General features: G+C 38.8%; 2 protein-coding genes across 2 annotated transcripts; one reads left to right on the top strand and one right to left on the bottom strand.

Annotated features, from left to right (window-relative positions):
• Positions 1 to 13,576: 13,576 nt before the first annotated feature.
• On the top strand, positions 13,577 to 33,910 carry LOC139729934 (cholinesterase-like). The gene is made up of 10 exons (XM_071640856.1): positions 13,577 to 13,744; positions 16,007 to 16,183; positions 16,861 to 17,020; positions 21,758 to 21,835; positions 25,082 to 25,200; positions 27,191 to 27,361; positions 29,206 to 29,648; positions 30,778 to 30,972; positions 32,666 to 32,770; positions 33,802 to 33,910. Exons 1-10 carry the CDS (start codon positions 13,577 to 13,579, stop codon positions 33,908 to 33,910), a joined length of 1,725 nt encoding a protein of 574 aa, XP_071496957.1.
• Positions 33,911 to 33,919: 9 nt separating this feature from the next.
• On the bottom strand, positions 33,920 to 47,009 carry LOC139729933 (acetylcholinesterase-like). Its single transcript, XM_071640855.1, has 10 exons — positions 46,845 to 47,009; positions 44,157 to 44,333; positions 41,463 to 41,628; positions 39,900 to 39,977; positions 38,877 to 38,995; positions 38,209 to 38,376; positions 37,183 to 37,604; positions 35,824 to 36,015; positions 34,953 to 35,131; positions 33,920 to 34,041 (listed from the first exon to the last, which is right to left on the bottom strand). Exons 1-10 carry the CDS (start codon positions 47,007 to 47,009, stop codon positions 33,920 to 33,922), a joined length of 1,788 nt encoding a protein of 595 aa, XP_071496956.1.
• Positions 47,010 to 53,880: the final 6,871 nt, after the last annotated feature.

Below are 53,880 nucleotides of genomic sequence, written 5' to 3'. Positions count from 1 at the left end.
TATTTCACAATCTGCAAGAAGATGGTAGAGGTGTGTGTTTGTATATTTCTTGTTATTTGAAACCTGAGGTGTTTTCGGATTTGTCTTCACATAATTATAGGGATGCTGTATTTGCAGAAATAAGCTTTAGTGATAAGAAGAATCTTCTTATTGGGCTTTTTCACCGCAGTCCAAATAGCAGTGAAACAGAGAATGAAGGTTTGTTTTCAACAATGAGTAATATTGGATCACATAACTTTCACGAGATTTTGATTTTAGGGGACTTCAATTTCCCTGAAATTGATTGGAGTACGGAGTCATGCAATGTAAGAGCAGACCATAGTGCCTTTAAGTTCCTAGAAAGCACTAGAGACAGTTTCCTTGTTCAACATCAATCTGAACCGACCAGGTACCGGTCTGGGCAACGTGCAAATATTCTGGACCTAATATTTACTAGTATGGAAGAGTCAATATCTGGCATCACAACCTCAGCGCCCATTGGAAAAAGTGATCATTATACCCTTATCTTTGAGATGAAGTTATGTGGAAATGATGGAACTGAAAGGGAAGTAAAATACCTGTACAACAAGGCAGATTATGACGCAATGCGGGATACCCTTGGTGCCGTTGACTAGGAGGCGGAACTCGACCAGTTCAGGATCTGTGGATGATTCCTGGCTGTTTTTTAAAGAAAAGGTAAATTCTGTACTAGATAGATACACACCAAAGAAGGATCTTAAGAAAGGCGAGCAGAAGAAATCATGGATGGATGCTAGCACTCTCAATCTAGTAAGGGAAAAACATAGACAATTTAGAAAGCTGCAAGATATGTTGAGTGTGCAGAGTAACTCACAGTACAATAGTCATGATATCAATATGCAAAGACTGTGCTACACTCGTGCACGGAATCAAGCCAGATGGGCGTGTAGAAAAGCAGTTCGTAACTTTGAAAGTCGTATAGCATCTGGATCAAAACAGTGCCCTAAAGCTTTTTGGTCGTATGTGAAATCGAAGACTACTGTTCGTGAGTCTGTTGCCAATCTTAAGAAAAGTGATGGGAGCATCACCTTTTCAAGCAAAGAGAAAGCAGAGGTATTGCAAGGTGTATTCACATCAGTATTTACACAAGAGGATCTGGAGGATATGCCGGATCCACCGGTAGTTGAGTTTGACCATCCACTCTCAGATTTTGCCATATCGACTAAGGATGTGTTTGAACTGCTCCACAATCTCCAACTGAGTAAATCCCCGGGACCTGATAATCTTCACCCTCGCATACTCAAAGAATTAACATATGTCATCTCTGAACCTCTTGCCATCCTTTTTAAAGGACAAGTTCACCTTCATAAACATAAGGATTGAGAAAATGCAACAATATTAGTAGAACACATCAGTGAAAGTTTGAGGAAAATTGGACAATCAATGCAAAAGTTATGAATTTTTTAAATTTTTGTGTTGGAACCGCTGGATGAGGAGACTACTACAGCTTGTGAGTCATGCGTACAACAGTATAAAGAAAATGTAAAAGAAAATTCAACATATTTTCACTTTTTTCGCATAATAAAAGAGCACTTGACTTGCCTCTTTCTAAAGGCAGGAGGAATAATATTACGCATAACATTTGTCGGTAACGAGTCAGGGGAATGTGTACTTTTTTCAAAAGATGGAATTTTGTGAAATTCTCTTTATATTTTCCTTATATTGTTGTACGCATGTGACATCTAAGTTATTCATACACTGCAGTAGTCTTCTCATCCAGCGGGTACTGCACAAAAACTTCAAAAATTCATAACTTTTGAACGGATTGTCTGATTTTCCTCAAACTTTCAATGATGTGTTCTACTAATATTGCTACATTCTCTCAATCCTTATGTTTATGAAGGTGAACTTGTCCTTTAAGGAGAGTCTTGAAACAGGCAATTTACCAAAGGATTGGAAGAGTGCTAACGTGACTCCGATTTTCAAGAGGGGTAGTAAGGCGGATGGAAAAAATTATAGGCCAGTAAGCTTAACCAGTGTGGTGTGTAAGTTGTTTGAAAGCCTGCTAAGAAAGCAACTTGTTAATCATCTCCAAAGGAATGATCTTCTTTTTGATCATCAGCATGGTTTCACTGCTGGGCGGTCATGCATGACAAACTTGTTGGAAGTGTTGGATGAATGGACACAGGTACTAGAAGAGGGTGGTACTGTTGATGTTGTGTATATGGATCTAATGAAAGCTTTTGATACCGTTCCCCACCAGCGCTTGCTCTGTAAATTGGAGGCATATGGCATTCAGGGCAAAGTCCTTGCTTGGATTAGATCTTTTTTACTTGGCAGACGCCAAAGGGTCATGGTCAGTGGTCAGAAATCAGGTGGGTCAGCTGTCTCAAGTGGAGTACCACAAGGGAGTGTACTGGGCCCGATTCTGTTTGTAGTGTACCGGGTACATGAATGACCTCCCAACATGTGTTCGGTCTAGCTCAAAACTCTTTGCAGATGACACAAAGTTGTATGTGTGCTCAGATAAGCCAGGAGCTACTGAGCAGCTGCAAGAGGACTTAGAGGCACTTGAGTCATGGGCAGATAGATGGCAGCTTCGTTTCCACCCTGACAAATGTGTTGTAATGAAAATTGGTCTGTCATGTTCAGACTCCCAATATGTCATGAAGAAAGGGTCTGACACAATTGTCTTGGCTCAAACAAAAGCTGAGGATTTGGGTGATTTAGTGGACTCACAATTGACATTCAAGGACCATATTTCCCAAGCTGTTGCAAAGTCAAATAAGCTGTTAGGAATTATTAGGAGATCCTCTGTATATTTGAATGAGGATACTGTTAGGCTCTTGTTTAAAGGCATCGTGAGACCCATCTTGGAATATGGTCAAGCTGTGTGGTCACCTTTCAAGCTAGGTGAACAAAGAAGACTTGAAAGTGTTCAGAGAAGGGCGACTAAAATGATTCCGGGGATTAGGCATTTGTCCTACTCTAAACGTCTACGTCACCTTTCACCGCCATCTCTCAGTTACAGGTGAAAAAGAGGGGACATGATTGATGTGTACAAGTATCTACATGGACACTATCACACAAAGTTTGACATATGTTCTCTCATAATAGTAATGGACGAACATGTGGTCATTCCATGAAACTGGGAAAACGGTTTGCAAGGTTAGATGTCAGAAAGTATTTCTTTGCTAACAGAGTTGCTGGTATGTGGAACTCTCTCCCAGAAGAAGTGGTCTCTGCTTGTTCCATAAATGCCTTTTTGTAAGAATAGGCTAGACAAGCACTGGAAAGATGTTGTGTTTGATTATGACTGATTATAGTCATTACATGTATGTGTATTGATACATAATACCTATGCTCTTGGTCTCCAGTAGCTGTCAACTCCTGCCATAGGCCATTTTTGGTAATAACACAAATACGCAATAGAAGTTGAGCTGTTAATTGTATTAGAAGGGTAACAGCGCTGGACAATTGCTTGATTGGAAAGAGAGCATCAAGAGATCTGATCGATGAACAGGCTCTGTCCTACACCATCGTTCCGGAAAAGTAAAAGTAAAAGTAAAGTAAAGTAAAGTAAAGTAAAGGACAGTTCATCCATATGGCTCTCTGGTCCCTAGCCCGAGCGACAAGGCTGTGTGTGTGTATAGTTATCTGGTCCCCATCTCCAGGACAGTACAACATACTGTAAAACATGATATATTCGCGGCATGAAATTTTCGCGAATTGGAGCTGACAGCCCTTTTCGTGGCATGAAATTTTCGCGAATTGCCTCTGGTGTTCAATGCATGTAGCGTAGACAAAAACTTTCGAGTGCATTTTAATTTCGCGAATTTTAGCGCTCGCGAAATTCGCGAATTTTGGCGCTCGCGAAATTCGCGAAATTAAAATGCATGCGAAAATTTCTCGTTTTACAGTAAACAGTCCTTCTTTCCTCGCACAGTACAGCAGTGGAACAGCCTCAGCAAGACTAGCAAGAGTTTATCCTGGCACCGTCTGTGGAGGTCTTCCGTCATCGCCTGACGGAAGATGTGGAGTAAATCGAGCAACGGGTTTTTACTTGCTCCATGTATATTAATAAATGCACCTTGCATCCAGGCACTGCACACTCGGGTGCCTTTGGCCTTGTGATACGCACACACACATGTAAATCTGCAAGAATCTTCAGGATTGAAGGAGGCAGAATAAACAGAAGAAGAAGAAGAAGACGAGACAGAGATTTTAAAAAAATAATAATAATAATATTAAATCTTTAGAGTAAAGACACTACACGAAATTAAGGGCATGGGACCGTCATAGGCGTCAAGGCTGGCACCCGTGGAAAAGAGAAAAGATACAGCTACCTGGTACATAACCGCACCAGCGACACCAACCCGTACGCAACCCGTACTGGTTACAGCGCCCCGGCCCCGCGCTGGGGTTACCTGGTACGGGTACTCAGTGGTAGTAAGCACTGGTACAGTGGTAGAGATGTCCTTATCTGACGGGCCTAATATCAGTATTGGTGAGCAATAGTTGGCTACTACCTATGAACAAAAATAACGCTAACATTCGGCAGAGAAAACACTTCTAGCTTACAGGTGAAATACTTACGATCGCCTGCGCCTGTACAGACCAACTTAATAGACACCTGAGTTAAAACTTTTCGATCGCCCACACTTACTGCACGTCATGCACCAAAGTTTGTATCTTTGACTGCACTGCGAATATGCACGAAGTTCGACCAGTGTGAGAGAGAACAGCAGATATAGATTATGACCATAATAAGCGAGTTTTAAAGGGATGATGGCCTATACAATTTTGGTTGAGATGGGGATTCAGGGCCCCGTCTTGTAAAGCCTTCAAATCAATCACAAGTCCGCAAATCAATCGCAACTTGCATTGAAGCTCACATGAAACTTGTGATTGATTTCTATCACAAGTCTTTATAAGACAGGCCCCAGGTTTTTACTTTTTGTGAAATAATTAGAAACCACTTATTACACGAAATATCAAATGGGCATAGAATTCTAAGTTAAATTACAAGTTTGAAAATTAGGTTTGAAATGCCTGCCTGTGCAAAAACAGAGCAAAACAAACTATATAACCAATAAAAGGCCTAGCATAGGCCTACCTTTCTTTAGGATTATTTTGTTTGGGATATCTCTGCCATTTCAAAACCAATTTTTATCATATACACGGTGTAAACTTGTAATTCCTCGGAGAATTGTACGTTCTTTGATATTTCATGTAGGTCCCTATACAGTTTCAAATTATTTCGCAAAAAGTTAAAACCTGAATCCCCATCTCATTGACCAAAACTGTATCATCACTTTAAAGCTAAGAGGTAGGTGTGATGACTCTCTCCAATGGGGTGTTTCATAAAGCTGTTCTTAAAGTTACGAATGACTTACGAGCGACTGGTGATCACTTCTTGTGCTGAATTATTGAAATTCTGATAAGTATAGCACATCACAATTTAGATACCAGTCGCTCGTAAGTTGTTACAGCTTTATGAAACACCCTGTGATTATGGTCATATTAATTACTGCTCTCTCACACTTCCTTACATTGCTCTTTGCTGTGATTACACTACAGCGTCTTGTGGCTGCATGTACAACTTGTACTGTAGCCTATACACAAAGATTGATAGGCGGTGTATAGGACTAGGTATGATAATAATAATGCATACGAAAGTGGATGTTAGCACATACCGGTACACAAAGAATTCATTCTTTTGACTTTTAACGAAACTATACTCCATCCTCCTTAATTATCATAAGCCTATTGTTGTACAATGTATATCTATCTCTCCAAACGAAATGTAGTGGGTACTAGCTGCGATATCAATGGTGGGTTATTCTTCACTAGTGTCTGTTTCTGTTCTTATATCTTTTTTGCATCATTACACCGTAAAGTATGTCAAGCTCGATACTAGTCAATCTAATAATAGCCATATAAGCTAGATTTGCCCAATCGGTTGGGGGAGCTATAGAACATTAAATTTTGCGTATGCTATGCAGATTGATCCTGCAAAAAAAACAACAACAAACAAAAACAAAAACAAAACAATCAAAGTAAAGTAATCAATTTAATGGAACCAATTCCCATTTCCCAACTCTATAGGCCGACCCCGAGCCGTACAGATGAGCAATGTTGTTTGTCACTATCAAGCCGCGTTAGAATGCGAGTTTGATCCAAATTGGCTAATTATTATAATCGCTCTATATAAAGGTACATTCAAATTACCGATATGGGACTACCGTTCAGTGGTGATAAAATCTACTTATACGACAAGGTTCTTTGTCAAGTTGTTAGGCTTAAGTGTTATTGGACGCAACTAATTATATGATATTTGATGGCCTTGAGGTTAATACAAGGAAATATTAGACGAGCTATATATGCACAAATATTGGACGAGTCAAAGACGAGTCCAATATTTCCTTGTATTGACCGAAAAGAGGACACCCAATATTATCATTATTATACTACAGCGGATTTTAGCAAAGAATATTTTCACTTAACCCTTTCTGTCTCTGAGTGCTGTATGGTCTCCTACTGTACTTGATCCTGACATGGGGTATGGTACACTCTTCAGTGCAAGTTAATCCACTTCATTCCCAGATTAAACAGTGATCTATGTATTTTGATGTACATTCCAAAGGAAACTTAGATCAACGTTGAACTAGGCCAAAACAAATCTTCTGTTCTTGAAACAAGTCTAGTAACACAATATAAACACATACTTTTAGAAAAAACGATATATCATTATAGTTTATTCGTGATTGACTAATCACAGACGTTTTACTTCATATTTCGGGTCATCTCGTATATCTCAACCAATCACGGTGCAGTTTATAAAAACTTTGGGGAATCCCCCTCTTGTCGTCCAATATTTTAAATATTGGTCGCCTCGGCAAAAAAATATTGGTCGAGTTCAGCAAACTGTCTAAGTGGGTCGGAGGTTATGAGGTGCGTCGACAAAATAACACTTGTATTTGGGGTCTAAAAATCCTCTGTATGGATAACAATTTATCTTATAACGTACGTATCATGTTACACAAACACATCATGACGCGATATGTATGGTTATTCATTTTATTGGATTAAAGCAATAATCACTCAATACGTTGAAACCCTATATATATATATATATATATATATATATATATATATATTATATGTGTGTGTGTGTGTGTGTGTGTGTGCGCGTGTGTGTGTATTTCTATTTACGATATCTAAAATTGCCACATTATTCCGGGGTACTTTTATTTCTGACACCGAATTTCTGCTGCCCTTAACAGACCATCATGCATTTCTATTTTGGGTGCTTGCACGATGTAGCACTGAACTTCAGTCCCCAGTCCTTGTTGATTCTATCACAAGCTGATCTTTCCTGTCCCCTTTAGTTTCCGCCTTTCCTTGATGAAAGCTTGTTTCTGTTTGTTATTATGACGCGAACTTGACCATAGAAACTCCGCGAGGGGGGGGGGGGGGGGGGTGATACCTTAGCACCTGACAAAGGTACATGCATGACAGGACGTCCGTGCTGCTGAGCAGGTGTTCTGACAGCTGAAGACTTTACTGCTCACCGGAGAGAGATCAACCTTGACCTGATCGTCGTTTTCGTCATCCTCTACGTTTCCAGGGATTCGGATGTTAATCATAGCGCCTTGAATATTGTTTGAGGTCCTTGAAACTGGTTTCCATCCTTCTATTTTCCACTAATGAACATCACTGCATGCTGTTTGTTGACTGCACTCTACTATCAGTATATAGGCCTATTATCATAGCTTGGCAGATTTTTGTTGTCTATATTCAACTAGATGTCATAGGCAGTTCAGTGAGCTCATCGGGTTTTAATGGCGCCTTTTCAAAAGGCTGCTCCTCTATGCAGTTGTGTTGTAGGCGTAATTTTGTGTGTGTGTGTTTGTGTGTGTGTGTGTGTGTGTGCACGCGCAAGTGTTTCAATAAACTTATAAAAACAGAATTTTCACAAAACAGTTCGTGGACATCGATCAGACACCTGCATCAGAATTCTGATTCATTGGCATGGTAGCTGTACCGATCCAAACTTTGGCTAGTCATATGTGGCCAAGAAAATTGAGGCTAGCACTGTGATCATTCGGTACATAATAATCTATGTACAGTAAACGAAGACTACATACACGCGGGTATACAACAAAAGTTGTACTTACAAGTTCAGCAGTCAGGAGATTTCAGGTGGAAGTTGTATTCGTATATTCATATGCATAAGAGTGGTCCACACTACTGAATGCGGAAAAAAAGAAGAAGACAGAAGTTGGGAAGTCAGGGAATGAGATTTGATTTCCAAGAAATATTTGATTCAACCTTGTTTGGTTTAAATAAACAGCTATATTGCACTGTTTCCTATAGCTGTTGCATGCTAAAGGGTATAGAAATTTAGTCATAATAAATGTGCAGTGGTGTATAATATGGTAAAACACCGCGTAATCATGTAGAACAAAATGTAGTTAGGCATCGTAGGTGTGAGAGCTATACAATAAAGACAGATTGTCCACGTGGAGATGGATATTTTCCTTGAATTCAAACATGCAAACAACATTCGTGGATAATTATTATGCGAGAGTATCACAAAAAAGTGACACTTGTATACTAGATTGCAACGAGCACTCTTTATGGAAATAATTTCATCACTTTGCATTTTTCTCGTTGTCCTGTGCATAAAAAATGAAGCAAATTACCAATGGCTCAATAATGTAGCTGGTATGTAACCTTCTTTCTCATGCCTTGATTATGGGTATATATCCGGCCCTTTAACTCTGGAACAATATTGCAGTATGAGGATACAATTTCGAATCCCTATCACTGTTGTTGCATTTCTCAGACAAATAGTTACTACTATAGTGAATATCATGCATAGTATTACCAATATGTATGTATGTTATTACCAATATGAATAATTTGCATCTGTCTAGTGTTATTCTTCATGTATTGTGTATTAAAGATCTATTCGTTTCAGAAGTATAGACATTATATTACAAAAGTTTGATATGAGTTAGGATATCTCCTGAACCATCATCAAAATGAGCCAAATTTGCCAAATAAATTGAGTGGGGAGATGGTGGGGAAATTATGATTTTACATCCCTGCTTGATCCAGCCACAAACTGACAAAACAAAACTCTGTATGCCTCAATTTATCCCAATCCTATGGTCCCACATGTACGGTAAGGCTGTGTGTCACTCAACGACATTTTAATGCGAGTAAATATTTTAATACCTGCATTATAGTTTTGGATCCAAATTGGCTAACCATAACCCTCTCTTAGCTCAAGTAGATACCGCTGTACCCTTGGTGATAAAATCTACTTTCGGCAGCATTCTGTTCGTCATCGTGACCTAGATACACTGCAAAAAGTCCGGTGTTAAATAGTGAACACCGAGCTGGTGTTGAATTTTCGGTGCTCATTTATGGTGTTAAATTAACACCTCCGGGTGTCATTTCCAAATATAAAACTGTTTTTTGAAGAGTTTCTTAGTAACTGCACTTCTTGTTGATTTTTAATTTAAACAAGACGATCAAGAATTTTACATTAAAATACTAGATTTTTGAAAAAATGTGAAAATAAATTTACACCACAGTAACACCAGCTGGTGTGGTCTCTTATTGAAGCTGGACGGGTGTTAAACCATTGATATCAACACCAACAAATATCAAATCAACACCATGTGGTGTCATTTTTGAATTAACACCAGTACAGTGTCAAAATAACACCAGGTACAGTGTCAAATTAACACCACGAAGTGTCAGGTGAACACTTTCCAACACCATCACAGTGCATTTTCGACACCTGTGGGTGTGGTCCTCTATTGAAGTTTGATCGGTGTTAGATTTAACACCCATGGTGTTAAATCTAACACCGATGTTTTTACAGTGTATTAACTTAAGATTATCTTAGGAAGTTGGATGTAATCTTTCTTCTTTTTCTTCCTTAACAAACATCATCAGATCATTTTTACTATAAGTACAGTAACCTGCTCGTTAAAGGGCTTCAATGGGAACGTCTTTGTTGAAGATTTTTCCTCGTTGCCTTTTAAACTAATTAATGTCTTCCAAGATCGTACATCACAATCATTTGATTATTTTTTTTTTATTATCATAATAGTTTACTTGTCCATCTTATAAACTAAAATTTGTCATTGTGGGTCTAACTATATAATTCAATATCGGGTATACAAAGCAAGCGCAATCAATTAAAAAAAAAAAACTGTTTTTGCTCATGAGGAGTTGAGTTGAGTTGAGATTATCTATTTAACCACGACAAAAAGCTTGCTATCAGCTATATGCTGTTTTTCAGCAAGGCCGTGAGACGATAACAGAACATAGAAATCATACAATGAAGAGAATGCTAATTAAAAAATACATGAAATAATCATTACAAACGAACGCAAAAAAAACTGAAAAAAGTCACAAAGTATACAATATTAAGTACAGAAAAAAGTAATCAAACATGTGGCAAGTCAATGGGAGACGGTAATTACGTAGACCGTATACATGTATGTATTGTATACTAAGAGTAAAGATTATCAGGTAGAATAATTATCAAAGTGCAAATTTTTTTTTTATTGTTTCTGTTGGTAATGTATTGAATAATCTTAATGCCGAATATAACGTGATAATTCTAAGGATAGTTGATTTTGGCTTAGAGAGGGCCCTGTCACACCTTTCCGGGCAAGCCTTGCGTGCGACTTGCGAAGTTGCCCGAGGAATGTTTTATTACGTAAATCGTAGTGGCTTACTCTCTTATCGAGACGTTCACATAAACTTTCTGGTAGAAAATTATTAAGCAGTTTGAAAGGAGAAAATCAGTAGGATAGAAACCAGGTTCAAGACCGGGGTTCCAGACCCTCCAACAATAATCAAGGAGTTATTATGATAAGCATCCTAGTCCTTGGGGTCCCAGAAGACGGCGAAAACATGTCGTTCTTGAAGAATGATTATTTTACATCAGGAACAGACGACAAAGGTAATTGGCTCGCTGTCGGTTTATGTGTTGTTCCTATAGGGTTAATGTATCAACCGTTGTCCTATAGATGATGTTTAGTCAGTTGCAAACACGTTGACCTTGATCTTTGGGGTTCGATGTCTGAGGTTAGCTGTTAATCTATACGATCATCTGCTGAAGAGCTTATGCAGAGAGCGCAACCGTATCATATTATGTTAGCCGCAAGGCCAACACTTTTTTTGTGTAATTGTTGTTGTTGGTGTTGTTTTTGTTGTTGTTGTTGTTGTTGTCGTTTTGTTGTTGTTGTTGTTGTTGTTGTTGTTGTTTCCATGTTCATCAAAGACGTAATTAATTTATAGCAAACGTACTGTTTTATTCGTCGAATTTTTAGGAAGACGTGATTTTAAGATGAAACGCAACTTAATGCTTAGGTTTGATTCAGTTGATAGAGCACAGATGGAATATGTGAACTCAAAATAATTCAGAAAAGTAAAAGTTTGTGACTACAATAAATAAATGTTTGATTGAATTACTGCTGATTTAGCCTTGGTTATGATCATGTATGCATTGATAACAATCTGGGCATCTTGTCCTCTCTCATGTTTCATCATTTTTATATAGTCATTAACACATTGTACTAAACGCTAAGATTATGGAGCCTACATCTTACAAGCTTTTGCCTTTTAGTATAGGTTCCTTATTGTACGCGTTATTTAATTTTACTAGGTTATACATTTATCTCAAATTGACTGTCTTGTGTTAAACTTACTTCTCATAACCAAACGGAATGTACAATTTGTACGAAAATGTGGAATATGGAATAATGATCGAATAAAAAAAAAGTTTCTTTAAAATCGGAGGTGTATAATTATATTTACATATATGTGTATGTATATATATATATATATATGCATATCCTACGTGTATATATATATATATATATATATATATATTATACATTATATATATACATACACATTCATACAATACATATAATTATGGGAAAGCTATGAAATTTTAACCTGTCATTCATTGTGTTTTCGCACAAAAAAAAAAATGTGATAGCGCTTATGATCACAATGAATGTAACTTTGAAAAGACTCGATGTACAATAGTCGCCTCGCAACTTGGCGTGTTCTGCATGCAGACCTCTCTTCTTTCTTTCTTCTCTCCTCTTCCTTTCCTGTCCTTTGTTCTTCGTAGACTTGTATTGTTATCGTCTTCTCTCTTCTAGGTACTGTCTCGCGTCTTATACGTTTGTGGGTAATTGAATGTGTGTACAAGTGTGTTGTCCTTGTCATATTTTCCCAGTACACGCGGTTCAATGAACAGTGTCCGGGCATTAGCATTGATACTTTATTATATTTTTTTACCGACCTGCGTATCTTGAAATAACTATATGTATATTTCTACAGATGATTTAAATAATCTATATTAGATACGATAGTTATAAAGAATTTTGAATAATTCATTGTTTACTTATTAATTATCTAGCGATCCACGTCCCACAAGCTTTGCTTTTTAGTGGATCACTATTTTCCATAATCGAATTTATTTTCCGCATGCCTACAAAGTATATATGCATTGTTTTCTCCTAATTATTGTTGTTGTTATATAATTTATCTTGTACAATACATGGATCTTCTGCAAATGTTTGAACAATATCATTTCATGACATGTATACTTTGTACTATGTTTTGATTTTCGTTTATTGGAAATAAACTATGATTGAATTGAATTTAATTGAAAACTTTCCCATTTTAGCACACATCAGATTATACCTTATTCTGTATTTTGCCAATGATTTTAGAGCGACTTAAACCCCTCTCCGCAGCAAAGCCACCATTGTCAAATTAATGCATTCTTACTTACAGAAAACTTGATGTGAAGGATAATAAAATTATGATGTCTTTTTCTCGAATTCACTCAACTGTAATAGCGAGAATCAATCTACGTACGAATCAACTGCTGATATCGAGCCGTGTAAAATAATTCGAACTCAATATTGCAAGCTGTTTGTACAAGCTAAGCGCTCTTATACATATTCTGGTTGATCTGCGATAGGAAGAATTCATGTTTTCAGTTTCAATATGCGAACACACACACACACACACACACACACACACACACAATAACAATCAGGAAATCGAGCAAAGTGAGAATAGGTTAAGAACTGTTTTTGGCGTTCAGCTGTATTCGACATTAAAATTTCCAGAGGAGCACCAAACTCTTCCTCAATGCTTCGAGATGTGTCCCCCCCCTCTATTTTTTTTTTCAGGGGGAGGGGGAGGGGCGGAGATGGATGCAATGACGGCCTGTCCACTTCTGAAATACAAGCCACCCAGGTTCGTCACGTTCATTGTCGACGTACGGAGCAGTAGGCCTATAGATTGGCACATCGACAAATATTAAGCAAGGTGATGGCAGTAACTATAAGATAGGAACAGGCTGCCAAGGAATATAGCTGGAATACCGAAAATATAAATTGATTTTCAGTATCTGAAGCTTCTACTCACCTCGTTCTTTTTTAATGCCTCTACGTTGTGAGGGTCGCTCTTCCCGACAAATTGGAAAGTTCATTTTCATTTCATTTTGTTAACGTGTTCTGTCAAAGAAAACACAAAGTAAATCTGAGAGATGGGAACGATGTGTTTCTCAAGGGCACAGTGGCTCATGATTTGCTGTTCCGCAACTCTGCTCATTACTGCGGAGACAGTTCGAGTTCGAGTTCACGACGGAGTCATCATTGGGAAAACTGTACAATTCTCCGAGAAGCGACATATCAATGTCGATAAACTGGTCGACGTGTTCCTGGTAAGTTCCAGTATACACTTTCCAACAATCTATTTGATTGCATGATAAATCTCATATTGCTTATCATGAGTGATTTGTTTCCATTGGGCTTTTTATTTCCGTCCAACAAAAAAAAAGGTAATACAAATACAAAGTGTACATTTCATATATCATTGTTAATAATTTGTAAGCACTACAGATCATAAAGTTTAACACAAGATATAATAATGAACAAATGAATAGAAATAATGTGTACTTCGCAATGGTGACAAAAGTGAATATAGCATTGACAGCTGTGATAATCGTCCGAACCTTTTACGTTGTCTAACTGCGTGTATCTTCCGGATGGAAAAAAAAAAAAATCAACACTCAAAATGCAACAATAAAGCTAGGGGTAATGATTTGTGCTATATACATGTAGTATTGCTACTTTTAATGTATATTATTCCTCATTAGTGACTACTAATATCGTTTCTTCTATCATTCTACTATCGTTACCATTGTTATATCAGCATCGTAATCAGACTTTATTTTGGTAAATATCATTGCAGTGACTATTCTTCCTTGGTCACCATCAGCACCATGAATTTTACAGGTGTTATCATAATCTCATAATTTGTCTGTAATCATGTCATCTAATCATCCCTGTTATCAGCACACGTATCCTCATCTGGTAATCAGTATCTGCTGATGAGGAAACTTTGTAATTCTGTTCCCATTGTCAAGATCATCCAAACTTTTTTGGTCTTTTTTGGCAGGATGTGTTTCTTTGAATTGGTGTTCTGAACCCGAGGGCCGCCCATGACCAAAATAGAACAAACTTGTTTACAACAACAACAAACAAACAAACAAGTAAACAAACAACAATATTATATACGCTATAATGTATCTTCTTATTTGTTCTGAACTATTGCATTACCATTTGTTGCTACGAAAGCATTTGCTTTGACTATCATTTACGCCGCCTGAAAAAAAAAATCATCGTATTTTACTTACGTTTATCTCCTTGTTCTTCGTGAACACAAAGTGGAAATGAATTCAAATCAATCAATTTTTTTTTTTCACGTGTAGAGGTGTGGAGGCCGGGGCTTCGCGGCTTCCCCGACCAGGCTATGTCAGATTATCCTACTAATGACACCTACTCCCTAGCTCCTCTTCCCTTTTTTCAAAGGAAGGGGGTGGCAAAGGAATACAGTCATTTAGTTCAATACGTGCAGGTATGTTTTGATTGATTGATTGATTTTATTGTTCCACATCTCAAACACAAGTAACATGATACAATCGATTGAACCTAAGACAGGACATAGCGTCGTAATTACAAAGAATAAAAAAGAAGACAATTTTACAAACATGAAATGTGGGGGACCTACTAAAAAGCAGAGCTTGTAAGGTATAGGTCCCTATGAAAATGTTGGGCTTATTAAACAAACAACCTGGTAACGAAAACTATGAAAGGAAGGAAAGGGGCGTAAAGGAAAAGGAAGCCGAAAGAGCAAGAGAAACAAATAAAATACATCAGAACATAACGAAATAACCACATTGCTTGCAAGATTCCTCGTCACCCGAGCAACATGGTATGTGTGAGAATTATCTTTGCAATCGGACTATATACTGGGCAGGGGTCAGAAGCGTCGTAAGAAAATAATTTTGATCTTTTCTCACGTCCACGTAAAAATGATGCAGTTGCTATACTGACACAATATACTAACAGGTTGCATTATGCTTTTTTTTGGGGGGGGGGGACACAACACGCATGACGCAGCGTGTTTATAATTGTTCGACTCATTTTACATATGTGTATATATGGAGCCAAGTTAAGGTTGACACTGCTTGCCAATATGGTCACCTACTATTGTCAAAATTATGTCATTATATTCATCTCTATTGTCCAGAGACAGCGACCGATCAGAACACGCGAAGTGATTTCTTTCACAGAATTACATGTATTATTTTTTTTTTAATTCTGTATGGACTCGAAGGATTCAGTCCTGAATGTGACGCTGACGCTGAAAAAAACAACAACAACAAATGCATATACAAGCATACAAAATAAGCAATGTTTTAATATGCCAAACAAGAAAAAGAAACCAATAATTAAACATATAGAGCTGCAAAGGAAACATTGCACGATGCTGGGATAACCGATATCGAGGATTATGCATGAAGACTGTTAAAGCTAAGTGAACCAGTAGTGTTTCCCTAAACACATCATATACATGTAGTATAATTACACTCACAGTTTGTTTGTTTGTTTGTTTGTTTGTTGTTGTTTTTTATACAAAGGGGGTGCCCTATGCTGACCCACCGGAGCGGTTCAGCCCACCAAAACCCAAGACGCCCTGGTCCGGTTACATAAACGCCACGGAATTCAAACCCGCATGCATGCAGCCAGTGTACCACAACTTCCCCGTGGTGGATGAAGATTGTCTCTACCTCAATCTGTTTGTGCCCCACCCTAAAGTAAGACATCTGTGTTTTTTATCAACGTACCCTAGGTCCCAAGGTCTAGTCTGTGTAAGAAGGACTGCATGGACAATCATAATATGTGCAGAGTGGATTGTGTTGAAGCAATCTCTGAAGGAAAAAAAACGCTAATTAAAATTTCTTTTGTTAATAGTGTTTATGGGCAAAGATATGTCTTGATTCAAATAAATGGCATGTCGAGTGAGTTAAGGAAGTTTGATTAGTTTGCAATCAATTTCAACTTATGGTCATATAAATGGAAGCCTACAATATTTCTATATTAATATTTACTAGTGACAACGTTGTCTTCAATGTCAATATGATAACATTCTTCAGTGATTATGTCGTCTTTCATTCGGTAGGGACAGAACTGTTGCTAAATACCGCTAAATAACTGTTGACTAATGCAGAGGGATTTATCTCGCAGTTTCATAATATCATAGCTACACAACGTCACCACGTATATTTCTAATCTGCATCGCACAGCTTTCTAAAAGAATAAACACAAACACACACACAAACAACATCTTTCTAGTGTTTTTGTTTTTACAACCTCAGTCATTTTGTGTTAAATTTGATAAATTATTCATTGTATTCATTCTTGATTGCCTCTGTAATTATCACTGGTAGTATCACTGTTCTTATCAATGATATAATTACTATGATCCATACAGCCAAACCATGCTGCGGTGCTCGTATTCATTCACGGTGGAACATTTGTCACGGGTTCAGCCATGACATACATGTACTACGGGGTTCCTCTGGCTGCTGTTGGTGATGTCATAGTGGTAACGATTAACTACCGGGTGGGCATTTTCTCAAGATTCACGACAAGTAAGACTTATGTTACATCGATTCTAATTTGTTCAACAATAGATCGTCGCGTCCATAAGAGAAATGTTTTTTTTTTTCCACATAATCGCTGACGAAACAAACCCTACATCGAGCTCATGGCATGTTGTTTAGTTCCATTATAAACTCCATTTCCATGTTACATTATCTCTTCTTCCATTGGACCCATGAACCCCGTCGTAAATTGCGAATGAAGGCATAAACTGCGCGGTATATTGTAAAAATGTTGTAAAACGCGCACAATTTCTTTTTCGTATAGTCATCAGAATATCGAATAAATCATGAAGTCATAAATGCACCACTTGCATTAAGACAACATCAAAATATGAAATTGTTTCAAAAATAGAGTGATGTTAGTTATTCCGAAAATTAATTAAGGTTTGTTATTCCCAAGAATCCGTTAATCTAAAAATGAAATAAAAAATCTGTTATTCAGAAGGTCCTTTGCAGTGCGTACTACATAGCGAATTTTCGGAATTACGAATCTTATTTCATTTCCGGATTAAAGAGCCATTAAGAAATTTTCATGCACGTCCCTGTTGATTGGAAAATGTCTCCATTTCCGCTAATGAGTGATAAACAGCCAACTGAAATTAATTTTGATAGGAAAATGTCTCCATTCCGGCTAATGAGTGATAGACTTCGATCAATTGAAAAAAAGTTTTGATTGGAAAATGTCTTCACTCCCACTAATGTGTGATAAGCAATCAACTGAAATTGATTTTAACGGGAAAATGTCTTTAATCCCTCTTATGGGTGATTAACAACTAATTGAAATTAATTCTATTTGGGCATCACTGTAAGTCATAGGAATCTATAAGTAACCAATATTTAATCTAATAAGTGATTGCGCATGATTTGTATATTTGGATTCTTTCTTGCACACTTTTCTGTTTTTGGGGGGATATTTTTGTATCTGAGATTTATGTAGGGGGAGGGCCGAAATGTGGGGCGGATGGATGAGAGAGAGATGGAGAAGGCAGGATTGATGTGAAGACGGTGTGTGTGGGTATGTGTGTCTATGAAGGAGACATGGTTATACGGCACGTGGGTTCGGGTGGGAGGTCGTGCAGTCAATAAAGACAAGCACTCGACAGGAGTCCTGTGAACAGCAAGCAGAGAGGTCTTTTATTGACTTATAATATAGTCACAACACAATTACAGCTCCTAAAATGCACTTTAGGAGAACCCCTGAAACACTATGTGCACATCATCAAATCCGCACATGTTTAACACCAAAACAACTCATTCATAATAACACACAAATACCAAGTGAGTTATTGTCTCTAAAGCTATATAAATCCACAATGGGGTATCAATAATAATCTTATATCTAATGAAAGCATCTGCCATCAACAGCTGAGTGTGACCTAGAAACTCATAGTGTTATTTCACTAGACACAACTGTTCAAAAACATATGCATACAGTACCATAAACGAGGCACAGTATTAAAATACGTCCCAACATTACTACTGAGTCTTTCATAATCTCTCACGTTAAGGATCGAACTGCATGCAATGTATTGTGAGAATTATCACATGACATAAGAAGTATATGATACGTCAGACATATGATTATGGTACCATATCCAAATGTACCCTGGCTTAATCCAATAATTATTATATTTATGCACATCTAAAACAATTGGAATCCTTAAAAGAAAGAATGTCTCATCTGGGACACCTCTATCAAACTCCTTCTTTACCATAGCCTCTACATAACTCAAATGTTACCATTGACACTAAGTATAGGGTGTCTGGAGCATTTTTGTAACTTTTGAAATTCTGTGAGAAACGAATTGTGAATTATTTCATATGAAAGAGACTTACATCATTAAGACATATTTCAAATTTCATGGCGAAATGATATTTCTATCTTGAGAAATTTAACTTTGAAATCACAGCAATATCACCCCCTTTTTTTACGAGCACGCATGAAAATGTGACCCAAATCATGTTTGCAAACAACGCCGAAAAGCTGCATTCGCGTGTGGATCTCCAGCGATCAGATAATGAGCGTACAGCGGTTAGAAAATACGCGTAACAAGCGCAGAAGCCACTCCCCCTATGTCTTGTCATACCCTGTGTGCGCTGCGTGCGTACGTACGTGCTCGGTATTCAGTTTACATTCGATTCACATGTACCGTATTGAGCGCCCTACAACACGTACGAACCCCGCGTATGTATGCAGGCGCAGCTAGCTAGCAGCAGGCTAGGCAGCTAGCGCAGCCCCGCCGGTAAAGTTCGGGGAGCCGAGCGGAGAGCATCGCGATTGTAGGCCAGGGGAGCCGGCATGGCGAGCATGGTTCGAAGAAATATGCAGTCGATTGTCGAGAGCAGGTGCACGCAGCTCGCGTGAAATGCACAAGCTACAACCTCTACAGCCACAGGCTTGGAATTGATGCCACATTACCACTATTCGTACATGCAAAAATGGCCAAATAAGAGTCTTCCGAAATCTTTTCCACGCCCTTTTTGTCGATCGGGTGTTCGTAATACACCGCTGCCGCTACCACCACAGTAACGTTAGCTGAGGCCTACTAGTACTTCGTTCGCACTTGGCTAAGCGGACATGATTGTATTCACAACCGATTTCTCGGCTTAGTGCCAGTGACTCGAGCATTGCGAGTGCACTTTCGAAATATAAATGAACAACGATAAGATCATAACCAATCCACAAGTAAACTAATAGTAGTAGACAGAAATTTAGTAGAGTCTGGTTGTTTTGCAAGACGTACGTGATTTGTGAGCGTGACTGTATTCGATATGTACAGTACAGATTGCATGCTATGTGATGCGTTGCGTGTTGTAGGAGCTATCGCAAGCGACAGCCCAGTTTCCTGCCTCGTGATATGCACATCATACACAACACATACACACACAAACGTAGTGACACACACACAGTGGTAGCTCTCTAGCTCTGCTGGCAGCATCTGGCGCGCGCCGCATGCACACGCGATCCATCCCCACACAACCGTAGAGGCCATGTGGTTTTAGACGGCGATGCGTAATCAAATTTACATATGCATTAGCCCCTTCGCGCGAAGTTACTATGGATTCTTGCATACGAAGCCCCGCCTAAAACGTTCGCTGTGACCAAAAAATTATTGCAAGGGGTATCTTCAATGCGATATCCCCACACCTAGGCGTGGAGCTAGCGAAAAACTAGCGGCACCATCGGATTCAGCATGTCCTCAACTACTAGTATGTCTCACGGCAATACAAATACCGAAGCAGACGCTGAGATATGGGGATAGATGTGCTTCTATCGATTTTTACATCAATTTATCGTCGGATTCATGTACCGCCGTTCTGATAGGATATGGAGAAAAACTTCCTCTTTCATATGATACCAAATTTGTTAGGATTCGTTAATGGCATGGTCTGGGGATTTGGCAATAAAGGCGAAATTTTGCTCAAAAATGCTGGGTCAAAACGGCGTAGGCGCGCGGCTCCATTGCATTCTATGGGACTTGCGTGTTATGAGATAGGGGCGCGTTTTGGTCGAGTGTTAGCAGTGCGCGATCAGACACCCTACTAAGTACACACACCTCTAACCCGCTCGTTGTAGCCTATAATTAACCGAAATAATTAACTCACACCACTTCTTACACCGAGACCCTCCTACTACAAAAGTTATGCTGTAGCACTATAACTGCAACCTACACAACCATCACGAATCATTAAGGAATGCAATACAAAGGTTCCCTCTATTAATTAAAACCTCGGCTGAATTACTGTACAACCCTTATTGAACAACATTGTGCCTTTACTACGCTGCACATCTCTTCTGATCAACTTTGATTCCTATCATCTCTTTCACCTTAAACACATTACAAATGTTGCAACATTGTACCTATAATGTGCCTACGCTACACATCTCCCTGGTTAAACTTCAATCCTCCTCAACTCTATCACCATAAATGCATTACCAAAATAGGTAAATAGCTTCCATCAAAAACCATCAACTCAACACCTTATCACACTATTATAGGCGCCCCATACTACAACTACACCATGTAATACCAGAGTACACAGATCACGCTAAATGCCCTATACTGTAACACAGCGCTACATAATACACTGTTCAATACCGTAATTGGTCACGTACACAAACCTACGCAGGCCTGCAGCCCTTGCATTGTACTACTGCACTACGAATACATTGTGCGTACAAGACTACGGCAGCCGCAATTAACTACATACGCCCGTAACACAACACACGTCCGTAGACCGACTTAACACAGGTACGTACATACATAGGTTACCGTGCATTCGGTGCCACTGAACAAAACCACCATCAACCAGAGACAAATGGAATGGCTTCATGTAAATTATGACAAACACTCTCACTCCACATAATATGCCTGTTTGGTCCCTGAAACTCTTCATAACAATTACCAATAATGATAATACAGCACCATAACATCTAAGCACTGAAATTCTTGTGTAATTTGCGACATTCTCATTTCCATCAACTCACCTGTGAACAGCAAGCAGAGAGGTGCCTGCCACATGGGGGCGCCCCTCCACTGCTGATGTCTCTGCATAATTAGCATATCCCCACATTTACTTTATCAAAGTTCATTAAACTATCAATATGAATACCATGCTTTTCTGTATTTTTCAATAATCTACCCCGTAATTTGCAAAGATGTTTTCATCGCTCATTTTTGTTAACAGGGTAATTCTTTTTTCTCATTTTTGTCGTTCCTACAGGGGACAAGGAAGCTCCTGGAAATGTTGGCATGATTGATCAAGTGGCTGCTCTCTCTTGGATTTTCTACAACATTCGAGGTACATCCATAATTAATTATCGGTATGAGATGTTGCGAACTGAATACTCGAGGGCTTCTATTGGGGGGGGGGGGGATGTGATATATAGTTGATAAGACTACTGACTTTTAGTTGGAGAACCCCTTCGAATCCCTCCAGTGCTTACGTCCTTGGGCAGGATGTTTATACCCATCATGTCCCTTTCGACACAGGAGTATAATGGGTATCTGGCTATAGGGTAGTAATAGTGTACGGCAGAGCCCTCTGGTAGATCAGCGTTCGCAATGAAGTGGCTAACTTGGATAAAGAAGACCATAACATTATATATGTTATCATCATCATCACCAATATTGCTATCATCCTGTCATTATAAATATTATTAGTCAAATAAATGCGTCGTCAAAAAAATGTTTGCAAAAGGCGATATTCGAACCCAGAACCCTACGGTCTGAAAGTCAGACGTGAGTCATAACCCGCGTGTGACAGAGCCATCAGATGAGTGCTTTGTTATAATTTGTATTGTTTGAGATCGAAGAAAGAATCAGTAGTTAGCCTTTTGATGAATGGCACTTTTTTTTCCTCTGAATATCCTTTTTTTTTTGTCTTTTGCTTTTCCTGATATGCTATTTTTGATGTTTTCCCTTTGTGCTGTTTGTTATTTAATACATTACAAACGAAGACTGAGTATATTATATACACTCTTAAAACATCCGAGTCAGAACTGACCCGGAACTGGGTCCGTTGGGGTCACACACCGTTCCGGGTCAGACATGACAAGGAATGGGGTCAGATATGACCTTTACAGAGTCATGAATTGGGTCAGGGTGACCCCATTCGGGGTCTTCATGACCAAATTCCAAATCATTTTTGACCCGGAACGGTGTATGACCCCAACGGACCCAGTTCCGGGTCAGTTCTGACTCGGATGTTTTAAGAGTTTATGTTTATCTTATGGATAAGTCATGTTTCAAGAATTTTGCTTGTTCTGTCCTGTCTTAAACTGCTTTTGTGCTAAATGATTGTAAACAAGTATTTTCATAAGAATCCTTTGAGTGGCTCACAATATACAAGCAAGCTTTTAAGTGGGCATTTCAACTCTTTTTTTTTTCTGTGAACATAAGTTTTGCTGGTATGCATGTATATGTATATCTTCATTTGTTAACTATCAGTAATCTATTGCACAGTATGCATGCCAATGATATAATTCCCAATTTGGTCTTTGTTATGTTTGTTGGAAAAAAATGAAAAGAATTGAATTAAATGGAATGAAATGGAGTTGAATTGAATTGAATTGGATTGAATTGGATTGAAATGAATTGAATTGAATTGAATTGAATTGAATTGAATTAAAAAGGAATTCTGCTATAGTGATTATAAAATCTCCGGGCGCACTAAATCGAAGTACAGGTTATCATTTACGGGATTGTTACTTTTGTCATTTTCCACAGTTTTAGTAGTAATAAATTAAAAGTTTTCATTCCATCATTTGCCTAAAACATTCCCTGTGTTATATACAGTACTTATCATAAAGGCATCATTATGCATCCACTTCAGGAATTAGTTTCTGTGTTTGGGTCGTATTTTGACTATCTTAATACTTTGTTGTGTCCACTGATATGTATTGTATTCTGTGATTAGATAATTATGTATGAGAAATGAATTTACGAACTGGTGAATCTTTTTAGCAAGATTATGAATTCTGTTGCTTTGGGTTTACACCAGATTACACCAAATAAGCACAAAATTGTGGGCTTAACTGAACTTCACCTTTGTTAAAATCTGTTGTTATTTTTTCTCTTTCTCCTTCTTTTTTTTTTTCGCTTTCATTTTAATGGGAAAATAATCCGGTCAACGAAAACATCCGAATAGCAGTAAAAAGAAAAAAAAAATCCAGGAAGTTGAGAAGAATATTAATTTCCGCTGATGTCAGTTATTAAGACCGCGCATCCCGAGAATACTTCAAAATAGCCACGTTTGTCACGAAAGCACGAGTTACCATGGCTACTCTACGCGATGATATCCACTTATACTTAATTGGCTAAAATCTAGGCATTCCCTATGTGAACCAGGACAATGGCAATGTTTTGTTGCTCCGTTTGTCTGGCTTATTTTGTTGTTTTCATTTTAACAAGTCGCGCTGATGTCAGAAAAAAAAATGGTTCGTAATTAACAATTGTTATTATTGCAGTGTTTGATACACACATTCGATGTTATAGTAACCATGACAACACAAATTCAATGTACACACTAATCAATATTACATTGCTATTCTTACCAATAAGAGCCCAGATGTGTTAGTAGTAGCATTAACAATTAATAGTATGATTGGTGTAGTAATGTACTGTCAGTAGTAGTACTAGTAGAATAGTAGTAGTAGTAGTAGTAGTAGTAGTAGTAGTAGTAGTAGTAGAAGTAGTAGTAGTAGGCCTAGTAGTAATAATAGTAGTGGTGATGGTGGTGGTAGTAGCAGTGCTTTATAGTAGTAGTAGTAGTAGTAGTAGTAGTAGTAGTAGTAGTAGTAGCAATAGTAGTAATAGCAGTAGTAGTTGTAATAGTAGAAGTAGTAGTGGTATTATCATTATCATTATCATTGTTAGTAGTAGTAGTAGTAGTAGGCCCTGAAGTAGCAGCAGTAGTATCATAGTAGTAGATGTAGTATCAAAATTGATGATTAAAAAAAGATTAAAGGGGCTGTACAGTACTGGTTGAGGTGGGGATTCATGTTTTTTACATTCCTAAGTGGGATAATGAGAAACCTCTTATAAAATATGAAAATTGGTTTTCAAATGGCTGAGATATCCCAAAAAGTGATAATGATAAAAGACTACAGGCCACAATTTTATCAGGATCTCTTTATTTCACCTTTTCTTTTTCTTTTCTTTTTCTTTTTTTTTTGGGGGGGGGATATCTCAGCCACTTCAAAACCGATTTTCATCAAATGAACTTTTGATACCGCTTAGAATTGCATGCTCTTTGACAGCTCACAGAGTGGTTTCTGAATATCTCGCAAAACGTTAAAAGCTAAATCCTCACCTCGACCAGAACTATTCACACCCTTTAAGACCACTTATGAAGACGGAACTTTGTACAAGGGGAGGGAGGGAAAGGGTCGGTGATATCAAGGCAATACATTTGCCTTAATTCTTTCTCTGCTTTATGTCTATTTTTAAAATCTTATATCATTTACCATTATTATCATTATCATTATCATTATCATCATTATTACTTTATTATCATTGTTTTGTTTTGTTTTTTCTTCTGTTGAAGCGTTTGGTGGAGATCCTGGTCGTATCACGCTGTTCGGACAGAGCGCTGGTTCAGGAAGTGTTGATTTCCTCATGCTGTCCAAATTGAGCCGGGGTTTCTTCACTCAGGCCATCATGCAGGTGGGTGATTATTAATGTGGCATAATTGGTCCTTTTAACCCTACATTCAATAGTGCAGTACCCCCTTTTCAGTGTCAGGACTCCGGCTCTTTTTATACAGAGCCATGCATTTCTCTTTGCCATCCAGTGAGACGTTAAATATGAAGGTGGTCTAATTCAGCATGGTGTGCTTATTGGTGCTTATTGGTGAATGGGCTATATACCCTGACAAAAGATTAGAATAAAATAATAATAATAATAATAATAACAATGATAATAATAGATAAATAGATAGATAGATAGATAGATAGATATATAGATAGATAGATAGATAGATTAATAATCATGTTTATTAGATGCATACATATACATACATACATACATACATACACATACATGCATACACACATACATACATACATACATACATACATGGATAGATAGATAGATAGATAGATAGATAGATAGATAGACAAACAGGCAGACAGATAGGTGGATAGACCGATAGAAGTAAACAAAGAGATGTGTGAAGTGCACGATGGCGGGAAACACCAATTACGACTGAACAAGCACATAATTTTAGGTGCATGTCATTGTATATTAAAGCGTGATGTTTGATTGGAGGAGGGAGGGATCGTCAATACACGTGTATTGTAAAGGTAAGATGGGAGAGGGTAAGAAAAGGGTACGTGCATTTACTGTCATCTCCGCGAACCATCCCATGCAGTCACGCTATTGGGTGCTTATTAAGATTTGGCAAATTGCCCTGTCTGATATACGCGGTATTCAAGCGGCCGATCAGGAAGATTTTTCTGTGGGAGCCTGTGAAAACGGGCCTGTACTCACGTGACGTTTGAGTCAATATTGTGATCTTTTCTGTAGGAATTGTCACTATGGAAACTTTCAGAGGTATAGCATGCCCTTTATTTCATCATTATGATCGCCTTGTGGGTATGACAACTGCTCAAAACTGACAGAACGCGGACTCGTGTTCTCGATCACAGCATTGTGATTCAGAAGTCGGTAGCACGCGCGTCATCGCGTTTCAGAACAAACGATGTAGTCCTACGTAATGAACTCACAATTCGCTGATTGGTCCGATATTGAAGGCAAATTGTGCCTCATCAGCCTTGAGCATGCTGACGCCATTCGAATTAACTGAACATTTCTGACACAATTTACCATAGTAACGCTGATGGAACTTCGGGTGTATTCTGTTGTTGTTGTTTGTTTGTTTGTTTGTTTGTTTGTTTGTTTGTTTGTGCTGGGTTATTAATAATGTTAAGATTCGGGCCATACTACCTGAGATTGAGCAATATGCTGAGAAACACAAACAAAATAAAAGTCGATTAATTCCCAATATGTAATAATGATGGTAATGATTATAAACCAAATCGTTTTACAATACGACAGCCCAAACTAAATTGTCTTAGTTCAAAAGATAAGAGGTGCAAAATATATTTTTCGAATAGTGTGGGCTGGTCATGTTGATAGTTAGAACTGCAGAACAAAATAGGGCCTACCACACAGAAAGTTGATTTTAAAGGGACTGTACAGTACTGGTTGAGGTAAGGGATTCATGTTTTGAACATTTCTAAGTGAGATAATGAGAAACCTCTTATGAAATATGAAAGCATGTAATTTTAGGAAGGATTCAACGTTTATTTGATGAAAATTGGATTTGAAATGGCTGAGATATCCAAAAAAGTAATAATAATAAAAGGCGACATGCCACAACTTTATTAGGATCTCTTTGTTTCACCTTGTTTTTGGATATCTCAGCCATTTCAAAACCAATTTTCATCAAATAAACTTTTGATACCTTTTAGAATTGCATGCTCTTTGACATCTCATATAGAGTGGTTTCTGAATATCTCGCAAAATGTTAAAAGCTAAATCCTCACCTCGACCAGAATTGTACACACCCTTTAAATTCTCGATGGCATTTTCATTTACAGAATAAATTCCATGCGTAATTCGGATATTACTGTTTCATACTTTCTTTGAATAGAGCGGAAATAGCTTCTCACGTTGGGCCTTCGAAGATACTCCAGTTCACAGAGACCGAAACAGAGCTTTTAATCTGGGAAGCGCACTGGGGTGTCCAACGACCGATACATCGGCCCTCGTGTCCTGCTTGAGAAGAACTGACTCACGGCAGCTTCTGCGAACAGCGGCACAGGTGAATTTTGATCATGTTTTCTCAAATGATTATGTCAAAAGATATGGTATAGACATTGGCACACATGACAAACAAGATTGTTAGTATTGTTTATTGTTATCATGGTTGTAATGCAGTAGCGAAATGGGGAAAATTGTCGTAAAACCTACAAAATGCAACCTTGTATGAACAATTTCAAAACTAGAAATATCACTTAAGGTGATTAATACCCCCGCCCCGTGACGACAGTCTTACCCAAGGAATGATCTTTCCTTGATCTTCTGCCATTTAAATGCCATTACCGTGGCAACGCAGCTTCCGACACGTCCGAAAAATATGTCTTGCACATCTTCCCACCAAGACTATTGTGTGTGCCACATTTCATAAGCTTTTGTCAAAAACGGAGGAAGTAGTTAAATCCACAAGATCTTTCCTTGATCTTCCGCCATTAATATGCCGTTACCATGGCAACGCAGCTTCCGACACGTCCAAAAAATATGTCTTGCACATCTTCCCACCAAGACCAATGTGTGTGCCACATTTCATGAGCTTCAGTCGAATACAGAGGAAGTAGTTTAATCCGCAAGATCTTTCCTTGATCTTCTGCCATTTATATGCCGTTACCATGGCAACGCAGCTTCCGACACGTCCGAAAAATATGTCTTCCACATCTTCCCACCAAGATCAAGGTGTGTGCCACATTTCATAAGCTTTGGTCAAAAAACTGAGGAAGTAGTTAAATCCGCAAGATCTTTCCTTGATCTTCTGCCATTAATATGCCGTTACCATGGCAACGTACTTTCGGGTACTGTCAAAAAATGCGTCTTGCACATCTACAACCAAAGGCACACATCTGTACCAAGTTTCATGGAAATTGGGCAAAAACTGAGGAAGTAGTTTGCAACACAAAATTTTCCATCATTTTGGCTCATAATATGTGAGCTGTTACCATGGCAACATACTTTTTGTCACTGTCAAGAAATGTGTCATGCTGACCTATATCCTAAGACAAACATTCAATATGAATTCCATGAGAATTGGAAGAACACTGATGAAGCAGTTTTGCCATGAAGCATTTTGCCCTATATTTTACCAATAACATGCCGTTACCATGGCAACGCACTTTTTGCCACTGCGGAAATATGTGTCTTGCACATTAACATGTTCAGATGAACATCTGTACCTAATTTCATAAAAATTGATCAAAAACTTTGGGAGGAGTTCGCGACGCAAGGTTTGTACCCATTTTTGCCCATAATATGCCGTTACCATGGCAACGTACTTTTGGGTACTGTCAAAAAATACGTCTTGCACATCTACAACCCAAGGCACACATCTGTGCCAAGTTTTATGGGAATCGGTTGAAAACTGAGGAAGTAGTTCGCGACGCAAGATTTGCAACGGACCGACCGCCCGACCGCCCGACCGCCCGACCGACCGCCCGACCGACCGACCGACCGCCCGACCGTCCGCTGATTCCTATATACCCCCTTCAAACTTCGTTTGGCGGGGGTGTAATAAATCTATGTGAAAGAGTTTGAGATCATTGAAGAAAAGTTGTAAAGAATCATATTCTATTCTGTCTCTTTACCTAACCCCTCCTCCTGTCTCTCTCGTTCATGATCGCCTTATCTACCATAATCCCTTACATGTCTGGTATAAAGGCGAAAATAACTGCGCCAAACATTTGTCTTTTCTTCTGGATTCATTCGGGATCGGAGCAATAATGTTAAGTCACTTATTTTACATTCACATATATGTAATCACGTTAAACAAATTCCCTTCTCTTCACAATCTCTTTCTCTTTAAAAACAACAACAACAACAACAACAACAACAACAAAATCAATCTCAACTACAAAACAGATTTATCGCAAGTACCCGGTTTTCGTGGACGGATACTTCTTGGACGACACACCGGCAAACCTCTACGAGCTAGGCGAGTTTAAGCGATGTCCGCTGATGGCGGGCTATATGAAAGACGAGGGCACGACAGAGTTGATGTGGTACTTCCCTGCTCGTCGCGGCACTCCGTACCGCCCGCGAGTGGGTGCCTTATTTTTCCGCAACACCGTATCGCGGGGACTCGCCCAAAGCGGTTACTCTGGTGACGAGTTTCGCTCGCTTACCCTGGAGATTTATGCTAACTGGTCCTCTGTCAATTATTACTCTACGGACTTTTTCCAGAATACGGTTGATTTTCTCACCGATGTCGACTATGCCTGCACCACAGAGAAGGTTCTTAGAACCCACGCCGATTACGGCCAGGGCACCCTCTTCAAGTACATATTCACTCATCCATCTTCAAAGTAAGCAGCGTTTCTTCAAACTACTTAATAAAATAACTGATACGATACATTCTTATTCGCTCGTCCTAACATAAACTGTATTTTGGCTCATGCGGTGCGTGAGTTATTGATTGGCTAATCGAAGAGCATGTGTACGAGAGACCACGTTTCCATCATTGCCAATTTGTGGTAAGTATAATATTACAGACTTGAGAGGCGACGTCTGATTGGTTAATCTATGGTAGGCTCGAGAGACCACGTTTGATTGGCTATTAGTAAATAGACTTGAGATTGCCACTTTTGATTGGCTATCGCTGACAAATTGACTATTGATTGACTTGTCGGAGAGAGGTTGTGTAAACAGGAACCACGTCTGATCATGGAGGTACGCCTTTACCCCCTTGACATGCTTGGTCCAATCAAGGAGGTATGATTAGCTATATATGTTTTCAGAACCATGACATTGCAAGAGCAATCTGCTTAACTCCCTCTAAAAATATGTTCTTATACGAAGTCGTTCAAAATTGAACTTTTCTAAAGGAAAGAAAAAGTGAATGTAGAATCAGCTCAAGTCACATTGAACTGAGCATTGAAGATAAAACACAATGATGTCATTAATTGCACTATATAATTTATGTATAATATATATTTTTCAATTTTTCACTCATGATGACAAAATGTTTCCTGACCCGTTGTTGAAGTTTAAAGGGATGAATAGAATTGGTTGAAATGAGGATCCAGCTTTTTAACTTTTTTTTTTGCGAGATACTTAGAAACCACTTCATCAAATGGTAAAGAGCATACAATTTGAAGAGGAATTCAAAGTTTTTGGTGAAAGTCGATTTTGAAATGGCTGAGATGTGCAAAAACAGAAGTAAAACAAAGCGAAAAAGGGTCCCATCTTTTATTAGAAACACTTTGTTTTGCATAATACATTTCAAAACCAATTTTCATCAAATAAACTTAACTTCCATATGATTCATTATTATGCTCTTTCATACTGATATTTCTCATTATCTAATATATATATATATATATATATATATATATATATATACACATATAATGAAAGATTGGAGACCTGAAGCCAATCTTAACCGAAACTATACCATCCCTTTAAACAAGTCACGATACGCTTCCATTTTCGCAGGAATGTCTTCCAGTACAGGGACATCTTGCCGTCGACGCCCTGGTTGAAAGCTGGCCACAGCGAGGATCTCATCTACGTCTTCGGAATGCCATTCATCGACGAACTCTACCATGTTCGAGGTCACAACGTGACCGAGGAGGAAAAGGCGCTTTCGGTGAAAATCATGAAGGCGTGGACCAACTTTGCCAAGTCAGGGTTAGTCATTGCTCCACTGCTTGAAATGCACCAAGATGGTAGATGGGGGTGCAAGACGAGCATTCAACGTCGATTGGTTCCCCTTTCAGTACTTCATTTCACTCTTATTTGACAGGTTATTGATCAGATAGTCACGTGTTTATGCTGTGCTCTTGCATTGAAGGTTTTGAAGAAGAGGGAATCACCTCAGTTAGAATCACTGGGCTTCCTTGGCCTTAGGATTCCTCATTTGATAATCATATTTCGAAAAAGTTGTAGTCTTTTATTGTCCTGTCTTGGTTTCCCACGCTTTCAACAGATATAAAGACAATTCCTTATTCAAAACTCAGTACTGAGTTTTAAAAAAACTGTCAAGCGTTTATCATTCTATATGTACTAGAAGATCCCATCTTCATGACTTTGGTGTTGATGTCAACCATTGTCTAATTTGTTCCTTCTCCTCTCCAGTTTTATCTTTTACTATTTACTTTTGTCATTTTAACAGCTTATTATGTGATTGATAATGCAAAAAATGAATCGTTAGTTTTTCTTTCGTTTGTAAACAACGTTTTAACTGAATGATTTTTTTAAGAGTATCTATAGATAACAAAGGTACTAACTTTATAAAGAAATTAGGTAATCAAAAACGCACTATTTCCATTCCTACTGATTTGGAGGGAGTGTGAGTCCATAATTCATCTCATAAACACAAAACTGAAAAGCAAGAATTTGAAGTTGCATGTGTCTCATGGGTGGTTATACCATACACTAGGGATGTCTCCCTTCCATATTATTTCTATTCAGGTCTTTGTCTAACATAATTATTATAAGCCAATACTGTTACTGAGTAGACCTTAATATTCTGGAGATTGCATGAGCCTGAATGTCAAAAATTCAAACTGACTTAAACCCCACTTAGACCCCATTGATACATTGTACCTACGATCGTGTCGCGTCTGAATTTGCGACAACTGTAGTCTCGGACGTGTAATTTCTGTAGGTGTCAAGATGCAGTCGCTCCCGGGCTAGGCCGCGTCTCGGCCCCAGTCTTTGACATGTCCATTATGATAATGACTATAATGTTTTGTTTCGTGCAGGTAATATTCAGTTCTTGATAACATGTGCATTTTGCATGATATTTTAAAAAGCTTTCCCGGTTTCCTAGCTGACACTTTAACTTCTACAGTGTTTATTTACACCGCAGCGAGCGTCCCTTTTGCTCAAAATACTAGTTTAGTCCCATCTTTTATTTTTCAAAATGCTAGAATGGAACCCTCTCGCTTTGAAGTTCAGACATTGTTTGCTTCATTTATGGCTTAACACTATACGGTGGGATTTATAAACTCAGACCTTTTATTGCATTTATTGGAGTAAACGTAGGAAATTGCGAGGCCGAAATCTGGGATCCAGTCAGATCATATGGAGTAGCGGGTGTCTAAGACCGGAGTTCTGTGATTATTTATTAAAACCAGGGTCTAAATTTAAGGTAGGTACTTCATTGAATTCGACATCAGAATAGGGGCAAACCAACCTACTCCATTAATGGTAGAAATCTTAAGAGTATAATGTCATCAAGTATATAGCTGAAATAGACAACTTTGAAATATAAGTATATATAGTTATTTCATTGTATCAGCTCTCTTTATACCAAGTTTCCAGTGAATTGAGAGAGAATAATCGCATTGTTTTAATAACTCTTGCTTTAATCCCGCAGGCATCCGGGGAAGTCTTGCAGGGGTGGGGTTACGCCCACCGACGGACCAGATGCCTGGCCTTTGTACGACGTCACTGAACTGCGGCACAAGGAGCTCTCGTTGGAGTTTGGCCAAGGCAGTTCAGCTAGAACAGAAGAATGCTTTTTCATCAACTCATATCTTCCTATGCTAATGAAAACGAATGTATGATTACATCATGATGAATATGTATACATATACATCCGTTTATTTGGGCCGATGTTTTTGGTATTTCATATACATATATATATATATATATATATATATATATATATATATACATGTATCCCAATAAAATATAAATTCATATAATTTTAAATGTGTGTGTCTATTATGTCTATTTGTGGATAGAATTTCTTATATTTTTGCCGGTACGTGCCCTTGCTTCGGCATCTATAATTTCCTTACACCTATGCCAATTTATAATTTTAAATTTGGATTGAAATCAATTTTAACTACAGCTATTACATAACTAAATTTACGACAGATGGCATGTCAAATCATTTTTTCCGCTTTCCAGAAACTAGTATCTTTATAGCACAGTTGAAGTTGAGCTATAATATACGACGGTTGTTGTCAAATTTTGTTGAAATTTGCCGTACCTTGGATACTAGCAAAGGGTAGAGTTAGAGCCACTGCCCTGTGGACACTGAAGTGCCGTGAAACTTCCTATTTCTTCGAAAAACTTGGTTCCCTCTCCATCCTACACATATATGTATTTGTACACGGTTTATTTGTTAAGGTGCGCATGAGAAATTATATCAAACAAGCGAATGCGAAAGACAACGAAAAAAAAAATCAGAAATCACACAAACTTATCTCCGTCAATACAAGTGTTACCGTTTAATGAATATAACTCCCAAAATTACTCAGAGATAGTTACGAACATGAAAATTTAGAGAAATACATTGATGAGGGAATATCATCGGGAGATGTTTACATATGACACTGCATAACTCATTATTTACGTTCAATTGGACTTGGCGTTCTGACATTTGGCATTTTCCACATATTATTATACGCAGGGCGGGGAGGGGAAGAGGAGACAGCAATTCGAAACTGACAAAATTTAGAATCAAATCTGAATCTAAGCTTGAGTAAATCATTCACTTCACAGGTTGGAGAAAAGTGAGGATGTCATCCCACGACTGCATGCTTCTCAGGGAAGTAGGCCTAGGTGGGCGTGGTCTTTGGAGGTAGCTGGTATCCACCGCATCCATGAATAGTTCCTCGCTCTAGTTACACTGCCTCTGCTTGTACTTGGCAAACAGTTTCTTCCAGTCGCTGACCACGTCCTTCCAGTCTTCGAAGCTCTCCTCCCACTCGCGGAGCCCCTCGCTGGATTCCGCGCCGCTTCCTGGTGCTTGGATTATAACATTACATAATCAATTTAAACCGAAGTTGTAATGATGAAGATGAAGATGATAATGGTAACGATGATGATGATGATGATGATGATGATAATGATGATGCTAATAGTCACATTGATAATTTATAATTGTGATAACGATGTTGATGATAATAGTTATTGCACTTATAGTTGTAGTAGTAATGACGATACTTAGGATGCTGACGAAAAATGATACTACAGCTGTGATTATGATCAGAATAATAATATATACTGCATGGATAGCATCTTCGGTTACGTTACTGTTCTTTCCCTCAGTGCTATCATAATTGCTACTATAGTAACCGCACCTGCACGATACTCGCCACGACCAAACGAGTAAATTCAGACTATACATACAAAGCCCAATTTATTAACAGTATTCAGTGTAATACGTTTTGGATCCATTATAAATGATTTGCTGTGGTTCAGATCATATGGCCTCCTGCGAGGAATATTATATAGAGTTTGTAACATTTTGACTTGATTATAAACATTAACTAGTATCAAAATAGGACGGAGACATGGGAAAGGTTGAAGACATCATGGAAAATGCTAAAGGGCAAATTGCTGCTCATAGAAACTTGAATGGCTGTTGTCGTCAAACTTTCAATCACAATCATGAAATATGTTAGTGGGAACACGTGGCAAAAGCTTATTCGAGGATTTCCGCTGTGCTTGGGTGTAGCGGCAACAAACGATTGTAGTCTGCCTTAAAAGCGGCAGGAGTTTGCGATAGGTTTCATTATTTTGATAACTCGTATACTCTGCGTATTTACTAGCCCGTCCCAAACAAACAAACAAACAAACAAACTAACTAACTAACTAACTAACTAACTAGCTAACTAACTAACAAACAAAACCAGTGAATGTAGACTGACCTGTAGTTAGAAGGTTAGCGAAATACTGGTTCCAGAAGCTGCATCTTCTGGCATTGAGGGCCCTGCCTTCTCCGAGTTCGTAGGACAGTTCTTTGTAGCGGAGTTCGGGCACCGTAAACACTGGCCAGCTATCCTGTCCCTCGCCGCTGGGGGCGTCGAAGCTGGATCTGCTTGGGTCTCTGCCACAGACATTGTTTATAGAGAATATTGACCTTAAGATACCAAGTGCTTGCTGCAGTTTCATCACTTTTCACAACGATGACATAAAGAATGTCACAACCTTGCATGTTGGTTTGGTTTTCGATTACGCTTAAAAGCTACATAGGCCTAATACAAGTGGACGTTCCAACTGAAGTTTAGTAAAAGTGTGGTGAATTTTGTTCGCTTTCCACTGGGGTTCAAGCGAATAATACTTGAACATCCTTTACTACCAAATCATAATTGTCAATGTAAATGACATGGAAATGGCGGAGATCGGACAAGATTTTTTTTTTATCGCGTTACATCTGGGGAATACATAAAGGCAAAACGCAAGAGGGGTGCCGAAAATTGGCGCTCTTTCGGACACAGTGCATTGTGTAGGAAACGAACGGAGTCTAGAAATACAATGTATAGCAGGAGAGAATGACCTGACAGCATCTACTCCCTGAGAAGAAAGCTCACCATGAAATAAGAAACCATCATTAGAAAGAATGAACAGGATCGACAGCGGAGAATATGAGAAATGAGACAGGATTAAAGGGTAGATGTATATAAAGATAGAGATAACAACAAGGACGACGATATCGAGGACAAAGACGATGAAAGAGAGAAAGAAGGAGGGAATAGCACGAAAATCATGTCTCTTAATTATCAACCATTAAATGCTTACCCCGATTTGGCAAAGTTTGTCCAGAACTTCATGACCTTGGCGGAGAGAGCTGCCTCGGCTTCCGTCACGTTGAACCCGGCGTAGATCCTCATCTCCGGAGTGAAGACCCAGCCAAACACCAGGGGGATGTCATCGGCGTGGCCCGCTCCAAACCAGGAGGGAACTTCCAAGCCCCCCAGCGAGTAAATACTCCTAATTTGATTCGGGACACAGAGCACACAGGGCTATCTTAAATGCATCTTGTGCTTCTTACTTTATCAATGTTCGGCTACATTTGACCACAGACATTATTTACTAAAGTTGGTTAGTAGCTCATTAACAGAGCCACTTTTTCCATCACAGTGTTAAACAGTGTATCTGGTTTGAATGGACACTCAATGAAAGGCTAAATCGACACGTAAGGTAGATACATCAGCATTCTTCACAGGTGACAGAGGAATGACGATGGAACCAGGGGAGGGAATGAATAAGATTTGAACAGACTCCTAAACCCAACTCTCCCGCTTTAACGTGCTTGTGCCATTGCGTGTCAACGTATTCAGCTAACAAAATTTTACTCTGATGAATTCCTTTCCGCCCCGTCTATGCTAATCAATTTTGTGTCCCGTGTTTGTATTCATATTCCCTTTTTATCAAAATTATTATTCTTTGATCTGAGACTGTCGGAAGGCGCTAGTGTCCTTTCAAGCCTAAGAGTTTGTTGTTTTTTATAAGCTGTGCATGTTCATTGTACTGTTCGGATATTTGATTCGTTAGACCCTGATGGAGTCGATCTTTAAAAACCGCCAAAGAATCTAAGTTTGATTTGAAATTGTTGTGTATAATGATATGCTAAATTAGCTACTTCCTGTACAATTTCAGTCCAAACGCTATTATGAAATCCGTCACTATTTCCGGATCTTATAAACCATGTTACAATAATTATAGGTTCAATTGAACGTTTCAATTTCATGCACGCCTCTCTGCCTCTCATTAGTTCGAGGCCGTTTCTTGTAAAACCTAATTGTTTTCATCGCTGCCGGCATTCTCACTATCTATTCGCAGGTTTTAGGGAAAAGATGAGCATTTCTTCATATTGCTAAATGGCTTAATATTTAGACAACAAGTTGTATAATCCTGAAAGAGTATTCGGCAATTTCATGAGGCTTTCGCGGTGGCGTATCTCAAATTGAACATTTTTTTTTTTTTTTTTTTTTTGGGGGGGGGGGAAGTGGGGTTGTTTCGTTGTTGTTGTTGTTGTTGTTGTTGTTGTTGTTGTTGCTGCTGCTGCTGCTGCTGCGGTTGCTGTTGTTGTTATTGTTGTTGATGATGCAAATGTGGACATTTTGAAGAGAAAGTAGAGAAAAGTGAGGCACTTACTTCGTCGGGACGAACGTCATGTAGTAGGTGAAAACGGCGTCCCCAAAAGCAGCGTGCGCCTTGTGCATGGCCTCCGCAGGGCACGCGAAGTGCGTGTCTCCCATGAAGTCGATCCCCGATCTCCACTGGTCCCCTTCCGGGTCATCGGCCACCGTCCAGTCCGTGTATTCCTGCAGGACGGCGTTGTGGAGGAATTCGTCCGTGATCTCGTAGAGGGATAGGCCATCCTTGACGTACTGCCGGAAGGTCTCCAGCGAGACGGGCGGAGTCGGGTAATCGGCGAAGAGGGAGAAGAAGGTGCCCTCGTCGGCGGTGTATCCGGAGAGGACTGCCGCCCTCTTTAGGTCTCCTCTCATCAGGAGGTTGACGGGGGTATCTTCCAGAAAGGTGCCATCGAGCGTTACGTAATGACTGACGTAGATCTGATGACAGAGTTGCATAAAGCTAAACTTAAGTTTCTATACTGCACGTTGCATGATTTTAATAATGGAAACATTATACCAGAGCTTTTCAACCAATCAAAACCAAGGATTTGGCTAAAATTGTTAGAGACTGACAACTGTCATGAAACGGTGCCTTAATGATGCCCTCATCTCCCAGAGTAATTCAAACAAATTTACAATCTATGCTTCTCTTGTGAATTCCTCTTTTCCATACAGAGATAAAAAATAAAATTGTATTTGCTTACTTGTTTATTTATCGAAACACAATTTATATTACTATAATTGTGTCCATGTTTTGTTGAAGCTTATGTGATTCAAGATTCCTTACGATATTCTGTACTCCTGTAAGCGTTTTGTATATTACTTTGTATTAGTTTTCATGGAAATAAAATCAGTTGAATTAGAATTTGAATTATATTCAGCGCAGTGAAACTCATAATCTTCCCCTCTACAATGCTCTTCCTCCCCCTCTTTCTTACATATGTATATATATATATATATATATATATATATATATATATATATACATGTATATATATCAGATATGACTGTCAGTATGTGTGTAAACATAGTCTATACTCACTGCCTCAGCTGCTTGTCGAAGATCACTCCCACCAATCTCTCGGAGACACTCGACCAAGGCAGAGGAGTCTTCTACGTCACAGCCGACCACCTCGGCGAGGCCTTCGACTTTCTGCATCTCATACTCGCGCGAATCAATGAATGCCCACGTAGCCAAGGGCGAGCCACTCTGTGTATAATTTTGTTGGAATATGGGGAAAAATTAAAAGCAAATCACTTTTATATTTAATAAAAACCAAGGAGCATGGCAGATAGGGCCTTTCCAGCCCGATCCAGCTGTTCCCAGTTGGATAGTATGATCGTTTTATGTGATGTGCGTTATTTGTCTACTGGAAAGTAGGCCTTCCATCCACAATGCATCAGTACTTTATGATTATCATTACATCAGTTCAATGATCGGCGATCATAAATATTGTCGATTATGATTACGGAGTAATCGATGACAGACATCTTGAATCAGTCTAACCAACAAATCAGAGAACCTTTTTTTCCAAATGTAATTGTCTTAATTGGGTTCATCTTTTTGTTCGTGACACATTGTTACCAATGACGGAACACGTACCAACCGTTCACAGAGCTGATAGCCTAAATGGAGAGGTATCAAGATTATGAGGTATTAAGATTATGAGCTTTAATTTGCATTTCCAACGGTTTAAACGAGACTCTCACCTGCATGATAGCTTGGTTGAAATAACCGCGGCTCAGTTTGGAGAGGAGATGGAAGCCCACGCTTGCGCCGCCGGCGCTCTCCCCGAAAAGCGTGATCCTGTTCCTGTCTCCACCGAACGCTGAACAGTGAAAACAAAATATATACATGTACCATTAACTTTTTCTTCTGAGTGACGAAATTGTCATAATACAACTGCATCAATTTCCTTTTTTCTTTTATTTATTTTTGCTTATCATGACCTTTGTGTATACAGAATTAGATTCGCCTCTGTAAACGGTAGTAATTCGTTCAGTTTCTTGTGTTGCTGTTGTTGTCGTGTTTTACTGACGAACACTGATACAACCGTGACTCGGTGTGTATAGATGTTTTAATGACAAACCAGTGCATATTTGGCGTTGAGTGATGTTCGTTATTCCTAAGATTCGTTTTTCCAAAACACACAAATTCCCCATCATACCTACTTTTTAGTTGATATGAACATTTGTGGCGTTTGTTAATCCGAAAAAGGAAAAAAAAAAGGGGGGGGGGGCTCGTTGTTCCGAAGGTTCTTAATCCAAAAGTGAAATAGGGTCGATATTCCGAAGGTTCACTTATCCAAAGATGCAAAACAAAAAAAAGAAATGAAAAAAAAAACTGTGCGTACTAACAAACCCATGGAATTGCGAACCTTATCTCATATTTGGAAAAACCTTCGGAAAAACGATCCCTTTTTTTCCATTTTCCATTTTCCATTTTCCATAACTCTGGCATCTAGTGATGACAATGTCAGTGATAACCCGGCCTCTTGGTATATGGCCCTATATTTTATAGGATGTTCGGTGTTCGTTATGAATGCCTTTTTTTTGCATAAGCTTTGTGTCTTTCTTTCTCTTTGTCGAAATTAAATGACAGTTGATATTAAGTGTTTATCTCATTGTCAAATTTTGAATCGAACCAAATGTGTTAAGTTTTCGAAGTTTCATTCGGAGTTTTTTTGATAAAAACAGAAATCGCATTAAATTCAGCTGAATGATGTCCCTCACCTCCGATGTTGTTGTAGATCCATTTCAGGGCTGCCACCTGGTCCAGCATGCCGTAGTTACCCGGGGCAGCCTCATCCTCTGGGGTAAATGGAAAATAAGATAACGTTGAAGTTAAACTACCCGACTGAAAGAAAAAAAATCTAACAGCAGGCAAAAGATTAAATAATCGTGACTGTGGCTCTTGTAGGCCCAAACTCAACACAATATTATAAGTGGACAGATTTAGAATTGATTTTCCCTCATTTTAGTATAAGAGCAGCTACTAAGACCTGCATGTCTTAGAAAATAATGAAAGTATCTAATTTAGACAAAGTAACAAGTCATAAGGGGATATTCAAATATCACATTTTGCCATTGCATAAATCTACAAAAGAGTATATCAAATGATGAAAGTACATCATGATGCAATTAACATTCAAAGATAATACCGCTAGAAATATTCGGGTTGCGAAATGATAACATTTTATTTCACTCGCTCCCGCGTGAAATTTTGCATTCGATTCCATGCAATTTTGACTTCTTAAAAGACACACCAGGGACTTTGGACAGTACGTACGATGCTATACTTATCATCACTCAAACCACAAGGTTTAACGTTGACACTTTGACAATGTGTGAAAAGGGGAAAGAACGTTCAATAACGTTATATTGTACACAAAGCACAGGTTTGTCATTGATTTTTGAAAAGGTACACTCCTGCTAACCCACAGGGAAGGAATTAAGTATGTTTCAATTGCGTTACTTTGGGTCTCTCTTTATTTGAGGTCATATGTCATCTTGCTATTCAAGAGACACACACGAAAATTGAGAAAAATTATAGGAATCAAACCTGGAAATATATGGAACTTCAACTTGACTTCAAGAACTGGTTAGTGAGTGGTCCTGAATGATATTTTTTTTTTCAAATCTGCAAATTTGATCTCGTATCATGTGTTTTCATTGAAATGCTGTTTCAACATTTTATTTCGGTTAAGATTTAAATTTAAACTGCAATTTTCACGTCTTCGTAAATCTTGAATCGTAAATAATGTAGAGTTTGGAGGAGGGCTGGATGATGTGACCAATAACATGTCTAGATTTACAATTCAATAGCAGGCTTCAGTTTGGGTCCTAACAACCCTTGGCTAACAACGCAGTGAGGTATCCTGTTGTTCCCTCTAATACAAGACAAATGCACTCCGGAAAAATATATTCAATCGTTTAGTTGGGTTCAGATAGATAAATGGTATTTTATTGAAGTACAGTATTCATGTCTCGCAGTCACACGACTGAATTGCACATAAAATTACATCGTAAAAGAGACAGCAAATATCACAAAACAAGTATTCATTCAAAAGAAACACGTCAAGTACTGTCATTATAAAAAAGGTCATACGAAAGGACATGTAGACCTACAAACTGGGCAAGCCGTAAACATAACATCATAACAAAAACACAGATGATCAGGGGTCGGTATTCACACTCTCTCTTTCGACACCTCTCTCACACGCCCTTTCGCTCTTTGTCACGTTCACTCGCTCTTTCTCTCATGGTAATAAATGGTCGCGGGGTATAATTACTAACTTGTCGTGAAAGTGGCGAAGATGCCGAGACGGTAGTTGACTGTGACGACGATCACGTCCCCACCTCCAGCGCCGACGAGCGGAATGCCGTTGTAGGCGTAGGACATGGCGGTGCCCTCTGCGAACCCACCCCCGTGGATCCACACCATCACCGATGCGTTGACTGGCTGCAATGTTGTCAGTGGAAACCCAAAAATGATTGTGTGTTTCACGTAAAAGTCTAGGATGCTAGTTTTTGATGACACAAATTAACCTCTAAAGTTTAAAGGATTAAGAAAGTCAGTTCTCATAACATATTCTGCTCTGGTAACCGATTGAGAACACGCATGGAATACAATAAATTTACTCCATAAAAGATGCAACCTTATTGGAAGTTCTCTTCCTATGGAATAGGAGGTATACTGATTAAAACTTAATGGAATTATGAGCTGCCAACCAATTGGTGTTCAGTACTTAGTATTGCTTTAAACAAATTAAAATGCATGAAGAAGTTTACAGGAAACGATTTAGATATAAGGCAATTGTGTCACACATGAATATGTCTCATTTGATCAAACACAATGAATGCAGAAACATTAGTAATGAAAGTGCTACCGTCAGAAATATACGAGGCACATTGAGTATAGACAGATTAAAACATAAACAACAACAGCAGCAGTAGCAACAACAACAACAACAACAACAACAACAACAACAACGTGACACTGATTGGAGGTGATCTGAAGTATAGAGAAGATCAAGATAGCGGAGAAGAAAGAAACACGTCAGAAAAAAGATAGGGGAGAGATAGGGGAGAGGGGAAGAACAAGTTTGAATCGAAAGGTATAGTGCCTATCAAATGCAGATACCATTGAGGAGGGGAATTAGAAAAGGGTAGGTAAGGGGGGCAGAGAAAAAGAGATGCGGGAGAGAGAGAGAGAAAAAAAAAAACTTATTGCCATGTTCTGTACTCTCACTTCATGGCTGTGTTTGCTTGTGAGGTTGTTTGTTTCAATCCCCCATCCCTATTATTATCTACGTATTTTCCTTTTCCACCATGTCCTACCGACGTCCACTTCAGGAAAGTTGCATAAAACAATCAAGCTCACACCTGTGGGGAGTGACATTGTAGGTTTTTAGGCCAGATGTGTATCGACGACTACAATGTGTGTTCAATGCGACATTGTACAAGATCAGAGACCGAGTTTATCAGTCAGTGCACTCTAATTATTTTGCACTCTCTTTTCTTCCATTTCTAGCAAAACAAAGAAATGAAAGCAATTCACCACCCTCACCTGAGTGTCTGTAATAAGGAATGGAACAGTTGCAGGGGTGTGGTCGGGGGGGGGGGGATGATTTAGTTAGGAGAAGTACAAAATCCGCTGGAAAGCAAACGCCGGAATGTTTGAACTTATCTTTCTGCAACCATATTCCAATGTTGTATGTTCCATCGCGTCATTGATGGTGGCAGGAAATTAAGGATTAACTTATATGGGGAAACTGAAAAGTGTCCCAGAATTTAAGTGGTCCTAATTTATGAAAAAAGAAGAAGAATATAATCAGTATACAGGGCCGGCGGAGCGTTTTCAAAAGTGTGGGGGCCCACTTCCGGGTTTCATGAGCTAACAAGCAAAAAAAAGAAAAAAAAAAAAGGTTCTCAGCTCATCTCCCCTTCCATTTCCAGGTTTTTTCAGCTGACAAGCCACTTACGTACTTCCGGGTTTTTAAAAAAAAGTGTGGTGGCCCAAAGTGATGACACCTTGTGTATTCTTTTGTATGGTGCACAAAAAGTGTAGGGGTCCGAGCCCCCATCACGGCCCCCACGGTTCCGCCGGCCATGGTATACACAAAATGTCATGATACCCGCATGCGCGCAGAGACAAAAAAACAAACAAACAAACAACAAAAACAAACAAACATATACAAACAAACAAAACATTGACATGCAAGTTGTTGCATTATCCTCTAGACCTGAATAGCAAGAAAGAGCAAACTACAAGCAATATTAACATGATTGATCACATGAAATTTATGAAATATATATTCTATGATCCCTTCACAACTAAATGAGACCTAATGTTTTATCAAGCTGTGGTTATTACATCATGTCATATTTAGTCTTTTCAGTCTTTTTATTTCTCTTTACGCATAAACTTACATTCCCACGGTTTTCAGTCACGGAAATTACGTGAGTATATCAGATTTCCAAGAAAAGGTAATAAACGGAATTCCAACCTTCCATAGTCATGCCCAAAGCACATGGAAAGGTACATACTTTATATAGGTTTATCTATCTGTCAGGTTAAAAAAAAAATGACATTTCTTTTTTTACTTGTTTCGGTATCATTCATAATGAGTAGTAGAAACTGATAAATCAAATGCGGGAGACGTAATCTCTAATCTCTATTATTTTTTCAATGGCCAGTCTGTCCTTGTGTCTTCTTACTATGTTTAACGGCTTAACTTACACTGCACTGTATAGTATACATTGGAAAATCCGAACGTATAATCATTGATACAGATCATGATCCGAATCACCCAGGACATCTTTTCACCAAAACTGCTTTATCTTGAAAATCTCATCGAAATTTGTTCATTACCTTTGTTAACGACAGACAACAAACAAACAAACAAACAAACAAACAAAACAAAGTAATAATGGCAAAATGTAATGTTCAATGAGGAGATAACAAAAAGGACTGGTTCGGAAGTGTACCTTAGGATTAGGTACGAATACGTTGAGGTAGAGGCAATCTTCACTCTGAGTTGGGTAAATGGGTGAAGGCTTCTGCAAACAGGCAGGCTTGAGTTGGGAGGCATCGTAGTCTCCTGTCCAGGGCGTCTTACTTGTTGGGGCGCTAAATCGAACAGGAGGATCAGCAAATGGAACTCCCTAAAAAAAATATATATATATATAAAAAATAGGTAAGTTTAAAAGGATTCAATATCATATCAATATGAGTAGAATGAAACCAAAACACAGTTATTGTTTTTATACACATACAATTTCGGTATTCTTAATAAGCCACAACAGGTTTTGTGATGGTATCTCAACTTGACTATAGTAAATTCGCAAGACGCACAATAATTGCTGTGTTATTAAGCCGGAACCCCCAAAATTCAATTCAATTCAATTCAATTCAATTCAATCATAGTTTATTTCCAGTCAACGAAAATCAAAAAACATAGTACAAATTTCCAATCAACGAAAATCAAAACATAGTACAAAGTATACATGTCATGAAATGATATTGTTCAAACATTTGCAAAAGATTCATGTAGTATCCGAGATAAATCATATAACAACATATATTTATATATATATATATATATACAATAATTAGGAGGAACAATACATATATACTTCGTGGGCGTGCGGAAAATAGATTCGATTATGGAAAATAGTGATCCACTAAAAAGCAAAGCTTGTGGGACGTGGATCGCTAGATAAATAATGAGTAAATGATATAATATTCGAGGGTTTTTTATAGCTATTATATTTGATATAGATTATTTAAATCATTTGTAAGAAATATTCATGTAATTATATTGAGATACGCAAGTCGGGAAAAAAATAAAAATAAGATATCAATGTTAATGCCCGGACACAGTTCATTGAACCACGTGTACCGGGAAAATATGACAAGGACAACACACTCGTACGCACATTACCCACACACATATAAGACGCGAGACAGTACCGAGAGGAGAGAAGACGGTAACAATACAAGTCTACGAAGAACAAAAGACAGGAAAGGAAGAGGAGAGAAGAAAGAAGAGAGGTCCGCATACAGAACACGCCAAGTGCTGCGACATCAGGACAGGTGAAAGCTCAAGCATGAATTAAAACAATTTAAATCATCTAGAATTATAAGTCGAGGGTAGATGTTTTCTGAATTTGTATTTAAATGTGACGAATTTGGGGGAATCTTTTAAACTATTATCTAGATTATTCCAAAGTTTGGGTCCGGTATAAAGAAATTTACTTTGGGCATGTGCGGTTCTCGGTTCCATGACATTTGCTCCCGCGACAATTGCTCTCATGAAATATCTGCACGCTTAGCCAAACATAAATTCTACCCACAAATATAACCCTAACCCTAATCCTAATCCTCACATCAAACTAAACCTAAAACCCTATCACAACACTAACCCTTACCCTAAGTCCTTGGAGAAAATAAGACCGGAGCAATTGTCGCAGGAGCAAATGTCGTGTCACCGCGGTTCTCATTAGTGGAAGATGAAACTCATCGGATCGTCGCGTGGGATAGTTATGTACATGACTGTTTCGATGAAATAAGTCATGAAATATTTTAGGTAAAAAATTACTGTTATAATTGAACATAAACTGGCCAAGCTGGAACACATACAAATCTTTTATTTTTAGTATTTTATGGTAAAAAAACAAAGCATTTGTATGTTCTCGGGTATGTAGATTAAAAACAATTCTCAGCGCTTTCTTTTGCAAAATAAGAAGAGAAGAGATAAAACGTAAATATTGTCTGTTAATCCAAAAGTTCTAGGCTTGATTTATGGAAGCAAGATTAATATGGACCTTTAAAATGAAAATTATACAAAAATCTCTTCACAAATATCTTTATTACGATAGTTTTAATCAACTTGTACATGACAATGTCAAATAAAAGTGCATTGTGAGGATTTGATTAGGTGTAATTAATACCCACTCTACTGATATTTTTCCTGCAGCTAAAAACGAACAGGACAGGTATAGAGCAGGCAAACATGCAAATGATAAATGAAAATGTGGTTATTACGATTACAGACTCAAATGCAAATTTGAGAATGTGTCAATGAATGGAAACTGTACTTTCTCACTTTCACATAATGAGGCTAACCTCGAATTAAAAAAAAAATGTTATTGAAATATCTAATTTCCAATTCAATTCAATTTATTTTCACATCAATAAAATGAAATACATATAGGCCTACTGTACAAGATGACACATTTATCAATTCAACTGTTTCACGATTTGAATGGAGCGAAAAAAGAACAATGCACATTTTGTAATTGCAATGTAACAAAAATAAATATATGACCATGAGGAAAGAGTATAATCCACTGAAAAGCAAAGCTTAAGGGCGTGATCACTAAAAAACAAACAACAAGACCAATAATACTAATATAACGTATTTCATGCTAAATTAATCCATGTGCCATTGGAGCATTTGATCATTGATCTATAATGCTAATTACGACAGCATATCGCTAGCAGTTTACAGATCGTTACCAGTTAACATATCGTTAATACAATGGACCCTTCAGAATTGATTTCGGGATAAAAACAAACAAACAAACAAACAAATGAAAAAAAAAGAACGTTGAAATAATATGTCATGGTCCAAAAAGTGCCCTCTGATAAATAATTCTTATACGTCTACTTACCAAAAAGATGTCGATGCCTTGTTCTACGTTAAGATGGGTATTTTCTTCGAAGATGGTCGAGACTCCCACCAGAGTCCCTTCCTCCACCGTTACACGAGGTCTCTCATCTTGCGCTCTCGCTAGGGCGACAAGAGCTACCAGCACGCAACAGAAGCGCAAAGCCATCTTTGTCCAGATCCCGTCACCAGGTCCCTCTCTCTCCTCAACGATCGAGCTCCCCGGAGATTCTAACCTGAAAAGTGGGTTTCTCTCACACTTTTATGCAGATCTCTCGCCAGGCATTCAGTCCATTGTCTCTTATGTAAGCTGCATGACCCTTCGAATTCAAATTAATTAACTTCACGGGGGAAGTGTGGGTGGTTGGATGGTCACATGCAGGAAACACACCTGGTTGTATAATGTTGGATGATAACGGAGTTGACGGTATATATTCCCAGAGCCGCTGGTACCAGGTACGGAGGTTAGGTCCAGGTGCGGGTACACTTTAGATAAACAGCTTCCTGACTCAGCAATAAGGTCTACTTTCGCTCACAATCATTCACACACACACACACACACACGCACACACACACACACACACATATATATATATATATATATATATATATATACGAACAGAAAATAATAATAATAATAATAATAATAATTAACATTTATATCGCGCTTAATACACAGTTTCTAAGCGCCTTACATATATCGTAATTATACCAAAACGTAATATTATATTCAACATAACTACAAAACTCTACAATAATTTACATTACATAATATACTTTAGCAATAATCAAATACTAGAATTTGCATACTTAATAGACACACACAAAAAAGAAGAAAACATAACATACGCATGCAGAAAAACATGACATCATAGTAACTTCAACTTATAGTTACTTCATTAAATGTGTCTTCAGGATGCTGTTGATTCTCTTCATATAAGCACGGATAGGGTCTACATTGTGTAGTATCACTTGTAATGTAATGTAATGTAATGTAATAATTACTTAGAATTTATTGAACCTTGTATTATTAACATTTTTCTGACAGGCATTGCCGTATTGGTGGCATGATTGGTATTGACGTTCTGATTATCAAGGGGCAGTATCGCTGTGGGGAAGGATATTTGAGTGAGATAGAAACCCCCGAAAGATTACAAAGCAATTTCCTTCTTGATAAGCCAAGGGATTGCGGTGATTATTTTGCACTTCGATAGTACCGTCATTTATGTAGACGCTTTTCCTTGATGTTAGTACCCGGATAATAACAAAGAAACTCAACCATCCTGCAAGCCTCGCCACTTCCGGTATAGTTGCGCAAGAAATGCGAATAAGTGCAACGAACTGCATTTTTCACAAAAACAACCTGGTTTTATCAATATTATGTGTAGTGTGTGTAGTGTGTACACATACTACATTTGTAGTAGGCCTATATATCATAGTATACACGGCGTGGTTATGGCTGTACATGTATTTTTATTGGCCCAAATTCATTGGCCAACAGGATAACGCGCATAGGCGGTGATACCTGCTAGACTACACGACGTCTGCGTTCCAAATCCTCGACCTACAATTCTTTTCGCAATTTGTCAATAACATTTCTTGTGGCTATGCAAAATATAAGAATGGATCACAGCTGACAGTTTCATGGCGTATATATAAGCCAATTATCAAGAAAAGCAGATAATTTTGCCTCAAAGATATGCCGGTCGTGGGTTTGTTTTTACACCATGCCAGACACCGCTGAATGTCCGGATGTCCGACCATGAGAATATAGGCCAGGGAGAAAATAGACCGACGAACGAAAACTTTAACATGATTGTCGGATGCTAGATGCACTGTACCAGCAGGCACACTCACAAGCACACACACACACACACACACACACACACACACACACACACACACATACACACATCTCATACCTATTCCAATCAACTTGACTCGACTCTTTAACTTCCAGATCCCTCTTCTTAAAAGTCGCGTTCACACAAGTTTGATTTGCCATCTTCTAGTTATAATAATAATTAAAAAAATCTCGCAGGTTACATGAAGTGTCAAAACGCACCCCCCTTGAAAAAAAAAAGCTGGTGACGCCCCTGCCTACTTTGATAAGGGAGGAATATCAAATTCTAATGAGTCATATAATTAATTTTAAGTTACTCTCTATACTAAGAACCATGCTCTCTTATATACATACATATATATATATATATATATATATATAAACAAACAAATAGGAGACTACACTCTTATTCTAAATCTAACAATTCGGGAATTAACGAATTCTCCCAAAAATTAGACAATCAAGACCAACCAAGTGTTACAAGACTTTCACTGAAAGTCCTGAACAGGAAATGAACTAAAAGTTCCTAATCTCCAATCCGGAACTCCCTCACGCAATGGGAGGAATCCCACTGTATTAACAGCATAATGTACTTCTTTGTAGTAGAGCACCAAGACGCAACTAGATGTTATTGTGTGAAGAATTCAAGGGATGGTACACTGCAGTTTTTTGTTGAAATGGAGATTCATATCTTTTAGCTTTTTGCAAGATAATTAGAAACCACTGATGAAATTTCAAAGAGCATAAAATCCTAACAGGAATTCAAAGTATGTTTGATGAAAATCTGCTTTAAAATGGCTGAGACATACAAAAAACAAAGTAAAACAAAGTGGTACTAATCATAGGCGTACCCAGGATTTTTTAGAGGGGGGTGTTCAGTGGCGTACCGTGGGTCAAGACATTGGGGGGGCGCACCTCATGGAAGCAACATCAGAATTGCATAACTGTACAATAAAAATGCGAGCGAGCGGAGCGAGCGAGCTTGAAAATTTTGACATTTTTCAGTCCCCAAACTGCCGTTTGTAGCTATATATGATAATATATATATATATATATATATATATATATATATTTGCTTTGGAAATTAAGGGGGTTGCACCGGGTGCAACTGCTGGCAGATGTTGGCAGTAACATCAGGAGAATGACATATAAAAACGATTAAATGCGAGCGAGCGAAGCGAGCGAGCTTGAAATTTTTGACATTTTAAGTCCCCAAACTGCCGTTGGCAGCTATATTTTTTCGCTTTAGAAATTAAGGGGAGGGGGTGCACCGGGCGCAACTGCTGGTAATTACTGGCAGCAACATCAGGAGAATTGCATAACGATTAAATGCGAGCGAGCGAAGCGAGCGAGCTTGAAAATTTTGACATTTTACAGTCCCAAAACTGCCGTTTGTAGCTATATTTTTTCGCTTTGGAAATTCGGGGGGGGGGGGGGGGGGACGCACCGGGCGCAACTGCTGGCAATTACTTGCAGTAACATCAGGAGAATGGCATATAATGGTTAAATGCGAGCGAGCGAAGCGAGCGAGCTTGAAATTTTTGACATTTTACAGTCCCAAAACTGCCGTTTGTAGCTATATTTTTTCGCTTTAGAAATTAAGGGGAGGGGGCGCACCAGGCGCAACTGCTGGCAATTACTGACAGCAACATCAGGAGAATTGCATAACGATTAAATGCGAGCGAGCGAAGCGAGCGAGCTTGAAAATTGTGACATTTTACAGTCCCAAAACTGCCGTTTGTAGCTATATTTTTTCGCTTTAGAAATTAAGGGGAGGGGACGCACCGGGCGCAACTGCTGGCAATTACTGACAGCAACATCAGGAGAATTGCATAACGATTATGCGAGCGAGCGAAGCGAGCGAGCTTGAAAATTGTGACATTTTACAGTCCCAAAACTGCCGTTTGTAGCTATATTTTTTCGCTTTAGAAATTAAGGGGAGGGGGCGCACCGGGCGCAACTGCTGGCAATTACTGACAGCAACATCAGGAGAATTGCATAACGATTATGCGAGCGAGCGAAGCGAGCGAGCTTGAAAATTTTGACATTTTACAGTCCCAAAACTGCCGTTTGTAGCTATATTTTTTTCGCTTTAACCAGAAATTAAGGGGAGGGGGCGCACCGGGCGCAACTGCTGGCAATTACTGACAGCAACATCAGGAGAATTGCATAACGATTAAATGCGAGCGAGCGAAGCGAGCGAGCTTGAAAATTTTGACATTTTACAGTCCCAAAACTGCCGTTTGTAGCTATATTTTTTCGCTTTGGAAATTCGGGGGGGGGGGCGCACCGGGCGCAACTGCTGGCAATGACTTGCAGTAACATCAGGAGAATGGCATATAACGGTTAAATGCGAGCGAGCGAAGCGAGCGAGCTTGAAATTTTTGACATTTTACAGTCCCAAAACTGCCGTTTGTAGCTATATTTTTTCGCATAGAAATTAAGGGGAGGGGGCGCACCAGGCGCAACTGCTGGCAATTACTGACAGCAACATCAGGAGAATTGCATAACGATTAAATGCGAGCGAGCGAAGCGAGCGAGCTTGAAAATTGTGACATTTTACAGTCCCAAAACTGCCGTTTGTAGCTATATTTTTTCGCTTTAGAAATTAAGGGGAGGGGGCGCACCGGGCGCAACTGCTGGCAATTACTGACAGCAACATCAGGAGAATTGCATAACGATTAAATGCGAGCGAGCGAAGCGAGCGAGCTTGAAAATTGTGACATTTTACAGTCCCAAAACTGCCGTTTGTAGCTATATTTTTTCGCTTTAGAAATTAAGGGGAGGGGGCGCACCGGGCGCAACTGCTGGCAATTACTGACAGCAACATCAGGAGAATTGCATAACGATTATGCGAGCGAGCGAAGCGAGCGAGCTTGAAAATTTTGACATTTTACAGTCCCAAAACTGCCGTTTGTAGCTATATTTTTTCGCTTTAGAAATTAAGGGAAGGGGGCGCACCGGGCGCAATTTACTGCTGGCAATTACTGACAGCAACATCAGGAGAATTGCATAACGATTAAATGCGAGCGAGCGAAGCGAGCGAGCTTGAAAATTTTGACATTTTACAGTCCCAAAACTGCCGTTTGTAGCTATATTTTTTCGCTTTGGAAATTCGGGGGGGGGGGGGGCGCACCGGGCGCAACTGCTGGCAATTACTTGCAGTAACATCAGGAGGATGGCATATAACGGTTAAATGCGAGCGAGCGAAGCGAGCGAGCTTGAAATTTGTGACATTTTACAGTCCCAAAACTGCCGTTTGTAGCTATATTTTTTCGCTTTAGAAATTAAGGGGGGGGGGGCGCACCGGGCGCAACTGCTGGCAATTACTGACAGCAACATCAGGAGAATTGCATAACGATTAAATGCGAGCGAGCGAAGCGAGCGAGCTTGAAAATTGTGACATTTTACAGTCCCAAAACTGCCGTTTGAGCTATATTTTTTCGCTTTAGAAATCAAGGGGAGGGGGCGCACCGGGCGCAACTGCTAGCAATAACTGACAGCAACATCAGGAGAATTGCATAACGATTAAATGCGAGCGAGCGAAGCGAGCGAGCTTGAAAATTTTGACATTTTACAGTCCCCAAACTGCCGTTTGTAGCTTTATTTTTTCGCTTTGGAAATTCGGGGGGGGGGGGCGCACTGGGCGCAACTGCTGGCAATTACTGGCAGTAACATCAGGAGAATGGCATATTATAACGGTTAAATGCGAGCGAGCGAAGCGAGCGAGCTTGAAAATTTTGACATTTTACCGTCCAAAAACTGTCGTTTGTAGCTATATTTTTTTCGCATTGGAGGAGGGGGCACCCGGTGCGCCCCCTGGATCCGCCACTGGTAGTCAAGGGTGTCGGTTAATGTTCATGATTGGGGGAGGTATGACCAGCGAGGGGCGTCGAAGTGACCAAGCGGGAGAAGGATGTCCAAAATCTGCACTTTATATAGAGCATCCCCTAATTTGTTTGTGTTTGTGAGTGTGTGTGTTTCATAGATGGAAAAGTTAGGAAATAGCCAAGGTCAAGTCTTATTATTGGCAATGCAAGGCATTTTAATATAGACTAGTATGTAAAGCACATTGCAAAATCAATGATCAAGCTTTGATAGCAAATGTGTACAACCTATCAAACATTGCGCAACATTGCAGCGACTCTTCTTGCCATTCCGATATTCTGAGTACACTGCGCACATCCTGCTTGTATTCAAAATGCCAACCAGGAATCACGCTGAATCACAATCTTGTGTCGTCTCCGGGCTTTTTGAACAATGTTATACCTCTTTAATTATATGGTTAAAAGAAATCTTAGAAAAATATCTTTTTTTCTTGATCATCCTTTCATGTCGATTACCAAGTCCATGTGTTATTACTAATTACATTGAGTATAGCAAGTAACTTGCTACTTCCAGAGCTTCCAGAGCTTGCTGCTTCCAGTAGGCTACTAATATACTGACTGTACTTGGTAGTCAGTGGCGTATCTAGGGAAAACGGCGCCCGTGGCAAGCGCGAAAATTGCGCCCCTAATTTCTGAAAAAGTGTTCAACCCCAACCCCATCCCGGTAGGGACTTTAAAAGAGTCCTCATGATATGGTTTTTGAAGCACTTAAGAGGGGTCTTTTGAGGGTGATTTAAATGTAATAGGCAACCCTAAATTTTGATATATTTTGGCGAGCGAGCGCAGCAAGCGAGCCGAATTTTTTTTTTATTTCAGCTTTATACATAACATGGAATTCTTGTCATTTTTGGTTATTAAATCTTCGAATTACAATTCTAATCATAGTGACGGCCTTATAGATAACGATTTGTACCAACAGTGTCCAACCCCATCCCGGTAGGGACTTAAAAAAAAGTCCACATGATGTGCTTTTTCAAGCACTTATAGAAGGGGTCTTTTGAGGGTGTTTTAAATGTAATAGATATTGAAGAATTTTGGCCAGCGAGTGCAGCGAGCGAGCCGAAAATTTTTGTATTTCAGCTTACAAAACATGGAATTCTTGTCATTTTTGGTTATTAAATCTTCGAATGACAATTCTAATCAAGATGTAGTGACGGTCTTATAGATAACGATTTATACCAACAGTGTTCAACCCCAATCCCATCCCGGTAGGGACTTTAAAAAAGTCCACTTGATATGCTTTTTCGAGCACTTAAAAGGGTTTTTTTGAGGGTAATATAAAATCTGATAAATTTTGATAAATTTTGGCG

This window comes from Diadema antillarum, unplaced genomic scaffold (genome assembly GCF_040938485.1).
Source record: "Diadema antillarum isolate AM-2024a unplaced genomic scaffold, OU_Dant_1.0 seq00000271_RagTag, whole genome shotgun sequence".
Lineage (NCBI taxonomy): Eukaryota > Metazoa > Echinodermata > Echinoidea > Diadematoida > Diadematidae > Diadema > Diadema antillarum.
Note: the sequence above shows the minus strand (reverse complement) of the source record. Positions and strands in the feature narration are given on the sequence as shown.

What these genes read in the sequence shown, in the direction of transcription:
- LOC139729934 (XM_071640856.1), top strand. Translation starts at nt 13,577, where the DNA reads ATGTGTTTCTCAAGGGCACAGTGGCTCATGATTTGCTGTTCCGCAACT. An exon ending in GATTTTCTACAACATTCGAG is followed by an intron (nt 21,836 to 25,081) that starts GTACATCCATAA and finishes CTTCTGTTGAAG; the next exon opens with CGTTTGGTGGAGATCCTGGT. An exon ending in CACAAGGAGCTCTCGTTGGA is followed by an intron (nt 32,771 to 33,801) that starts GTTTGGCCAAGG and finishes TTCACTTCACAG; the next exon opens with GTTGGAGAAAAGTGAGGATG.
- LOC139729933 (XM_071640855.1), bottom strand. Translation starts at nt 47,009, where the DNA reads ATGGCTTTGCGCTTCTGTTGCGTGCTGGTAGCTCTTGTCGCCCTAGCG. An exon ending in ATGACGTTCGTCCCGACGAA is followed by an intron (nt 36,016 to 37,182) that starts GTAAGTGCCTCA and finishes GAATCAAATTAG; the next exon opens with GAGTATTTACTCGCTGGGGG. An exon ending in ACAAACTTTGCCAAATCGGG is followed by an intron (nt 35,132 to 35,823) that starts GTAAGCATTTAA and finishes TGTCTGTGGCAG; the next exon opens with AGACCCAAGCAGATCCAGCT.